Source organism: Haliotis rubra, unplaced genomic scaffold (genome assembly GCF_003918875.1).
Source record: "Haliotis rubra isolate DU_JTF1 unplaced genomic scaffold, ASM391887v1 Scf322, whole genome shotgun sequence".
Taxonomy (NCBI): domain Eukaryota; kingdom Metazoa; phylum Mollusca; class Gastropoda; order Lepetellida; family Haliotidae; genus Haliotis; species Haliotis rubra.
Genome location: NW_025766994.1, coordinates 210,604 through 282,692, shown reverse-complemented (window position 1 = coordinate 282,692; position 72,089 = coordinate 210,604). Strand labels below are relative to the sequence as shown.

At 40.0% G+C, this 72,089-nt stretch overlaps 4 protein-coding genes and 1 long non-coding RNA gene across 5 annotated transcripts in view; 3 read left to right on the top strand and 2 right to left on the bottom strand.

The window, feature by feature from the left end:
- Positions 1–838: 838 nt before the first annotated feature.
- LOC124283816 (60S acidic ribosomal protein P2-like) lies at positions 839–4,562 on the top strand. Its single transcript, XM_046719841.1, has 4 exons — positions 839–974; positions 3,380–3,552; positions 3,749–3,841; positions 4,446–4,562. The coding sequence occupies exons 2-4, from the start codon at positions 3,381–3,383 to the stop codon at positions 4,514–4,516; spliced, it is 336 nt and encodes a 111-aa protein (XP_046575797.1). The 5' UTR covers positions 839–974; position 3,380; the 3' UTR covers positions 4,517–4,562.
- Positions 4,563–11,982: 7,420 nt separating this feature from the next.
- LOC124283842 (60S acidic ribosomal protein P2-like) lies at positions 11,983–14,475 on the top strand. The gene is made up of 3 exons (XM_046719871.1): positions 11,983–12,154; positions 12,730–12,795; positions 14,408–14,475. The coding sequence occupies exons 1-3, from the start codon at positions 11,983–11,985 to the stop codon at positions 14,473–14,475; spliced, it is 306 nt and encodes a 101-aa protein (XP_046575827.1).
- Positions 14,476–34,736: 20,261 nt separating this feature from the next.
- On the top strand, positions 34,737–61,799 carry LOC124283841. Its single transcript, XM_046719870.1, has 7 exons — positions 34,737–34,820; positions 52,599–53,043; positions 53,962–54,288; positions 55,322–55,513; positions 57,346–58,413; positions 60,463–60,506; positions 61,740–61,799. Exons 2-7 carry the CDS (start codon positions 52,707–52,709, stop codon positions 61,797–61,799), a joined length of 2,028 nt encoding a protein of 675 aa, XP_046575826.1. The 5' UTR covers positions 34,737–34,820; positions 52,599–52,706.
- Positions 61,800–62,521: 722 nt separating this feature from the next.
- On the bottom strand, positions 62,522–62,911 carry LOC124283817. Its single transcript, XR_006900409.1, has 2 exons — positions 62,832–62,911; positions 62,522–62,681 (listed from the first exon to the last, which is right to left on the bottom strand). It is a non-coding gene; the product is annotated as an uncharacterized LOC124283817 (long non-coding RNA).
- A 5,280-nt stretch (positions 62,912–68,191) lies between these two features.
- Positions 68,192–72,089, bottom strand: part of LOC124283814 (E3 ubiquitin-protein ligase TRIM33-like) — a 5,842-nt gene continuing 1,944 nt past the window's right edge. Inside the window, exons 1-2 of the mRNA XM_046719838.1 lie at positions 72,071–72,089; positions 68,192–71,690 (exon numbers count right to left, since the gene is read on the bottom strand). The exon at positions 72,071–72,089 is cut by the window's right edge and continues 1,944 nt beyond it. Of these exons, the coding sequence (XP_046575794.1) occupies positions 71,635–71,690; positions 72,071–72,089 (75 nt within the window). The 3' untranslated portion in view covers positions 68,192–71,634. The remainder of the gene's footprint in view (positions 71,691–72,070) is intronic.

The following is a 72,089-nucleotide window of genomic DNA, read 5'->3' as shown; positions in this document are numbered from 1 at the left end:
CCATTAAATATGGTTTCTGCTGATACACATATTTTATCAAATATTCAACCACGTGCATTTGAGAAATTGTTGTAAAACATTAGGAGAAACAAAATAACCTGATGAATGAGAAATGTTAAGGCATGTACTCCTAAATATCACAAATGCTTTCCCTTTTGTTTGTAACTTCTAAATGACTTTCACAGATTGTACGGAAAATAAACGTAAGTCGACAGTGGGGAGACATCAGCAGGCTTTATCATGTTATTCTTTTTAAGGAATGATTCACACGATATGTGGGCCTGTAGTTACTATAGGAACTGCCTAAAACCCGGACCAAATAAAGTCGTAAAGATATCCTCAAAATAATAAATGATAACTTTATTTTGGTTTTAGAAATATCATAATATCTGTAATGCGTTTGTGGATGTGTATTTTGATTTTAAGATATCTTGAATAAGCTTATATGATTATGTACAATATGATTGTAATTATTTTATTGATACTTAAAGCACATTTAGATATATTAGGATATGTTTTCTTGATATCTCTGCCATTTTTCTTTGAATATCGGAAATTATTTTAAGGTATCTTCAGTTATTTATATTAGTCTCACAAACCGTACTGATATACGATACAATATCTTTACAACTGTACACATCAGTAATTTCTGAAAGAGTGAAAACATGTCATGAGGCCGTAGTGGTGAAGACAGTTATTCACAAAAGGGAGTATAGCCGATTTTCCGATCTCGGCCGCTTAAAGAAGAGAGATTCGTTATGAAATATGTAAACAATAGTTAGAAGGATTATCCATTTCACTTTGACACCAACTGATAAAAGAGGCAGTAAAACATCAACTATTAGTAAAACTGAATACGAAAATGACCGAGAATTCCGGATATGACGTCGCACCAGCCTCGATCTGGCCTTTCCGCCATTGACGATATCTCATCAAGGCGTGCACTACGTTTCGTGTCTACGAAAGACTTAAAAGTAAGCACATATCAGGTGAAATAATACCAAGATCGTATTCGGTTAGGCACGCAAAACGACCTATAGTAGTTCAAACGAGCTATATGCCTATAGGTCGATCGAGCTATAATAGCACATAAATGGAAGAGGCCCTTTAAGAACAACTTTCCGCACTGCGGTCATGGCATTGCTACACACGACTGGAATCGTCTTACCCATATTTGAAGCGACTTGCACCACAAACCCGAGCGTTTGTGATATATGAGCTGCTAAACTACCTAACCCTATGGACAGTTACACTTGGGAGACAATATAACACACCTGAAAACTGAAAATATACCCCAAAACTTGGAGTCCCACTTCGCGAACAGCTGAACTTGACGATTGCATGACTTCCGGTTTGGAAATAGTACTCGTTACACGTGTATTTTTTGTTTTCCACTACCGTTAGACGAATAAACAAAAAAACTATGCAAGCCCAGTGTGGGACACATTTATCCGTCGCGCGAATTCTGAATCTGTTGCGTATTGATCAATAAATAAGGTCTATCCTTGTTTTGTATCGCATCTGGATGTGTTGTGAAATTGTTTGTGTATTTAGTCGTATGGTCATTGCAACTCTTCGGAAGTACTTGTCATTTGGTCACATTCACTCATTCCATGCAAGATATATATATGTTACCCTGGATTGGTTATCACCATAATGTGTAATGCACTTACAGAAGGCTAAATTCGTGCATTTTACCCATTCACAATGGAATCCGAAGCCATGGCAATAGTGTTCAACAAATTGAGTTCAGATAGTACTTATATTGCAGAACAACACATTCACAACATGTTCATAAATATATTGAATGTGTATTTTTTCAATAAGTACTATCTGCACTCAATTTGTTGAACACTACCTCCTTGGGAATGGGTAAAATGCAAGAATTGACCCGTATGTCAGTGCATTACACATTATGGTGATAACATATTGCATGGAATGAGTGAATGTGACCAAATGACAAGTACTTCCGAAGAGTTGCAATGACCATACTACTAAATACACGAACAATTTCACAACACATCCAGATGCGATACAAAACAAGGATAGACCTTATTTATTGATCAATACGTAACAGATTCAGAATTCGCGCGACGGATAAATGTGTCCCACACTGGGCTTGCATAGTTTTTGTTTATTAGTCTAACGGTAGTGGAAAACAAAAATACGTGTAACAGTACTATTTCCAAACCGGAAGTCATGCAATCGTCAAGTTCAGCTGTTCGCGTGGTGGGACTCAAGTTTTGGGGTATATTTTCAGTTTTCAGGTGTGTTATATTGTCTCCCAAGTGTAACTGTCCATAGGGTTAGGTAGTTTAGCAGCTCATATATCACAAACGCTCGGGTTTGTGGTGCAAGTCGCTTCAAATATGGGTAAGACGATTCCAGTCGTGTGTAGCAATGCCATGACCGCAGTGCGGAAAGTTGTTCTTAAAGGGCCTCTTCCATTTATGTGCTATTATAGCTCGATCGACCTTTAGGCATATAGCTCGTTTGAACTACTATAGCTCCATCTAACTATTATAGGTCGTTTTGCGGTTCTCCCCCGACCTGTTTATCGTGGGTGATGTAGAGTGGCATACATGACGTATGGCGTGAAATCTTTACTACTAGTTTCCGAGCCGTTTTAGGAGTGATACATTTATTATCTACAGAGACAGTATCTGGTATATAATATATGGAAAGAGTTCCTGGGAGTACTGCACTTTACCGGGCGCACTTTTTCAGATTAATTAGCGCTGCAGGGTTTCCCTAACCCTAACCCCTAAGGATCGTAAAGGGTGCCTAACCCTAAACCCTAACCCTAAGGATCGTAACGAATGCCATAACCTAACCCTAAGGATCGTAGAGGGAGCAGCGAGGGCTGCGCCCGGTAAAGTGCATTCTAGCCGAGTTCATTCCGTTCCCCTAACCCTAACTTCAATTTTGGACTTTTAGTCATTTTTGTGAGTTATCTAGTAATTGTTGTGTTAAGTTTTCTTAATCATTTTAGTATATATAATTTTTAAATATTATTTGGGATGGGAGAACGGGAAGAAATCTTACCCATTGTCTATAATAAGACACTTGAGAGTTAAATCAGAATCAGGTTTGGACTAAATGAAAGCTCTTTCCCCTGTTCATACACCCAAAGCTAATATAAAAATAATTCCTCGTAAAAATTGCTTCTTGTGAATGATCACAAAACCTCTGCATTGGAAAGGTATCTGCAGAGAATGTCAATAAGACTTGTTCAGCTGGCTGAGTATGGGCTTAACTGACTTTGAGAAAATTGAGATTAGTGGCTGAAACTAGCCGAGAGGATTAACATTATTTTGTCAGAGTTCATTATGCCTTGAGTATTGGTGGTAGTTGTGATGAACTGGTTTCTTGTTTTCAGAATGCGTTACGTGGCCGCTTACTTGCTAGCCAACCTTGGTGGCAGCAACAACCCATCTGCTGCAGACATTGAAAAAATTCTCGGCAGTGTTGGTATCGAGGTCGAGAAAGACAAGATCACCAAAGTGATCAGTGAGCTGAAGGGGAAGAACATTGAAGAGCTCATTGAAGAAGGTAGTTAATCTGACAAGTGTTTTCGATCAAATGCCAGTGATATTCCACCACTGCGTTCCTTGAAATATGGATGTGACTATGAAAAAGTAATTGTATAGATAATTGAATGTGATGTTTGTGTGCAATGCACCCACTGAAGACATAAAATGTCAGGTTACCAGAAAGGGAACTAACAGGTCATACAATGTTATTTCAGGCCAGAAGAAGCTAGCCTCGGTGCCAACAGGTGGTGTTGCTGCCGCTGGAGGAGCTGGCAGTGCCGCGCCTGCAGCTGGTGGTGCTGCTGAAGGTAACCATCGTCATTGTACATTTTGAAAATAACATGTTAATATCAGCTGTTGTCAATGAGCTCTTGTCCCTGGCTGTCTCACAGTATGAAATATTCCATTGTCCCTATCAATTCTTTGAGTGACATTTTAAAAATTGGGAAGTACAATACTGAACTTACGGATGACTACTTCTTAAATTACATGAGTGCGACGTTTTGATGCAGATTCCAGACTCCCCACACAACCTCCATCATACCCATGTAGATCTGGGTTAGAAGTTTCTTAACAACCCATGCTTGTCACAAGAGGCGACTAACGTGATCGGATCGGGTGGTCATGCTCACTGACGCATGTTATAAATTGTATCCTATTTGTGCAGATTGATGCTTGTGTCAATAACTGGATTTTCTGGTCCAGATTGCCATCATACATCTTGAATATTGCTGAGTACAACAAACTGAACAAAACTACTCTTACCATGATATTGCAGAATTCCAAGAAACTATACAACAGCCATTCAAAGCTTTTTTAAAAATGTGAAATAGAAAGATTACATTGTTATCTAGATTCCCTGATATCATTACTTGCATAATATTATACTGACAAATGTTTCTTTCTTTTCAGCAAAGAAAGAGGAAAAGAAGGAAGAGTCAGAGTCAGAAGACGAGGACATGGGCTTCGGACTCTTCGACTAAAACCTAAATGTATATTTTACTCAAGTAAAAAAACAAACCACCAAAATCTCTTGTGTTTTTCATGCTTAAGAACATGTGTAGCATACTGTGGCTATGGAGCCATGGTTCGATTCCCTACGCGAGTTGTTTGTGTGAAGCCCATTTCTGGTGTCCCCCGACTGAGATAATGCTGGAATATTTGCTAAAAACAGCGTAAAACTGAATTCACTCGTTCACTCTAGCTATGGAGGCCAAATTCCAGCAGCATACGAAACACTGCTGTTGAATCTGTCCCTGTTTCATGGGGCTCAACGGTTTTGTATATCCTCGCACTCCTGAGTAGATTTACCAAATTTATGTAGAAGTGAAAGTTGTACCTTAAATGATGTTTTGAATATTATCAAATTTGAAGTAATTTATGAAACCCTGATGAAAGTGAATTTGGAATGTCAGATAGTCTTTGAAATCCTTTTTGACCTTAGAAGTATTTTAATAAAGTTAAAGTGTGGAAGATTGGCTATATGTATCCGCTCATGGCGCCTGCAACATGGAGATATGTTGCATTCCTTTCAAGGTGATACTCAAAATTAAACACAAAATGAAATAGGTGCTACCCAATTATTGATTGAAAAAGAATTATGTTGAAACAGTTTCTGGTTTACAATCACAACTAGAATACATCTGTCAGACTGGCACATTAAATACTGGTAATAGGCCCTGCAATACATCTAAAATTTCTGCCAAATGTCTTCGAAATTGGCCCATGAATTTGGAACAGTACTGGAAGACCCAGTCTGTGACTATATACTTATGATGCTAGTTATTTTTAGCCATACAACCTTTGGTAAAATCCAGAGTCGCTTCAGTATCACACTTGGGGTCAATACATCCAGTCTCCAGGAACAGTTGCTTCCAGAAATGACAGGGAAGATGATACATTTGTGAACAACAAGGGTGTTATCTCTTATCACGCTTCCTGTGAATATCGGACCACTATTTATCAGCGCTGCTCTTATTTGTTGCCTCTGATGAGTACAGAGAAAATGTCAAACTCCACTGCCATGTAACTGCAAAGTTGGAGCACACGTTGGGATGGTTCCCCAGGTGCCATTAGGAGGGCATGTCATGTTGCTTATGTTGTCAGTCACTCAATTTTGTGACTTGATTACTTTAAAGAGGGGATTGGGTGTGTGATGGACCAGTAGTTAAAGCGTTGGCCTGTTACGCTGAAGACCCGGTTCGATTCCCCACGAGGTTACAATGTGTGAAGCCCATTTCTGGTGTCAACTGCCGTTATATTGCTGGAATGTTGCTAAAAGGGTGTAAAACCATACAGCTCATGCTGTTGGTCACTGGATTGTTATTGGTCAGATTCGATTAATTACAGACCGACACCATATAGCTGGAATGTTGCCAAGTGCCGCGTTAAGCGACAACCAAACCTAAAAAGCTAAACCGCCCCCACACTTACCCTTAATCAACTGATAAAGATAATTTTGGAAGATAACATATCCATCAACTACACATTGCACAAACGAATGAGGCAGTGAAGCAACACCATACTCGCTCACTCTCGTTAGATCTACGCCGCAGTCCGCTATGCTCCAGCTAAATCAAGGTGGTGTGTCAATAAGTTAGAGGCTTAGGGCTTACGTTCACTCATGACAACTCGGGATACAATTAGTAATTCCAGCAAGCCTGTTGTTTATTCTCGGTTATTAACTCACCCATGTGACATATCTCTTAATTCAAAGACTCAACCGCCTGCGGCAGTGGATTGTCTGAGGGCCGCCTTGTATCAAAACGTGGTACTTTTTGTTTCCTAGCCTGATGTTCGTCATTAAGGAGATGAAGGACTGGCCGGCTTGGAGTCAACTTTGCGACGTGTGATAAACGATGTTATTTCATTGGGTATCTCTGTGAAACCTACTAGAACAGTCAGAGATTATTTATGCAATAATCCTGAACACCACGGTAAAACCTATTTCATCTCCCTTCAACTCATCTTCGCTCTACCCGTGAACATCCGGGTTAGAATGAACCTTCAGTAACCCATGCTTGTCGTAAGAGGCGACTAACGGGATAGGGTGGTCAGGCTCGCTGGCTTGGTTGACACATGTCATCAGTTCCCAATTCTGCAGATCGATGCTCATGCTGTTGATCACTGGATTGTCTGGTCCAGACTCGAATATTTACAGACCGCCGCCATATAGCTTGAATATTGCTGAGTGCGGCGTAAAACTAAACTCACTTGGTTCTCCTCGACCAATACATTTTGTACGTGACCCAGAGATCGGTCCCATCTGCAGGGGCGGATACAGCTTTTTGAGAAAGAGGTGTGTGCGTGAAAACAATTGAGAAAAGCAGGTTAACAAACTTTCAGCACAAGGGTGTGTGTGTGTGCACCCTGCACACCCCACCCCCTCTGGATCCGCCTATGCATCTCCAATCTGCTCATGCTGGCTAATACAAAGAAGTCGCCCACATGTATTCTGATTTAACAACACCACGAAAATCGGTCTACATTATTTAAAGGTTTAACGCACGTCTGAACACGCCGTTCAATGCTGGTTTCTCGATATCTATTGTAACATCAGTCATGTATAAACAAGTCACTACATATCAACACTCAATCGATACACAATGTAACCTATGTTCAGGCGGAGGAAAAACGTTCTGCACATTTGGCAACGAGCCACGAACATAATATCACGGAAGGGAGATAACTCTTCCCGCTTTTTGCATAACCGTAGGTAAGCCAGTCGTTGTTGTATCGTGGTGGTGCAATGCTATTTGGTTATAAATACCGCGAGTCTCTTATTACTGCATTGCGCTGAAGGATAGTCGGGACAGAAGGAGATTGAGCCGAATCCGAGTATTCCCAACGTTCTGAGGAAGGTAGGTCGGTAAAACGGATCAATATACTGCAGCAGGAACAACGCATCTTATGGCTATGCTAATGTCGATCGTTACGGGATTACTTGTTGTACCATAGTTTAACCTTGCAGAGGTCGACTCATTAATTTGGTTTGATTGTCGCAAGACACCGAGGTAGTGTTTTGTGCTCTTTGAATAACTTGCGGAAGAAAATGGTTTTGCGAAAGGGTTCGTGAAACCGAACACGGGTTTGTTTCGGGATTCGATATGCTTGACCGTGGATGATTAGAACGGGATATATTGCACGAAACGGAACGCCTCCCAGTCGCGATCTAACACCAATGGTTTTATGAAATATGAACGCTTCTCCATCTAGTCCGTGTAGATTCGGGTTAGAATTAGTCTTCTGCAGCTAATGCTTGTCGTAACAGGTGACTAACGGGATCGAATGGTCACGCTCGCTGACTTGGTTGACACATGTCATCGTATCCCAGTTGCGTAGATCGATGCTCATGATGTCAATCACTGGATTGTCTGGCCCAGACTCGATTATTTACGGACAGCCGCCACATAGCTGAAATATTGAGGAGTGTGTGACATTAAACTCAGTGTATGAAATAAGGCCCGTCCGACCGACCCAGACGGGCTAGATTTCTGACGGACGATCAAAATTTGCAGCCCGATGGTCTGGTAATTTATTTTAGATATTCCATACATCTGAGTAAATTCACCATCTCTGGTCTGGTTAAATTCCATTTGGGCTGGTAACATTTCTGGTTTATTTCATACATCTCACACTGCTGCATTGACGTCTCGTCTACACATTTCCTATTCGGGTCCTATCAAGTAATGGCATGTCAATGTACGTGAACTGATATCACACACCGGTGTTGTATTTGTGTGTGAGAAGTACATCCGGGTTGGAACAGTATAACTATTCACGTCCTTTATGTGCTTTAGTTGTTCGACTTGTCTGATAAGCTATCACCGATTGCTATTTGGACCGCTTCATGTCAATGTAAAGTTACTTGGCCCTAACATGCACAGTGTGTAATGTCACGCAATCTATCGAATGCCCCGAGTACTGAATTGTTAATTAGAAGGGAAATTTATTGTCGCGTTCAACAGTATAGGCCACATTATGGCGACATTTATGCACGGTTGTTAATGTATTTGTGTGTGCGCGTGCGTACGCGTACGAGTGTGTTTGTACGGACGTACTGCAGGTTACCTATTGTTATCCCACTGAGGTGGCATGCCACAGTCTGTCACAGATACCCCACACAGACAGCATATGTAATGCCGAGCGCCATGCAGCAGGGAAACAATTACCATCGGACGCCTTTCGTATGAGGCGACCAGGATCGAACCCCGAACTTCCCACTCCCAAAACAGACGCCGTGTCCACAATACCACAGAGGCAGTCCGGTAAATTATAGCTGTGTTTCGACCAATCATTGGAGTAATTATGAGCCATTTTCATTTGAACCGAGGGCGGTGGGGTAGCCTAGTGGTTGAAGCATTCGCTCGCCACGCCGAATACCCAGGTTCGATTGCCCACATGGTTACAATGTGTGAAGCACAGCCGTGATATTGCTGGTATGTTGCTAAAAGCGGCGTCAAACTAAACTCACTCACTCACATTTGAACCGTTATGATGATCAGGAGGTCCTGGCAAAAATTTCCTTGTTTCCTGTTTTGTATTTTGATAAGCTCACAGACTGATGATACCACTTATAATTGCTCTTCGACCTCATTTGGTTCTTGACTAAAGCAAGCCTATTTCTAGTCTTCCCCGTCGTGATACTGCTGGAATATTGCTAAAACCATACTCACTCACTCTTGATTAAAGCACCATTCGCTCAGGAATAGTCCAGCTGTGCGACGGCGGTCTGTAAAATTCTGAATCCAAACCAGACAATCCAGTGACTGGCATGATGAGCATTAATCTACGCAGCTGGAATTCTAGGGCTGCGCAATATAACCGGTTTACCGGTAATTACCGATTCAGACATGAAAACGATACGTATTGCGATATGCTGATCGAAAACCGGTATTTTGACATGCATTCGGAAAACTTGGTAACACTCGGAAATCTTCGGATATTTCCGTTTTTTAAATTGTTCCTTTCCTTGTTTCATTTGTGCGAAACATTATTTACATTTATATGGTCATGATTAAATGTTTTCATTAAAGCCTAATCAAGCATTTTGATTTTGTTGTGTTTTTGCTTTACAGATCAAACATTAACTCGATTATAAGTAGTTTTTTTGGTTAAAAATAATTCTTGCAATATATTGCAATACATATCGCAATACATGCTTTCGCATCGCAATATATCACAATACGAAAATTCCCGGCAATACCCACCCCTATGGAATACGATGACACATGTCAACAAAGTCAGCGAACCGGACCACCCGATCCTATTAATCGCCTTTTACGACAAGCATGGGTTACAGAAGACATATTCTCACACTGAATCCCTATTGATGTGAGGGGATTCAGAGAGGGCAAATGAAAGGGTAAACAGATAGCTATTACTAGGGATTAACAGGGTTGGAATGTATACAGTGTGTCCTCAATACTGATCATTGGAAATTCTACTTTAGAACCTGCATTATTTTCATTCGACAGAGACCCGTGAAGGTCCGGGTTAGAACTGATCTTCAGTAACCCATGCTTGTCGTGAGAGGCGACAAACGGGATCGGGTGGTCAGGCTCGCTGACTTGGTTGACGCATGTCATTGGTTCCCAATTGCGTATATTGATGCTCGTGCTCTTCATCACTGGATTGTTTGGTCCAGACTCGATTATTTACAGAATGCCGCCATATAGCTGGAATATTGCTGAGTGCGGCGTCAAACTAAACTCACTCACTCATTCATTCGACAGAAAACAATTGGTCATCGCACCAGGTTAACATTTGATGAAGCATTCGTAAAATACCAACCTCGCACTATATAAAAAAATTAGGTGAATGTTTTCATGTTCAAAGGGAGATAACCACCACTGATCACCCTTTAACATGATTAACATGAAGGGAATTTTATGATGATTTTAAGGGTGTGGCAGGGGTGGGTGTTTCACCCATTTTGAGCTGGGGGCAGCAATTTGTACACACATACGGAAATTATGGGAAGGGGAGGGGGGTAATTGATTTTGTACATGACAAGCATCGAGGATCCATGCCCCCCGAGGAACCAGTGAACAACGTATTTATCTTACCGAACACCTTAATAGTGTTTATCTTACCGAACACCTTAATGTTAATTTTGAATTGTTTGAAGCACGGGTACAAGAAAGACAGATTTAGAATTATCTCCCTTCCATCGATTTGCATTCGCAAAACATCGGTAATTTCCGTACATCATAAGTGATTCAATGTTATTCGAGAAAAGAATTACTACCACGAAGTACAGAATGAGTTGCCATTGACAGCCAGGTACATTGTAAGCTTGTAAGCCGGGTACACTGAAAATAATAGAAAAGCGCTCAGCCAATGAGAAAGCGACATTGATGTGTGAGGTAAGATAAGTTGCTTTATAAACAGGATACATTGCCCATCGTCTTGCATATCTTTATACACCTATCGCCAGAGAAGTTGACCGCATGCCAAATACTCGTCACGGAATTCGTCTCCCACTTACATGATGCGTATATTTGTTTAGTCTAATTTGGAAGCTCATTAGTGACACAGTCTACGACATTTTTATCATCTACGTAAATGATACTTACATCTCTGTTGAATATACTTACACTTACAAACTTCTACGTAGAAGATATTTTCTAGGTGGATGATACCTAGAACTTCTACGTAGAAGATATATAATTTCAAATACCCAGATGATACTTAACTTCTACGAAGAAGATACTTTCATCTACGCAGATGATGTCTTTAACTTCAACGTAGAAGATACTTTCATCTACGTAGATGATACTTAACTTCAACGGAGAAGATATTTCATCTACGTAGATGATATTCTTAACTTCTACGAAGAAGATAATTTCATCTACGCAGATGATAATACTTAACTTCAACGTAGAGAGATAGCCTTTCATCTACGTAGATGATACTTAACTTCAACGGAGAAGATACTTTCATCTACGTAGATGATACTTCACTTCTACGAAGAAGATACTTTCATCTACGTAGATGATACTTAACTTCAACGTAGAAGATACTTTCATCTACGCAGATGATACTTAACTTCAACGTAGAAGATACTTTCATCTACGTAGATGATACTTAACTTCAACGTTGAAGAAACTTTCATCTACGCAGATGATACTTAACTTCAACGTACGCAGATGATACTTAACTTCAACGTAGAAGATACTTTCATCTACGCAGATGATACTTAACTTCAACGTAGAAGATACTGTCATCTACGCAGATGATACTTAACTTCAACGTAGAAGATACTTTCATCTACGTAGATGATACTTAACTTCAACGTAGAAGATACTTCCATCTACGTAGATGTTACTTAACTTCAACGTAGAAGATACTTTCATCTACGTAGATAATACTTAACATGACTGACTCTAGATACGTATTTAAATTGCTCATGACGTAGGTAGGTCATAATGACTCTGTCTGTTGCAGGATGCGGTACGTGGCGGCATACTTGTTGGCGGTACTTGGGGGGAATGAGAATCCTTCCGCCAAGGACATCAAACAGATCCTCAACAGCGTCGGCGTGGATGCCGAGGAAGACCGACTCGCCCTCGTTATCAGCCAGCTGAAGGGGAAGGACGTCGAAGAGGTCATTGCTCAAGGTCAGTTAGAAAGGGTGAAATGTAACACGAATACTACATGCTCTCTCCAGATTCCCGTGGTTTGTGATTGTGAGTGAGTGAGTTTAGTTTTACACCGCTTTTTCACGGCGGTGGACACCAGAAATGGGCGTCGCACGTTGTAGCCATGTGGGGAATCGAACCCTGGTCTTGTTTGTTGTTTAACGTCGCACTCAGCAACAAACCAGGTATACAACGGCGGTCTGTAAGTAATAGAGCCTAAACCAGGCAATCCAATGATCAACATCATGAGCATCGATCTTCGAAATGGGCATACAATGATATATATGAACCAAGTCAACGAGTCTGACCACCCCATTCCGTTAGTCGCCTCTTACGAATGGGTTGCTGAAGACTGATTCTAGCCCGGATCTTCACGAGTATCGTTGCCACTCAATATTAACCAGTGAGAGAATCACTTATGATATTTCATCGAAAAATACAGAATTCAGTGTGAACTTAACCAGTCCAAATCATATGTTACATTTGACCACTTTCTAAATGGTATTGTGTCTTTACATAACAAATCCTAATGTATGTTTTTGCATTTCGTGCAGGCAATGAACGCCTGGCTACTGTAGCATTCGGGGCAGGGCTGGCGTTGCTGCTGACGCTGACAAATCGTCGGTGTCACTGAGGAGAAGGAAGAGAAGAGGTGAGACCCATTATGGCTCCTTGTCTAGAACCGTTGGGGGTGGTGGGGTAGTCTAGTGGTTAAAGCGTTGGCTCGTCACGCCGAAGATCCAGGTTGGAATCCCCACATCGGTACAATGAGTGAAGCCCATTTCTGGTGTCCCCCGCCGTGATATTGCTGGAATATTGCTAAAAGCGGCGTAAAACCAAACTCAGTCAGTCAGTCTATAACCATTGTATGCGTAAGTCAAACGCTGCTTTGAACACAATTACAGTTATATCACAGCGGGGCAGTTGAATTTGAGTGGAAAGCTCCACTGCATGCAGAACGGCAAGTATGTGAGGAAAACCCGTTTGGACATAAAAAATGGCAGACCACGCACAATGAGGAGCTGTGTTTGGAAACTACTATCAGCAGATCCTGGCAGTTATGGGGCGTTGCTCCGCATGAGTTGTTTCCTCTCAGACCACAGTGTCAGAACGTCAATTAGAACAGTTACGGTATTTTTCCATGGTGATGATGTCAGTTCTTCCTATATTTAACCACAGGCAAACTATAGCGCAAATAGGGTTGCGGAACAGAGAGAAAAAAATGACCAGTCTTTTTATATGCGAGCGAAGCGAGCGAAGGTTCGAAAAATATATTTAATGTCAAAACAAAATATCGCCACCACCAAAGGTAGACACCCATTTCCTCACAGGGGTGTGCACTCAAATTTTCAACCTCATATTTAATAATTACTCACGTAACATATATTTTGTTTAACGTTTTAAGCGCCACTCCTGGCATATCAAATCGTTCTTCGCCTCCATTACCCCTGCTGGCTTTCGGTTCAACAGAGTGAAGGAACAGGGGAGATAACTCTAAATATTCTTGTTGAATCCGCCATATTGAAAGTTATCTCTTGCTTTCATTCACTCGTTACATCAGAAGTGAGTGTTTAAGAATAAATGTTACGAAAGGTGTAACAGTAGCGACGGCAGATAAGATAAATAATCTTCAACAGTTTAATGGTAGAATTTGGCAATATGATATTTCTTTTTAATTTCTGCCTATTCTTGTTCCTTCACTCCGTTGAAGAAAGTGCTGTCAGGCACCTAATCGCCAGCACGAAAAGACAGTGATATACCCCACTCAGCAAACCATAGCTTTCAGCGAAAAGACTAGGATAGGTGCGTGACTTTTGAGAGTTTGGGTTCGAATCCTAATGGAATTAACATATGTTACATGTTTCTGGTTCCTGAGTACAAACTGAATTTAATTAGACACTTATATTCATATGTAATTCTATATAAACTCTGTATCAGTGAGACTGACCACACGTTACAACAGTCATGGTTTGCTGAAGACCAATTCTAACCCGGAACTTCACTGGTTCGTATTCATTAGGTAATCGATTGGTCACTTTTCCTTTTCGGAATTGTCATATTTCACCATTTATTTACATTGGATTTTATATGCAAATAATCTGATTTGTTATGTGTCAAATATGGCTGCAGTGTCTAGTCATCGATTCCGATAAAGAAAATGGACAATTTGTTGTGGCCCTTTGGTTTAGTTTCATTTGATTACAGGAGTATGTCTTATTCTTGTTTCCGCAGAAGATAAGCCAGCAGATGATGATTCTGACTCCGACTCTGACGGAGGACTTATCTCCCTTTTCGACTGAACATCACGTGACGTTGTAACCGAGGGTAACAACAGCATCGTCAACAAATATGAACATGGCAACGTGGGCCGACGAGCAGTGTTCACCGCGTGCAGCATACATTGTCCCATGAATGGTGTAGAAGGAATTGTGAAACTGAATTTTCCAAACCAACGACAATTTTAGCCACAACAAAATTGCAGAATCTCTTCGAATTGGTTGAAAAGTTTGATAGAATGATTTTATTCAATTCAGTGAATCAGTTTTGACAGTTTTAGACTGTTTCGTTGAATCCGTCCTCTTGTGACATTACTTGTTTGTGAAGACATAACCGCATAATGGTATGGCATACGTTATATCTTACCGTGTGGTATATCATATTCTTCTCTGCATGTCCCATTCAATGTGAGGTAGAATGTGAAACACGATGTGTTGTAAAACATAGTGTATGTCACTCAGTGTGTCGTATAACATGATATATGATATACAGCATAATATATTACACACAATAGTGTGGTATAACATGATATATTACGCTCAGTAGTATGGTATAACATAACATATTACACTCATTAGTGTGGTATAACATGATATATTACGCTCAGTAGTATGGTATAACATAACATATTACACTCATTAGTGTGGTATAACATGATATATTACACAAAAGTGTGGTATAACATGATATATTACGCTCAGTAGTATGGTATAACATAACATATTACACTCATTAGTGTGGGATAACATGATATATTACACAAAAGTGTGGTATAACATGATACATTACACTCAGTAGTATGGTATAGCATAACATATTACACTCATTAGTGTGGTATAACATGATATATATTACACAATAGTGTGGTATAACATGATATATTACACTCAATAGTATGGTATAACATGACATTACACATAATGGTGTGATATATTATGATATGTTACACACAATAGTGTGGTATAACATGATATATTACAATATTGTGGTAGAACATGATATATTACTCACAATAGTGTGGTAGAACATGACATTGCAGTCAATAGTGTGGTATAACATGACATATTACATTCAGTAGTGTGATATAACATGATGTGTTACATTCAATAGTGTTGTGTAACATGATATATTACTTTCAATAATGTGGTATAACATGATATATTTACACTCAATAGTGTGGTATAACATGACATTACATTCAGTAGTGTGATATAACATGATGTGTTACATTCAATAGTGTGGTGTAACATGATATATTACTTTCAATAGTGTGGTGTAACATGATATATTTACACTCAACAGTGTGGTAAAACATGGGATATTGCACTCATTAGTGGGTTATGACATGATATATTTCATTCGATAATGTGGTATAACATGATATATTACATTCAGTAGTGTGATATAACATAATACGCTCTAATCAAAGTAATGTAAAGCAAGATACACGTTGCCCCAAGTGAGGTTTGTAGTTTCACAAACAACTTTTCATTTCCATGACAACATGACAACATATCAACAAGCTCAACCTCCCGGTCTACTACTCCGTAATGTTTGTTTCTGTATTACAATGTGTCGTAGGTGAATGTATTTTTCATTTTTGTAATGGACACTTCTTGGGCTCTAGCCTGCCTTCATGAACAGTGAGAGTATAAATAGACAGATATATGTTTGTTGTTTGTCACGGGAACACATGATGCTATGAAGATTGATTGATTGTTGTGTAACACCGCACTCAGCAATATACCAGCTATATGGCGGTGGTCTATAAATAATCGAGTCTAGACCAGACAATAACAGCATGAGCATCGTACTACACAATTGGGATACGATGACATGTGTCAACCAAGTCAGCGAGCCTGACCACCTGATCCCGTTAGTCGCCTCTTACGACAAGCATGGGTTACTAAAGACCAGTTCTAAGTCGGATCTTCACGGGTAATGCTATGAAGAAGGAAATTGAGTCTCAGGCCTACCAAGGAAAACCAACAGAGAGCAACCAGACTGTGGAATGTGTACACAGTTTAATAGAGATAACTTCATAAATTACAAACAAGACACGATTATCAGCATGATATATTCATCGGAATGATATTTCAGTGGAGATCACAAAATCCTGTTTACTTCCGTCTGCGTGATTTACTTGTTTGGTTCCTCTGACAGTGCACCAGGTTTACTTCTGTCTGTGTGATTTACTTGTTTGGTTCCTCTGACAGTGCACCAGATTTACTTCTGTCTGTGTGATTTACTTGTTTGGTTCCTCTGACAGTGCACCAGGTTTACTTCTGTCTGCGTGATTTACTTGTTTGGTTCCTCTGACAGTGCACCAGGTTTACTTCTGTCTGTGTGATTTACTTGTTTGGTTCCTCTGACAGTGCACCAGGTTTTACTTCTGTCTGCGTGATTTACTTGTTTGGTTCCTCTGACAGTGCACCAGGTTTACTTCTGTCTGTGTGATTTACTTGTTTGGTTCCTCTGACAGTGCACCAGATTTACTTCTGTCTGTGTGATTTACATGATTGGTCCTCTGACAGAGCACCAGGTTTACTTCTGTGTGATTTACTTCTTTGGTTCCTCTGACAGTGCACCAGGTTTACTTCTGTCTGCGTGATTTACCTGTTTGGTTCCACTGACAGTGTACCAGGTTTACGTCTGTCTGCGTGATTTACTTGTTTGGTTCCTCTGACAGTGCACCAGGTTTACTTCTGTCTGCATGATTTACTTGTTTGGTTCCATTGACAGTGTACCAGATTTACTTCTGTCTGTGTGATTTACTTGTTTGGTTCCATTGACAGTGTACCAGATTTACTTCTGTCTGCGTGATTTACTTGTTTGGTTCCATTGACAGTGCACCAGGTTTACTTCTGTCTGCGTGATTTACTTGTTTGGTTCCATTAACAGTGTACCAGGTTTACTTCTGTCTGCGTGATTTACTTGTTTGGTTCCTCTGACAGTGCACCAGGTTTACTTCTGTCTGCGTGATTTACTTGTTTGGTTCCACTGACAGTGTACCAGGTTTACTTCTGTCTGCGTGATTTACTTGTTTGGTTCCTCTGACAGTGTACCAGGTTTACTTCTGTCTGCGTGATTTACTTGTTTGGTTCCTCCATTGACAGTGTACCAGATTTACTTCTGTCTGCATGATTTACTTGTTTGGTTCCATTGACAGTGCACCAGGTTTACTTCTGTCTACGTGATTCACCTGTTTGGTTCCACTGACCGTGTGCCGGGTTTACCTCTGTCTGCGTGATTTACTTGTTTGGTTCCTCTGACAGTGTACCAGATTTACTTCTGTCTGCGTGATTTACTTGTTTGGTTCCATTGACAGTGTACGAGATTTACTTCTGTCTGCGTGATTTACTTGTTTGGTTCCTCTGACAGTGTACCAGGTTTACTTCTGTCTGCGTGATTTACGTGTTTGGTTCCATTGACAGTGTACGAGATTTACTTCTGTCTGCATGATTTACTTGTTTGGTTCCATTGACAGTGCACCAGGTTTACTTCTGTCTGCGTGATTCACCTGTTTGGTTCCACTGACCGTGTGCCGGGTTTACCTCTGTCTGCGTGATTTACTTGTTTGGTTCCTCTGACAGTGTACCAGATTTACTTCTGTCTGCGTGATTTACTTGTTTGGTTCCATTGACAGTGTACGAGATTTACCTCTGTCTGCGTGATTTACTTGTTTGGTTCCTCTGACAGTGTACCAGATTTACTTCTGTCTGCGTGATTTGTTTGGTTCCATTGACAGTGTACGAGATTTACTTCTGTCTGCATGATTTACTTGTTTGGTTCCTCTGACAGTGCACCAGGTTTACTTCTGTCTGCATGATTTACGTGTTTGGTTCCATTGACAGTGTACTAGATTTACTTCTGTCTGCATGATTTACTTGTTTGGTTCCATTGACAGTGCACCAGGTTTACTTCTGTCTACGTGATTCACCTGTTTGGTTCCTCTTACAGTGTACCAGGTTTACTTCTGTCTGTGTGATTTACCTGTTTGGTTCCTCTGACAGTGTACCAGGTTTACCTCTGTCTGTGTGATTTACCTGTTTGGTTCCTCTGACAGTGTACCAGATTTACTTCTGTCTGTGTGATTTACCTGTTTGGTTCCTCTGACAGTGTACCAGGTTTACCTCTGTCTGTGTGATTTACTTGATTGGTTCCTCTGACAGTGCACCAGGTTTGCTTCTGTCTGCGTGATTTACTTGTTTGGTTCCATTGACAGTGTACGAGATTTACTTCTGTCTGCATGATTTACTTGTTTGGTTCCATTGACAGTGCACCAGGTTTACTTCTGTCTACGTGATTCACCTGTTTGGTTCCACTGACCGTGTGCCGGGTTTACTCTGTCTGCGTGATTTACTTGTTTGGTTCCTCTGACAGTGTACCAGATTTACTTCTGTCTGCGTGATTTACTTGTTTGGTTCCATTGACAGTGTACGAGATTTACTTCTGTCTGCATGATTTACTTGTTTGGTTCCTCTGACAGTGCACCAGGTTTACTTCTGTCTGCATGATTTACGTGTTTGGTTCCATTGACAGTGTACGAGATTTACTTCTGTCTGCATGATTTACTTGTTTGGTTCCATTGACAGTGCACCAGGTTTACTTCTGTCTACGTGATTCACCTGTTTGGTTCCACTGACCGTGTGCCGGGTTTACCTCTGTCTGCGTGATTTACTTGTTTGGTTCCTCTGACAGTGTACCAGATTTACTTCTGTCTGCGTGATTTACTTGTTTGGTTTCCATTGACAGTGTGTACCAGGTTTACCTCTGTCTGCGTGGATTTACTTGTTTGGTTCCTCTGACAGTGTACCAGATTTACTTCTGTCTGCGTGATTTATGTGTTTGGTTCTGATTGAGTGACCAGTGTACTTGAGTCTGCGTTGATTTACTTCTGTCTGCATGACAGTGTACCAGGATGATTTACTTGTTTTAGGTTCCTCTGACAGTGCACCACAGGTTTACTTCTGTCTGCGTGATTTACGTGTTTTGGTTCCATTGACAGTGTACTAGGATTTACTTCTGTCTGCATGATTTACTTGTTTGTTCCACTGACAGTGCACCAGGTTTACTTATATCTACGTGATTTCACCTGTTTGTTCCTCTGACAGTGTACCAGGTTTACTTCTGTCTGTGTGATATACCTTGTTTGGTTCCTCTGACAGTGTACCAGGTTTACTTCTGTCTGTGTGATTTACCTGTTTGGTTCCATTGACAATGTACCAGGTTTACTTCTGTCTGTGTGGATTGGATTCCACGTTTCCTTTGGTTCCTCTGACAGTGTGATTTGCATTTGTTTACCTCTGTCTGTGACTTCCATCATGATTGATTTTTGGTTCCACTGACATTACACATGTTTACTTGATCTGCAGTGATTTACTTGTTTGGTTCCACTGACAGTGTACCAGGTTTGCTTCTGTCTGCGTGATTTACCTGTTTAATGGTTCCTCTGACAGTGTACCAGGTTTACTTCTGTCTGCGTGGATTTACACTGAAAGAGTTTTGGTTCCTCTTGACAGTGCACCAGGTTTGCTTTTGTCTGTGTGATTTACCTGTTTGGTTCCTCTTACAGTGTACCAGGTTTACTTCTGTCTGCATGATTTACCTGTTTGGTTCCATTGACAGTGTACCAGGTTAACTTCTGTCTGCGTGATGTACCTGTTTGGTTCCATTGACAATGTACCAGGTTAACTTCTGTCTGCGTGATTTACCTGTTTGGTTCCATTGACAGTGTACCAGGTTAACTTCTGTCTGCGTGATTTACCTGTTTGGTTCCATTGACAGTGTACAAGGTTTACTTCTGTCTGTGTGATTTACCTGTTTGGTTCCTCTGACAGTGCACCAGGTTTACCTCTGTCTGTGTGATTTACTTGATTGGTTCCTCTGACAGTGCACCAGGTTTACTTCTGTCTGGTGTGGATTTACTTTGTTTGGTTCCATTGACAGTGTACGAGATTTACTTCTGTCTGCATGATTTACTTGTTTGGTTCCATTGACAGTGCACCAGGTTTACTTCTGTCTACGTGATTCACCTGTTTGGTCTCTCCCACTGACCGTGTGCAGGATTTACTTCTGTCAAGTGCGTGATTTACTTGTTTTTGTTCCCTGGTCTGACAGTGTACCAGATTTACTTCTGTCTGCGTGATTTACTTGTTTGGTTCCATTGACAGTGTACGAGATTTACTTCTGTCTGCATGATTTACTTGTTTGGTTCCTCTGACAGTGCACCAGGTTTACTTCTGTCTGCATGATTTACGTGTTTGGTTCCATTGACAGTGTACGAGATTTACTTCTGTCTGCATGATTTACTTGTTTGGTTCCATTGACAGTGCACCAGGTTTACTTCTGTCTGCGTGATTTACTTGTTTGGTTCCATTGACCGTGTACCAGGTTTACTTCTGTCTGCGTGATTTACTTGTTTGGTTCCTCTGACAGTGCACCAGATTTACTTCTATCTGCGTGATTTACTTGTTTGGTTCCATTGACAGTGTACCAGGTTTACTTCTGTCTGCGTGATTTACTTGTTTGGTTCCTCTGACAGTGTACCAGATTTACTTCTGTCTGCGTGATTTACTTGTTTGGTTCCATTGACAGTGTACGAGATTTACTTCTGTCTGCATGATTTACTTGTTTGGTTCCTCTGACAGTGCACCAGGTTTACTTATATCTGCATGATTTACCATCTTGTTGGGTTCCACTGACGGTGTACTAGGTTTACTACTTCTGTCTGCATGATTTACTTGTTTGGTTCCATTGACAGTGCACCAGGTTTACTTCTGTCTGCGTGATTTACCTTGTTTGGTTCCATTGACTGTACAGTGTTACCAGGTTTACTTCTGTCTGTGTGATTTACCTGCGTTTGGTTCCTCAATGACAGTGTACCAGGTTTACTTCTGTCTGTGTGATTTACCTGTTTGGTTCCTCTGACAGTGTACCAGGTTTACTTCTGTCTGTGTGATTTACCTGTTTGGTTCCTCTGACAGTGTACCAGGTTTACCTCTGTCTGTGTGATTTACTTGATTGGTTCCTCTGACAGTGCACCAGGTTTGCTTCTGTCTGTGTGATTTACCTGTTTGGTTCCTCTGACAGTGTACCAGGTTTACCTCTGTCTGTGTGATTTACCTGTTTGGTTCCTCTGACAGTGCACCAGGTTTGCTTTTTGTCTTGTTACCTGGATGCCAGTTCTTGTTTGGTTCCTCTTACAGTGTACCAGGTTTACTTCTGTCTGCGTGATTTACCTGTTTGGTTCCATTGACAGTGTACCAGGTTTACTTCTGTCTGCGTGATGTACCTGTTTGGTTCCACTGACAGTGTACCAGGTTAACTTCTGTCTGCGTGATTTACCTGTTTGGTTCCATTGACAGTGTACCAGGTTAACTTCTGTCTGCGTGATTTACCTGTTTGGTTCCATTGACAGTGTACAAGGTTTACTTCTGTCTGTGTGATTTACCTGTTTGGTTCCTCTGACAGTGCACCAGGTTTACCTCTGTCTGTGTGATTTACTTGTTTGGTTCCTCTGACAGTGTACCAGGTTTACTTCTGTCTGTGTGATTTACTTGTTTGGTTCCACTGACAGTGTACCAGATTTACTTATATCTGCGTGATTTACCTGTTTGATTCCACTGACAGTGTACCAGGTTTACTTCTGTCTACGTGATTTACTTGTTTGGATCCACTGACAGTGTACCAGATTTACTTATATCTGCGTGATTTACCTGTTTGATTCCACTGACAGTGTACCAGGGTTACTTCTGTCTACGTGATTTACTTGTTTGGATCAACTGACAGTGTACCAGATTTACTTATATCTGCGTGATTTACCTGTTTGGTTCCACTGACAGTGCACCAGGCGAAACAATATTTCGCAATCGTTAGAAAGTCTCAGAGTGGAACATGGTGGAGGAATATAACTCACTCAGATTTTAATGCACTCAGTATTGTAAAGTTATTGTCATCCAGCAAAGTTAACGAAAAGCAAGATTATGTCAGCAGCATCAGAGTTTAAAGCAACTTTCAATAGATTAAAATGATAACAATGATCTTATGCCGATAGTCCCCATACCTTCTACATACAGGTTTCAGAAATGTTTCTACCAAAATCCTCAAGGTTTAGGTTTTTGTAGTACAAACTCCTAAACTGTAACGACCAACTACACAAGTCCCAGCAAAGGCTCGAGCTGCAATCTGTCCTATTGTTTTGAAGACAACGCAAGTGCCTTGGAAATGCAACTTTTCTTTGATAACTTCCTTAATAACTATCTTATCGCTCTGGTAGGTTTCTTCACCTGTAAGAGCACAGGTACATTGCTGTTAAAAAAGGAAAGTCTTTAAAGGCGATTTCTTCGTGGGACTTGGGATGGTATCATGATGATCACTCTCCTGGCTGACAACAGGTAAATTTTCTTGACCTCTTAACTGTGGCCAAAGATCATCATGGTCAGAGATAATGCTGAAGTTTAACACATCCATAAAATTCATTTCCATAATCGCAGTAATCTCTGCTTTCTTGTCACCAATCAAGAAGGTGGTAAATTCTGTTGTTTCTCTATTTTCTGTGACTAATTAATATAGGCTATCTGCTCGTCGAACTCCATTTGGACATCCAGGCACCTGCAGGTTTCTTAGTCAATCCTTTCGTGTTTGTCCAATCCTCAATTTGGTGATGCTTTCATATTAATTGCTTAATATCATGTCAATTGTTGCTATCATTTCGTGAAACAAGTGAAGCTTCCAAGCTCCCCTTCTTGTCCTTTGAACTGTTTAGTGTTTCCACGTTAGTATTTAAAATCAAGTTCCATCACCGTCTGGCTTGTGTGTAAATGTCTTTTTCGAGAGTTCAAAAGTTCACAAGTGAGTCCAATAAATCAACATTCAATAGCCAGCGAAAATTGCTTTTACGCCTTTTTGAATCCACCATCAGCAGTATTCTGTATTATTGATTGTTTCTTTCATCATACACTTTGACTTTACTATTTCTTGTGGTTGGTTTGCATCACACCCGTGAAGGCGGTTTCTTCGATGGACTTTCTTATATTATATATCGGTTCCATATATATTGATGATACTTGATTCCGATGTTCTTGCCAACTGAATAAGCAAGAAGGCGTCCAGGAGAACCACGGATATAATTCCACGATATTATAGATGATTGCGAAGCCCGTGTCGAACGGAGATGAGTTATGTTTGGTCTTCGAAGTTCAACGTTGACGGCACGATGCTTTCTTATCGTCAGAAATGTCCAAAGCTTACCAAGGTTATGGTGAAGATTTGGCTTGGCTTGGTTGCTGTTTAACGCCGCACTCAGCAATATTCCAGCTATCGGGTGATGTCGCCGAAGATGTGGTCTGTAACAAGTTGGAGTCAGACAATCAAGTTGATCAACTTCGCATGAGCATCAATCCACACGCAATTGGGATGACAGACGGTCCATCTTTACTGTCAACCAAATTCAGCAAGTTTGAAAAACCTGGATCCTGTCAGTTGCCTCTTACGACAAGCAGAAGCTGGGGTACCCTTACATAACCAGGGGTACTCGAAGACCAATGATAACGCTGAGACTGTCCAATCTAACGGTACTGTGGTGTAGAAAAGCCCACAAAGCTTCATCATATACTCCTGCCTACCTTTCTCCAATCACAAACTTCTAGTACGTCATGAATGATATGGGTGTTCTTCCTTCATTTTACTGAGCCTCTCTTCTTCATCAACCCAACTTTCAAGTATGGCTAATTATACGTTTTCTTCTGGAGCTGGTGCGTTTGTGAAGTGTTTGAGTCGTCAACCGATCTCAGCGCAGAACATTCGTCTTTATTAGTTTCATTTTTGGACTGTATCAAACTATCAATACTGACAAATGTCCGATTTAAAAGAGTGCGATCAGAAGTATCACCGCCATGACACCTTCCTCTATAAAGTGGATTGTCCAGTTACCTCACTTCGAGCACCCCCGACCACACTGCCCCGACCCCTGGGTTCATCTCCACGTAAGAGCATAGTTGTAGTAGTCGTGGTGTGTACAGGATGTATATACAGGAATTCACTTTGTCAATCTCACCTACAGCATGTGACTCTTGAACTTTGTCTTGTCAAACTGGCTGGTGTTCATTTCGCGACAAAAGGTTGTGTCAGTGGTGAAAATAAAGATATTTTGATGGTGCTCAGTAACAAATTGTCTGATTGATACCACTTGGAACAGATGGGATTGTTCAAATTGTTCCTGAAAGAAGCCTCAAGTGTAGCAAGTACTGGCGACAATCATTCGTATCTTCATTTAATGCAGCAGCATCAATTCGTAATGCTCATTTAGAGGATACGTCACGGTGATAAAGTATGGGTCATAAAGTAAAAGCCGAGCGACCATACAGTAACTGAAAGAGCTTTATGCGCAGTAGGGATTCGTGGGCTATTTGTAGTGATCTTTATAATGCGTTTCATGTGCGTTTCATAATCATCCCCGTCGTTTACAGTAACCACTTACCGTCAATCCATGACCCTTTGTCATAAAAATTGTGTTGTTCTAGGTGCAAACTTTGGCAGGGGTTCATACGATAGCCATGCATATCTGGAGCCACGATAGCATTATATCTCGATGCTGCCGATCGCGATCAAGTAAAAGAAAAGAATAACAAAAATATCAGCGTACAGCTTTTATTTGAAGTGGTGGAAGAAATCTTCAATCAGAGTTAGTAAGCTGTTCCAGGTGTGCAATGAGACCTGAAAACAATTACTTTTGTTTCGTGCAAATTCAAAATGAAACACTAAACAAAATCTATTGCTTTAACGGCAGTCGGCTATCTAGTATTCTAGAATAAACTTTGAATTGCTACGTTTTCAAGGTCTGATCGAGAAAATCTGACTAACACAACACTGTCCAAACAGACAAATGGTTACATGTTGCGCGTTTACACTCTTTTCAGTGTGCTTCATGCATCATAATTCTGTTACAATTACAGTTTCATATATTTTTTTAGGAAAATCAGAACATCAACATTTTTTCAGCCGAAAGTGAAGCACGTTAAGAGCAGTGACAAATATCCCCAGCTGAGGAAAATACTCTCTCGCTGGGGACTGAAGTAGCAACCACTCACCTCTAGGTACTGCTTCTTACACCGGCCAAGACCGGTAGGGCTGGGAATCTGACTGCGTTCATCTTCCACCAAAGCAGGGGTTTTCCAAGTTAATGGAATACATTCCTCCTCAAGCTTGTATTTCTGCACCTCTTCCTCAATGGAAGCAGAAAGTGGCTTTGCCTCTTTTCGCATAACATATGTAATGAACACCTCCCAAATATCTCCTCCCAATTGCACTTTTGGTTTCTTCCGTTATGGTTGTGATGGGCCTGGTGTCTCAGAGTCAGAAACAGAGTCTGAAGTGCAAAGTCTGTGTCCCACCAGTCTCAGTGTCATGACACTCAGGGGCTGACTGTCGGTTTGAGGCAATGACAGGTAGGGGGCTGTGCATCGCTTCATCTGTGGGATGACTCGGTTCCTCCTTCACTCTCCACTGGAGCCAGTTCATCCTGAAAGAAGAATTATAACAGTTCAACCGACAGCCAAAATGTCACAAAGTGATATTTGAAAATGTAGCATGATTAATTGATCAATAATACACTGTTGAAACGTTTTTACCATTCAAGAATTTCTGCAATCATTTTATGTAATAAAAAATAAAATATTCAGAAACAAATTAAGATGAAGTTTTGTTGTTTGAAACACCTTTTCTATGGAATTTTTGTTTTAAATGTTTAAAGCATTAATTAATTACATTAACAGTATTTTAATTATTCAATTGTTGAACTGTTTATTTCACCTTGTTTGCTTCTGCCATCTTGATCGCATTCATGGTCAGGGCACTCGAATACAAGAAGCCGGTTGGCTTCCATTGCGGTAGGGTAGTGGATCGAAACCTCCAGGCCATTAAGGGCAGCTTTTCGTTTTCCCTGTAGAAATTTGTTGATGTCAGGCTCTTCAGTATATCTGATCTTCAGATCTTTGACAATTGCCGACTTACAGACTTGACAAGGCCAGAATCACTTTCAATGACAGCCATGGATTTCAGAATAAGCTCTTTAATTAGATAAAGCATTTACAGGAAGTCTTTATCGTTGATTTTAAGACCGCTAATGTAATTTAAAACCGAACGCGTTAGCGTGAGGTTTTAAATTAAACATTTAGCGGTCTTTAAATCAACGATAAAAGACCGCAAAACTGGATGACAGAGTAGCTTTTATCTTCATTCTAGCACGACTGATAAGCGTTTTTAAAACTGGAACTGTTTGACGCGCAAGAACTTGCAAGGCGTGGAAGGGCCTTTTTCTCCTGAAATCGCTTGGAATCGTCCCAGTTGAGGGACAGGTTGTGTAATGAACAAAAATAAGATAAAAAAAATTTTCAACAACATAAATGCTTTATTTCAGGAACCAGTATGCTTGTATTTGTAACAAGTAGCATATATACATAAAAAATACAGTTTATACTGTGAGCAAGTACAATTATTTTATTTTTCTCAAGCAAATTATTGATCTCCCTACTGTATGACAATCCGACTCGCCCAAATGCAAGCCGAACTCGCTAAGTTTAATGCCGCTAATTTTATTCACGGAAATAATATTGTTGATAAACTTTCAATTCTACTATTCCCAATTTGGAAAAGACCTGACATGCCACGTTTAATGTGGGATACATGGACAGTGGAAGTGGAAGCGACTGGGCATTACGGACGGGACGGAAAAGCGGTCAGGTTAGGACGTGTGGGCCGACGTGTGCTGTCGACGCCAACACACGCTAGATCTGGACCCGCTTTGAATGTACTTCGCCGCTTTGCGTCTGCTGGACGGATTTTCCAGCTTCGTAGTTTCCTTCACTGGGATTAGGGTCTAGAAATTCTTCTTCAAACCATTCGCTTTTTACTTCAAAAACACCAAAGATGCTGCCGAGATAGAAATTGCCGATGTCCGACATGTTTGTTTACAAACAATAGGGTCAACGAGTTCGTTGTATTCATACGCGGTGAATCGGTCACTTTAATTAGCGGTCAATAAACTGTCATTTAAGTACGGTTTTGATGAGCTCTCAGCCAATCAGAATCGAGTATCACACATTATCGTGCTAGAATGGTAGAATCAAGGAAACTGTGGGCACTTTCTCTGTACAGAGGATTGTTGTTATTGTCTTCAATGGTCGAAGAACATTTACCGCATCTTCTACTGCGCTGACATCTTCCTCTGACAGAGTAACAAGGGTGTCTGCATTTTTCCTGATATCCTTCACTGTGAGAGTGGCAAAGATTGCAGCTTGCTGCTCGAGATATCGCTGAAGCATGTCGTAGCTAGAATTCCATCTCGTAGGAACATCTTGGATCAGTTTGTGATCCGGCAATTCAAGAAGTAACTGCTTCTGGACCTGAGAACAGATGCAGCGCCAGGAGCTTCTGTGAAAGAATGAAACTATTCTTCCCACTCTCCCAAAATTCTGGACATCTGCGGCACCTGCATGGCTTTGGCTTTGCTATAGTTAATTGTGTGCGCAAAGCACACTATATGAGGTGCAAATCTTTGACTGCTTTACAGCACTAACAATATTGCTAGCATTATCTGTGCTAATGGCAATCTGAGAAAATTCTGCCTAAGTTCCATTCGTCAACAGCTGATTCCAGGACATTAGCCAGGTTTGCCCCAGTGTGGCTCTCATGTAATGTTCTGTGTTTGAAGTACCGGATTTTCAAGTTGCCAGTCTTCGTTAACATAGTGAGCCGTAATGGTAATATAGCTCTCGGTGGAACGTGAGGTCCAACCATCAGTAGTGACAGCCATTGATGACGCACGAGCAATACTTTCCATCACACTTGATTTTACTTCTTTGTACATTTCAGGTATCACATAATTCGTGAAGTGGGTTCTCGATGGGATTTCATATCTCGGTTCAAGTGTGAGGATGAGGTACTTGAAACCGATGTTCTCTACAACTGAATAAGGTCGCATGTCCATCGCAATGAATGTACCAATTCCATTTGTTATTACTTGCGCCCGTGTCGAACGAGACGACAGTTTGGTCTTGAAAGCCTCACTAAGTCTAAGTTGACCTGCTAGCGATGTGCGTTTCTTATCGTCAGAAATGTTCAAAGGTTTTGAACATTTTGATTAATCCATAATCATTGCAATCAATATCGGGGGTGATGTCGCCGAAGATGTGTGGACATGTTAGTTGTGCTCCCCGTGTACCTGATTCGCAGGTAACACAGGCGACAGACGGTCTCATCTTTTTAACAAGTTTCTTACCGTCAATGTATTCAATTGGAAAACCAAATGCTTGCCAAACAGAAGATTTGAATGAAGCCGGGGTTTTTCGACTTCACATTTGATTTCGCTGCTTAACAGTCCGTCTTCAGCCATTGTTTTGACAGCTCAAAAAGCACATGGCATCTGACAGTGAACTTGAGCTTGACATTCGCAGTAATGCAATCTGATTGGTCATTCATTTTACTGGCCACCAATGAACAAACAGCATAGCTTTGTACTTTCGTTTTCCTGGAAAGGTGTGTTTGTGTGAAGTGTTTCGAGTCATGGTTTCATGCAGAACATTTTATCATTAACAATTTTTGTCAAATTATTAATAACACAAGCTTTATTGATTGCTATGAAAAGTAGTATATTCCGATGATAGGTATGCTTTATCGTTTGATGGAAAATATTTATGATCATAAACGTTTTGTCACTGAAAAAAAGGCTGGATATTTTCGGAACGTATAGTAAAACCATTTGAGCGAATACAGCAGTTTTGTGCCAAACGTCGATCTAACTTGCACAACAGAGACAAATATAGACACTCTCAGGTAAGATGCGTTTATTCAATTCAATGTTAACAACATGGACGCTATATTATGTGAACAAGATCATTTACTGTAATTGACAGCACACAAAACACTGTTTACAGTTTTGTATCGTAGCGTATCGATTCACGGGCAAAAATGTATCGCGTATCGTATCGTATGCCATAGATCGCGATGCACCGGTGTACCGGTGTATCGTTGCACCTGCCCCTGGTGTATTTAATAGACGGTGGGGCTAGCCTAGTGGTTAAAGTGTTCGCTCATCACACATAGCACAGGGTTCGATTCCCCACATGAGTACAATGTGTGCTCTGGCTTATATATTCCAAGGCAATCTTGGACCCTTTGTCATAAAATTAAATGTTCATCGAAACTTTACGGGTTCACTTTATAGCATTACAAAATAAAATAAAACAAAGAGTACAAAGGGTGTGAAGGATCAACATAAACAGGTAGGCAATGAGATAGAAAGATGTTCGTTGTTCAAAACACATCCTTCACACATTTAAACCTGAATTCACATGTTTTTAGACTAAATCAAAGTTATAACAATATCAATGATGCATACGTGTTGTGCGTTTTACATCATTTGTCATGCATACAATTATCCCCGTTAATGCGTTCAGTCCAGTACATATGCATTTTTAAAATCTGATAATATTGAGCTTGCCCAAATCCAAATAGCAGTAAAAGGCTTGCCAGTTGATGACAGTCGTTTGGGATAAACCACCTACCTAAACTTGCCTGGTTACAACTGCACAGAGCTTGGTAAAAACACAGACCTTTGCTCACAGTCATCATATTCGCCTACACTGCCAAACATTAAATCTCCCCACCTTGTAATAGACAACGTTAACTTCGCTATCGTCATAATTAGAGTATTTAAAATGTCTGCTTGACACAACACACCGTACAATACTGAAGCATACACAGACACTGCTACCCGGACCTGTTATACAAGGTCACTCGCTTGATCGCGCTTGTCACATACCCCGTTCTGAAGTTTACCCGATATTTTCACTGCTATTTTTAGTTTGACAGGCGATCATTGTGTTTTCGACCATTCATTCGAGTCAAAGAATTACGAACACAGACGACTACTGAATATGCGGGACATGATTGGCTGAAACAAACCTGTGGAAGATACCGAGCATTAACATACATCTGGAGTGAGTGAATGAGTTTTGTTTTACGCCACTTTTAGTAATATTCCAGGAATATCACGGTGGGGGACACCAGACTTACTCTCCAACTAAACAATGCCACTCAAAGAAGTTTTCGGTGGAATAGTCCCATATACTTCCTCAGAAGAATTCCAGCCAAGAAACCTGATCTTGTCCTCTTTGATAAAGACAGCTGCAGCAACTTATTGAAATTTACGATCATCTGCAGTCGTACTGCTATACCTAGCATCGTATTTATCACTCGCTTACATAAGGTGAAATATCACAAGGTTGTCATGGTAACTATAATTTGGAATACTATTTATTGTCTTATTGTTTTATCTTCGATTAGAATTTAAATCAGTTTTGACGTGAGCATGTTAAGAGAAAAGAAGCTGTAAAACGAATATTAATGTGATGGAACCTATAGGCCTTTGTAAAAGCGAGTTTTAAGCCACCTACTTAAAAAAACCTCATGATAAATATTTGCTAATCCGTGGCACGATTCCAACCATATCATGAGCATGTGTTTGTGAATCATAATCAAATAGTGATGTTACAAGGTGCCCATGCCGAGTCAACAACACATGGAAACGCACGAGAATTACAACACGGGCCCCTAAACCACTGATGCTCCGTGACCTAGAGACACAGGTGATTGAGCATATGTTGGGACCCTGAAGCAAATATATCCAAGTCCACGCAGGTCTAGAAAATGTGGCAAGCCTAGATTTCCACAGCTTCTGGAGAAAGTCTCAGGGCTCCTTTTCATTATATTTATTTATTTTTACTATGAACTCTCTTTCTGTAAAATATGCTCATTTCAGAGACTAGTTGTTCGTCTAGTAGGGACGGGTAGAAGACAAAAAGACAAAATGGATACTCGTGCTGTTATACTTTTGAATTATAAGTAAACATTTGTTCTTGTTACGGGATAAATGTATACTTTCCAGTTTCAACCAAATGTAAATTCGAAAGATATCGAAATATAGGTTAAGCTATTTGAATCATATTTACAATTAAAAGACCCAAACAATGGTCTGTTGTCCAAATACTTTGTTTCCCATATCTTGTCCCAATCTGTATCCAGAGACCGCATAATAGTCTATTATATGGTCTCTGCTGTATCATAGTCACAGAACGATATTATTTCCCCTTCCGTCCAGCCCTTCCTGTAATGCTTACGCCCTCAATAAAGCATATCTAGATATTCCCTGGTTCACCGTCTGTTATAATCTGCAGGAAAACTCACTGCAGGGTTCGGGTTACAGACTGAACATACCAAACACCCATGGCTGGCGGGGACCAACATCTTGAAGAAAGTCTCCTTTAGAATTTTAGTTGGTAAATATTAGTATTTCACTGACTCAGTCACATTGGAAAACACATAGCAGCCTATAATTCATTGTGACTATGATTAAGTCATCACTGTAAAACACAAGGGTTATTTCCTTTGAGTTAACTGACAGGCTTTCGGTATCTAATATTTGGAACTCCGGCCAAAGGTGATGTTATGCTGTCTGGAAATATGGCGTTTTTGTAATGCTTTGGTTGCACTTAATAATAAGTGATTGTTAAATGTACATAAAATTATGATGTTTTTGAAGGATAATCTCAGTTGACTTAGATATTTTGCACGTGTTTTCCACACCCACCTTTCAGTTTTTATGTTCGTGACATGATCTGCACACTGATAATTTAAAACGGGTATATAAATAATAACTGTTTTCAATCTTTACCCAGTTTAGTTTTCCATTTATTTAGCAATTTTCAGTTTCTATTAATTTCTGGAAATTTTGTACGGAGGTACATGTAACAGTTTCACCCAATAACAGTAAAGCATACAAATAATACGTTTCGGTACTTTGATAGATTAATAAGTTCACATTCTATTCCTTGATATTGGGATGCCAAAATGATTAACATTATTATATAATATATAACAAATAAGACAACAAAAAGCAAAAATTAAAAACGCATGAGCAACATAAATGATGTCAGGTAGTAAGCTTTCAATAATTACAGAAACAGCTTAGTTATCTAACTTTATGAACTAATTGCAATCACTAGAGTTTTCTATGATCTACCTAAGAGATGAAATCAAAATGGGTGTACAGTATATTCCGTCGGGTAACTGAAATTTGGAAAAACGTCCGTCTGGAACAATATCTGTATTCCAAATCAAAAAGAGGCCATCCCAAGTAGTGGTGTAACGATTCATCGATAGTATCTTTGAATAGTCAACTATGCGATACGAATGCATCAATACAAAACACATTTAGGCAATATATCAGGATATTTCTATCACGAGGGTCCGTGATACATCGATGTATCGCCACAAGAGACGATATATCCCGATAAATATTTAAGTACTACTTGAAGTTGTAAGGAGTATTGCATTAGGAATAGGAAAGGAGGCTCTTTGAAATTCTTCTGAAATTTAAAAACAAATTGAGCCTTATAGGAATTTGTTTGTATCTGTTACATGAACAAAGGAATGATAGAGCGTGAACATTTTTTAAACTGTGAACTGTACAATACTTGTCTTCAAGTAATTGAAATATGTTTTAGTTGTTTGACAAGTAACACCATTTATTCACAACTATGAATGATGTCTTAGCTTTGTTAAGAAAGAGAACAAAGATAGGACACAATTAAGACAGCAGACGTAAGAGTTTTTTTCAGTGATTCTGAATTCTGATATACATGTAAATTACATTGAATTGTTTGTGAAAGAACTGGTGTAGAAACACAACTTCCCAAAGGAAACTTCAGTTTCAAATTGTTTTGGGGGCGTGCTAAACATGTTTGACTGTACCTTCTTCAACATGAAATACTGAAATTTTATTAGATTAACAGCTCTTTAAGTGTGTGTGTGCGAATGTAACACAGGTTTTAATGAATTTATAACTATTTTAAGTCACGATTGGCTGAAATACTGCCACTGTGACTATAAACTTTAACTCACTCACTCACTCATGATATATCGTCTCGCCTCATTAAACTGGTATCAGGATAATTACATCGTCTCCCCACTTAGGTTACGAAACACAATTCTAATACCAAATATGTACATATTTACACGTTTACAACAGTAATTTACATCTGGAATCATTAATACATTGTAATCATCTTTTTTGAAAGTATAGACAGCTATGATCATGAGTATGATAACTCATACAAGTGAGCACTAAAATTAGGGACCTACCGGTTCATGTCTGTGTGAACACACCTGTCTGTGTTTTATTGCAATAAGCAATCTCTCCTTGTATGTCATATATAAGAAGTGTACCTAAGGTCAGTTACTTAAACTATAATGTAAGTTCCATTACAAAAAGTACAAACGGTATTACCTACTGATCAGAATGCCTTATCAGTACCCCACCGCCACCACTCCACACTAGGCCTACACACACACTGCCTAACATACATATCGCTCTGGCCCATAGACCCAATATTTGAACCTTTTAAACAGACATCATGTGTATGTCAAGAAAGGCAGGCACGTTAATAGTGGTGCTCAGTCATGGGTATTCTAATGTGTTTCTAATGATCTCCTTGCATTATGGCGTGGTCCGACGCGCTAACGAACCCGATGTGACAGTTACATTACAGAACCATTGCAATACATGTTAAAGTAGTGTTAATCTTGTAACAAAATATTTACCCATTACCAACCATTTACGCGTGTACTAAATATATGACAAACCTAACCCTGGTCATACGAGACTTCAAAGGTATAAAAATGCATGTCCTACATTCACAGCATTTACATATGTTACACATGATAGAAAACACATGAAAACAATGGTCAGATTTACACACCTGTGAAATACATGTAAATACAGAGTTGAGTGTTCGTTTATGTTAACACCCCTTTAAACGTGTGTAAATCTGACAGCCAGATGATACCTAGATTTCAAACGCTGTTCATATGGCCGCCGGATGAAACGTATATTCCCTAACATTAGTAAATATGGGTAATACTAGTCATTTTGTGTGGTGATGGAATGCGATGACATGTGTCAAACAAGACACCGAGTCTGATCACCTGATCCAGTTAGTTGCCTCTTACAAGCGTGGTTTGCTGCATACCCATTCTAAACCGGATCTTCACGGGTAGGTTCAAGGCTAAAACATTCAGTATCAATGCCGGTATATTCTAATGTCACTGTGACCGTTCTGCTTGACGTGTATAAAAAGTTCGAGCGTGTATCGTTTCATGTCTAATTTTATTCGTGAGGACTGATATGCCTTTCCCGAGAAAATGTCATTACCTCAACGCCGTCACTGCGCATGTGCAATTCATACGCGACGCTAACCACGCAAAGTTACATTCATTTTGAATTCTGTCTGAACCACAAGCGGACGTTAAGGTAAGCAGCTCTGTGAACCTGGAAACTTTATAGGGATATTTTGTATGCACACTTTGGTTTAAAGGATTTTTGAATATTTTCACTGAGGTTAATGTTTACAAATTACTTGCAAGATATTTAAGTAAATTTCAGTATAATCCCGTCAGTCGGAAACCTTAGTTGCCCGGAAACCTTTCTATTCCTGGACTCTCTGTTAAGGAAGACTTATGTTCCATAGGATGTAAAACTTCGAAGTGCATTAATGTTTGTGTTGTATTTGGATCATCAAAGTGAGGGTTGAAGAGGAGAGACACACATATACTCATTGAAACGAATAAGGGAACACATGAAAGTGTTCCTTTATTCTTTTCCAGGTTTCTTCACAAGGTATGTATTGCACTGTGAGTGAAATTCTGGAAATATATAAAGGAACACTTGTACTTTCAAGTGTTCCCTTAATCATTTCCATGAGTATATATTACCGGTAGGGTCTGTGTAGTGGATATACGTTTTAATATATATTGTGAGAAGACCAAGTTGGAATGGTTTACAAAACGAACGCTGTTAGAAATTTGGTACAATGTATGCGTTTATATAATCGCGACGAAGTAGTGATCAGCACCAGTGTTGTGCGGGAGACTCTCCCTGATGCTGTCACAGGAGAGTTACGAGCTCAAGTATGACAATGTAATGTTGTGTTTATCTCGAGAACGACTAGGACAGTGTGCCTTGTAATATACAGTGTAGGTGACTGTGATAACGAAAGTAGCAATAATGTCGGGTAAATTTCAGACAGAAGTATGTAAGTTATGATTACACAATGATTTCTAAATGGCATTGTGTAATCATAGCTTTCGGTCGTGGGAACCGTGCCAATCAATACCTATCAGAGGGGTACACAAAGCCCGCAGTCTAGACTACCAGTTGTCCGACTTCCATTTTTGTGGAAGTCGTGGTAGCTGAATAGGTTAGGCGGCTGACTTTGTGTGCTGGCGATAAGGTGCCTGACTCTGAGGGTGTGAGTTCGAATCTCGGATGGGGCTCAACTCAAAAAAGTACTAGAATTTGTACTTTACTAAGAAAGTGTAATCCCAAATATAACATATGTTACAGAAGTATGTAAGTTATGTATGTCACAGAAAGATATCAGCAGAAGAAATATATTATTGTAGGTTTGAACTGATAACAATCGCGGAATGTATTTGTAATCCTTCTCACACTTTATGCTGGTGGTGGATACAAGTGAAATCGGGCCGGGCTAGTTCTGTGCTAACACCCCATTAATACCAAAGCCTCATATCACAGGGAATTGGCCGTGGTCGGTCTGTTAGCACCTAAATTGAAAATTCTTCTTCTTTTAACCTACGTACATGATATCAACCGACATATTTCAACACGACTAGACTGTTGGGTGTTGCAGCTCTCAACTGACCATCCGACGTCAGTAGTATAAACAATGCGGCTACGGAACCAGCCTATATAAGGCAAGGAATCAATAAGTATCTATTCCTAACTCATATCAATTTTTAAAACCATAACACAACTACTTTTCATCTCCCCTGTAAAAAAGTAACCATAGTCTTACTCGAAAGAGTAAGTCTATGGTGTATGGGGTCATCCTATATAAGGCAAGCAATCAATAAGTATCTATTCCTCAATTTGTAAACCCATAAGATCACATCAATTTAAAATTTTGACTTCAGCAAAACAATTTAACGTGTATCTTCTATGATGTCTTTGGTTTTTGTAATAAATGCTTGTTGGGCTTGTTGTATCCTTTGGTTTATGTATTTTATTTTTCTCGTTCTCGCCGATAGCAGAACTTTTTTGATGAAACTTTAATCGAATCTCTTCTTTGATTTTTTTATATTTTTCGAGCTCACATGGGATCAAACGAAACTCTTCCTCTGAGATTTTATCATCATTGAGTGCGGTGGAAATATGGTCTTCTATCGTGTTTAACTTTGCTTCAGCAAGAATTCTAATTTCATCATGTTTCTTAGCTTTATGATCCAATTTGCGAGATACCAATTTAAACACTGACCCAGCTATTCCTGTCACTACAGCTGTTATTTCAAGGCCTAACACCACTGGTGCGGCTACGATGGTGGTCAACAATCCAACTCCTACTGCTCGTAATCCCATGCTAGTTGTCATAAGAGTGGTATCAGCCCCATCCATGTAGTTTAAAGCTCTATTGTATGTTTTGTGTAGCGATGCCCGAATATCACGGTCTTGTTCTAACTGACGTTTTATTTCACATATCTGTTTAAGTCGAAACCCTTCTACACTTCCCTTTATATTTCCTTCTTCATCTATGGCTGGGTATAGCCCCATTTTATGTGTTTATAATATATTTTATAAATTATTTTTTTATTATATGTCATTTAATTTTTGATTAATATATTTGAGGCTTATAAGGTTTAGATTATTGTACAGGTAAATGGGTGAGACATTAATAGGTATGTTTTGGTCTAAAATACTAACCCCATCTAGGCTTATTAATGGTTTATAACCTTGTCTTATTATGATTCGGCAACGTTTATTCTCGTGTCTTTTAAACCAAATTATTCTCAGGCCGTCTAAAAGTATTCTTGGACTTGACATCTCTGCGAGATATACGTCTATAACTAGCGTGGTGTGTGATTTCATACCATAATTTGAATCTGAAAAAAAATCACGTTGGTAATCGTAAATGCTGCGAATGAATAAACTGGCATTCAAGCCGACTGGAGCTAACATGTTACCAGTGTGCCCTGGTATTCGTAATACTTGAACAGTATTTTCTTTGAAGGGATTAAGGACGTGAGAAAGAATCCCGTTGTTTGTAATTTTGGAAACGAAATCATTTTGATTAAAAAGATGTAAGGTGAGGTTAGTGTTATTTTAATTAACCATTCAAGCTCTGAAAAAATCTGCTAGTGCCATTCGTTCGTATACGTCGTCTTTATAGTATAGTAGGTACGGGGTGTCTTCCTCACCAGGTAAATTGAACCGCTTTGTGTCTCCTAGATCACCGAGTGTTACATTGGGGTGATGACTTACCATTGTTTATATAACTGTTATAAAATAGTTTCCAATTGTTTTTCTGATAATTTCTCAGGCGTTAACTTCAATTCCATAAAATGTATGTTCTCGGATAGAAAAATACTGGCTAGAGATATAGTGTCTTCCACGTTAATGGTGACACCCTGCAGACTGGTGTGTGAATCGTCTCCCACCCGCACGTAAATAGAGCAAACGCGATACTGGTGTTTTTTAGCCCACTGGAGTTTGATTCCCTTCTCGATCTCAATCTCACTCTGCGTTGGTTGGCCTAGGTAGACTTAGATGAACAGCGTGGAATTCTCCGGTAGATTTTGCAAGATGTTGATCACGCCGTCGAATTCAGACACCAACTTCAATACCGCGTTTTTCTCCCCTGGTTTAACCGATAGCATGTGGGCTGACATAGCCGAGAGTGGGCTGATGATTACACTGCGTCTCTCTGATGGGACGTAAGCCACGATTAGGGTTCCGTTGTTAACGACTTTGTTTAGTAAGTGGTCTTTGTTTTCCGTGAATATCTATGGGGAACTTAGTGTGATGTTGAGAAACCAGTTGATTCGAGATGGTAACATCATCCACTTGTTATCGTTAGTGAACATTAGATAGTACGGTTTGTTTTGATCAACGTTCGTTCTGTCAAAGTCTTCAAAATCGAACAATTTACTACCGAACGATGGGTATATTCTCCATTCATCCTCGTCATTGCGAACTATATCATATCGAGTGTTGCCGGCAGATCTTGATGTGTCTAGGTTAAAAGTACTACCAGATCCACCGACGACGGGAACTTCAACTCGTTTGAAAATGATTACACAATGCCATTTAGAAAGTGGTCAAATGCAACATGTGTTATATTTGGGATTACACTTTCTTAGTAAAGTACAAATTCTAGTACTTTTTGAGTTGAGTCCCATCCGGGATTCGAACTCACACCCTCAGAGTCAGGCACCCAATCGCCAGCACACAAAGTCAGCCGCCTAACCCACTCAGCTACCGCGACTTCCACAAAAATGGAAGTCGGACAACTGGTAGTCTAGACTGCGGGCTTTGTGTACCCCTCGTTTGAAAATGCTGTTTAAAAGCTTAAAAGCGTATATTTTACCATCTATTCCTGATTCATCAAACCCCCTAGTATCACCTAATTCTGATAATCCTACATTACTGCATCTTTTTACTCGCATTCCTGGGCCCTGATTGCTAGCCATTATTGTATATGTAGTGTTACGCTGAGGTATCCTATATTTATATTATTATTTTTTGCATCTAAAATTGATATTTTTAATTCAGAAATATTACCATTTATCAATTTTTTATACTGTCGCGATGAAAACGACTCGGTGCGTCCGTCATTGTATTTTTCTGTTTTAACCGGGACAGCCCTCAACAACGTGGAAGGACGTTCACTTTGTACATTATCTGTTGTGCTAAGCTGATTGAGATGAACACATAGCTCGCGGTATGGAACTAGATCTGGTAACTTCGTACCAGTGACGGTAATCTTAGGGTCTATTTCTTCTTGTGTCAGCCCTAGTATCTTCGCCAACGGTCGACCGAGTCTCATTTTGTTTGGACTGTTGTTAATCAACACCACTGTTCCGTTTGAGTCATTTATTTTGAGTTCAGCTCCTAAGGGTTTGAAAACTTCATCATTTAAGAGACACACGCTGTAGTATCCATATGTTATTTTATGTAGAAATCCACCAAAGAACACCTTTTTATTATTGCTGTTGATGTTTGTCCATTGCGGGTAGTATATCGCATAGTGTCATTTCGACTTGACCAGACATGTTATCGATAACATGCATAAGTTGAATGGCCTCACCGCTCGTTACACCTGGAAGCGTAATGTACATATTTATATATATTTATATATTATATAATAATATGTATAAACCCGAGTAACGTTACCCCAAAAACGACAACATAAAGGCTTATGACTTCACACACATGAAAATAGTGGATGACACGGCTGGTTCGTACTTCAAAACCCAGTTTATAGACGTGTTTAAAAATTATAGGTTTTCGGTCACTAATGTTAAAACGGTTCACGATTGGTTTCACAACCCTATGCAGTTCTGGCAGAATCAATTCAATTTTGCCGTGTGGTGTGCGACAACTGGATGTGGTTTGACATTGACAGACACTAGGCATAATGAGTAAATCCGCTTTCACTTTCCACGTGTATTACCAGGTAAGGCGTATCCTCAAAGAAATCAGCGCCCCGGTCCCACAGGACAAGGCATGGGATGCAGTAAACAATCCGTATGATCGACGTGCGTTTGAACGGATTTGTAATGAATTCGAACTAGACCCAAAGACGGATTGGCGTTTGACGGGCCCAAACCATGGGTTGGGTATCCCTATCGTTCACAACATGCCCCTCGTGGAAGCCAGCAAAAAGCGAAAAGAATGGGGTTGTAAAACATATGTGAATGCTTACGTCACGAGTAACGAGTGGAGAGATGATCTCATGTCTTTCGACGACAGCAAGGATTACCGAGTATGGAGGTTCGAGCAGGGTCCGGATGACTGAAAAATATTTATGCTGGACACGTCGAAGGGTTTTACTCATGCTGGTGTTATCAGATTGAACGATTGGATTCGAACGTACGTGTGGGCTATTCTAGGGTCTCAATCACAGACGCGTTCTAATATTATAGGTAAGGGAACGGCTTACGATTCTCAAAAACAGTTCGTGGCTAATATTGAGGACGCTATCTCATAACCAGTAGATATACCTAGTGCTATCAAACGATATCAGGATACGTTGCAATACGCCAGGTCAAAAAATCGACTATGTGTTCGGTGTTGGATTGTACATGGCTCCGAGTGATATGCGTCTGAGAATCAATAACATAACAGGCTACAACAATGAAATAATCATTGCCACAGCCGACCAAAAATTTGGTGTTAACGCCGACGTCAACGTCTCCCATGTACCACCACCCACGCATACTGGTGAAACGGGTATAGTGACATCACCCCCAGAGTCTAGGGTTCAGTCCACACCACCACAACCCCAACCACCACACGTGCGGGTGTCTAATCAGCAGCACATCGACCGTAAAACAGCGCTGGTGGTTGTTGGGTTCGCGGTTGGCTTGGGTTTCATCTGGTCAAAAATTCCTTAGCGGCCACGTACACCAACCCGGCAATGACGACGATGAACGCCCACAGGTTTTGACTGAGCCACGTAACTGTTTTCGAGAGAGTGCTAAGCAACCACGAGATGATGCTACCCAGGATACCTGGCATGGCTTCGGTGGCTTTACCGGCGAGTTTAGCCAGGGCTTCCCCTAGTGATTTCAGATGTTTTTTTATCCAGTCTCTGACGTCACCACCACTCGGTGGTTTTGGTGGTGTTGGTGTTCCTCCACCACCAGTCAGCGATACGACCATGGTCGATATGATGAAGCCAAATGCTGTCAGAACACTGGCAATGGTGATGCCTTGCTCTCGGAACAATATTCGGATCCTGTCGGCCAACGTGGTATCCTCGTTCAGTACTCGATCGATGGTTCCCCCGCACGCGGCTGCTCTGAGATCAAAGCTGTTCTCGATTCGAGGAAGCAGATTCCAATCGGGTCTGTCTCTCATCTTGTAAATTACGTAGTCGTCCTGTGATACTACGCTTCATATCATCGTCTTCATTTTCGGTGAGTTTGTTTTTTTTCACTTGCGGTGTGCTCGTCGAGTTCGTTCAGTTTATCCATGTTGTTCACGAGTTCTCCACGTACATGTTTCAAGGCTTCATCTAAACCATACACTTCCCTCATTGGAAATTTAAAACCAGGTAACGGTTCGTCCCAGTATGTGCCCAACAGTTTTTCGATGCTGTCCGATGCTTCTGTAGCACGCTGTGTCATGTCACCACCACTACTGAGTTCGGACCTGGTAGCTTGCAGATCTTGAACTACCTTCGGAGAAATCTTAGGTTTTGCACCACCATAATCCTGCATGTTTAGTTTATTACGGATAAATTCGGTACCATGGTGACTGGTTAGCGTTGACAAGGCAAGTGGTTTTCTAGTGCGCATGTTCATGATATCAACCTCCGGGTTATCCTTAAGGCGTAGAATGCCCTTATCATCTATGGTAAACTTCGAATAGTCTTTGTACTGAGGCTCGACGTAGTTTCTATCGTTTTTCAATCCATCGTAATAATCGTCTACTGTTGTTTTAAGTAGTTGGCTGCTCAATGATGAGTTAGTAAACGAAATGTCTTCATCGTAATCAACATCAGCAGAGGCCATAGATCCAAAATCATCCATCGGAATATCGTCCATATTTTTGAAATTATATTATATTAATATAAATATATAACAATGTCATATGGTAGAAAACTAAATCCTTTTCGAAGATTAAGAGAACCACTAGGCGTCAAAGCCGTGCGTCAGTCGGTGACTATTACAAACAACCCCAGCAAGATAGACCAGAACCAAGTACTGTTGGTTAGATTCCCCAACTTGGGGGAGAACGACGTCATAGTACCAGGTACGGTACGATTGGCATTTAACATCACGTTTAAATCAGACAACGACAAACGTGAACAAGTGAATAATGTGGGCCGTGCTATAGTCAAGAGGACCTCCATAAAAATTAGTGGGAACGAGGTGCTTAGCATAGACGACAGCGATGTATATTACTGTTACATAGACCTATGGCAAAGTGAGGGAGAACGTGCCAACGACATGTACCAGGGAATCAGTAAATCGACTAGGTTACGTATAGGGTACGCCTTCACACAAGACGAGACAGCCAAACAATCGAATAGTGAAAAAGCCATCGCCGAAGCGTATGGAAACACGTTCTGTATCCCGCTAGACTTTGAGTTGCTAACGGGGGCACGCACCATTTTACCAAGCCGCATTAGGTGACAGGTTGGAATATGAACTCACGTTCAATGATTACAGCAAAGTCGTGTATACGCTGAACGGTGAAGAGGGTAGTTACGAGATCGATAACATCTCGTTGGAGTTCGACATGGTGACTAATCCTGATCTCGCCCGGCAGATTCGAAATCAGCAGTCTGGGGAAATGACCATCCTGTACGATAGGATACTGCGACATAGAATGATATTACGTGACAAGAGCGACACGGTATGGAATATCAACATGAACGTGCTGGCGCGATCGATGAAAGGTATATTAATCATACCCGTGGAGGAATACGATCCATTTGAAAGAGACAGCGAGAAATTTTTCAACCCAGGGATCACCAAAGTGGAAGTGACCATAGAGGGAGTGCCTAATCAGCTATTTAGCCATGGAATGAAGGCATATCAGCAGTGGGATGAAATAATGAAGCTACCGGCTATCAAACGAAACTCAATAGTCAACAACGTAGTCAATGACCTCGAGCTATCCTCCGTGCATATCGCGGATTAACTTACCACAAAGTACGCGTTATGGTTGGATATAAGATCGACAGATGACGACACTCTTCACGGTAGTGGTCGTCGAATCGATAATGGAAGCGAGGGTGTAACCATTTAAATAATGAAAAAGGCTCAACCAACTGGTAAATTAAAATTATATTTATATGTAATTATGGACGCACAACTTAATATAGAGAATGGGAGATTTGTGCAAGCAATCTATCAATTTACCATGAGATCCGCACTGCGCCATAATATGTGGGCAGACGGGTTGTGGTAAGACAGTTTTCGTACTGGATTTGTTGGAGGGGTACTATAAAGACGTATTTGACAATATCATTATCTTATGTCCTACTATAAATATGAACAAGACTTACACGGATAGATCTTGGGTGATGACGGATCCCGATGTATATAAAATGGATCCGGGAACACACCTGCAGGACTATTTGAAAGTTTATCACAACAAATTTAAAGGGAAGCCGACGCTGTTCATCCTGGATGACTGCAGCGCTAATAGAGAGATAACGAAAAAGAGAGATATGCTGTCCTACCTAGCGTTTTCAGGTCGGCACGCAGAACATAGCGTCTGGGTGTTGACACAAACATTCAACTCTGTGTTAAAGGATTTACGTGAACAGACGCTATGGGTAGCTCTATGTCACTGTAGCTTCGGACAGGGATTCGTTCGAGGAATGCTTGAGAGAGAACGATGTGATGAGTAAACTAGACCGGGAACTGGTTAAGAAACAGCTCGCCAAAACTAAACATGTTAAGCACGTGTTGAAAACCGACCAACCAGTGGATTACCAAGTAATAGTTTAGTAATTTTTAGTAAATTTTAGTAATGTTTTAGTAATTTTTAGTAAATTAGTAAATTTTAGTAATGTTTTAGTAATTTTTAGTAAATTTTAGTAAGTTTAAGTATAAATGTCGGCTTTTGAAGTTATAGTCATGTGTAACCTAACCTTTATCTCTCTGTATTTAGTGTGGGTTGGTTATTATTTAAAAAAAATTAAAACTAGATTACTATATTATAAAATGGATTGTGATGAATTACTAGAACAGATGTTAGTTTCAGATGAACAAAAGGACGACAAGCAGCGAGACAGACTGGTAACATTAGTTGTGGGTGGTAAGGCAAAACAATATTTAGGAGATAATATTACTGCTGATAAAATTCAGAAAATGTCAGATGAGGAAATAAATAAATTATACGCCAGGTATGAGTCACACCTCTGGGCTGAGATGACAAAAGTTATAGGGTCTACTATTACCCAGATTTACACAGGTATAGCGTCGTTATTTTTACCCATCCCACCGGAACGTCGACTCTATTTGTGGCAGGACCTAGAGAAAGACCCGTTTATTGAACACGCCTTGAGCTCTATCAGCTGCGTGCTGTACCACAAATACGGGATGTTTTTAGCTCTGGTGACGGCGGCGATTATCACAGCAACGCATTGTCAATAAATAATAATAATATACAAGATGGATACTACCCAGGAAGAAATAACCAAGATTCGAGAGGAGGAAACACCTGGTTTACCGTAGGTGGTGTAGTAGCCACTGCTGTTGTTTCATTATTTATGTTATTTAAACCAAAACAAACACAACCCCAGCCATCACCAACACCCACAGAGGAGATCAACCCTCATATTATGTTAAAATTAAAATTATATTTCCATTAATATATATTATGTCTGAGGGAAAAACATTCGTTAACGATGCATACCACGCCTTAGTGGTTTCCGGATTTGCAGTAGGATACACTCGGTTGACTAAAATGAACATATAACAACCGACCTGCAGGATATTGCTATGCTTACTATGAATATTGGTATGGCGATGGCCACCAAGGACGTTCTGATAAAACAAGGTATTATACCTGAAAATATTTTAAAGTAATATATATAATATGGCCACGATAGCAATGATGGTTGGTGGAGCTCTTGTGAATGCCCTAGCATTTTCCGGGAGTAAGTATCTATTTTCTAAATTACGAGAGTCAAACGCGGCTGAGGTAGAAGCAAAGAGAAAACGACACGATATAGCTGTAGAAAAACCCTAAGAGACGCATGAAGAGATTAGATTTTATCAATAATCAACTACAACGCGAAAATCATTCTGTTAGAACTTTCAAGGACGTCGAAGAAGCAATGAAAGAATACTACGTGCTAACAGGTAAACAACTAGAACCATTAGGCAATGCACCAACGATTTCACAGTATTACACTCCTTCCGATGGGCAAAAAGATCGTGAGTTGGTATTCGTGGCACTGGGTTTAGCATCGACAGTGTTAATTGTGAAACAATTAGACTAATTACACAAATTATTATATCAAAAATGAGATACGCACCATATCTTTGTCAATGGGTTCTTATGGGGTAATAAAAGCTGCATTGAGGGTTATTGTTGTTTTCACCGTAAAGGTTATACTAACTATACGTGTTCGGTGTGTGGTATAGGAGTTAAAGGTCATTACCGATTATGTAAAGCACATGGCGCGGATAAATTACGATTTAAAGTTATGTATGATAAGAAAAAAGACTACATCTTCGAAGTTAAACGTTTGTTAAAGATAATGGTATAAGTATATTATTTTTATCACTGTGGTATGATTTGTAATTCCTCACGTGCGAATCCTCTACGTGGTCCGTCTTTCAAGAAGTATAGGTTAGGTTCCCCGTCTTTGATATCCACTCGATTGATATTTTCATAGACCATATAGGATCTGTAGCACGTTTACGGGTGTCTCCCTCGTATTCACCTGGTTGATATAAATATCTAACAAGCGCGCGATCTGGAATTTCTTTTTCCTTTTTACGACGGGGTGCTGCTGCCTCTGATACAACGGATTTCATACGGATTGCTTCGACTGGTCTCTTATCAAGTAGTCTTGTTATTTCATGATTCATGAAGTCAACCACCCGTGGAAGTCGTTCTAACCATTCAGTGTTTCTGTTATTAGGATCCGCTAAATCATGTGAATATTGGTGTGAAAACAAACGTTCGGCTATGGAGCGATTGAATCTCTCTGCTATAGCTTGACTTCGATGGGCTCCCACCTCACCGCGTCTAACTTCTACGTTATTCTTGGTTAGAAGTTTCGACACGGATCCCATGAATTCCCGGCCTGGATCGACTTGCAATAAATCAGGCCATGTAAGCCGACTACGCTTGTATATTCGCTTAAACGCTTGTGCTACTTGATCCGAGTCTTTCGTGGTTAATGGTTCAGCTTCCTTGTAGCGGCTGGCTACGTCTACAACTGTCAGGGCATACTTATAGGTTTTACCTCTCACCCTGTCGTGTGGAAGAAACAACAGGTCGGCCTGGTGAACTTGATTAGGTGTATGTATACCGAATTTTCTCCTCGGTATATATTTTGGTGCCGGTAAGTATATTTGCCATATAGCTTGTTTTTGTAACCAGGCTTTGGCTTTTTCTTCCGAAAAACGTGCGACTTTAGATAATTTTGTAATAGCGTCTACCCCTTTCCAATATCCTCGCGGGTTGTAGTAAATTTTCTCTATTATATATATAAATTTATATTTTTTTATGACCGTAAGCAAAAGTTTTGACACGATCTGAAGCTATCCATCGTTTTGTATCCATTGGTGATAGAGACGTCTTATTTATAGTCATCCCGTATATCTTGTGCCCGTCACTACGAAGTATGTTCATCTGGTGTTTGAACGTTTTCTTCTCGAACAGGGTCTGTTTGTAGAGGGTATGTTTAATATGTCGTTTCACCACGTTCTTTTTCATACCTTTAGCCTTTCTTATTTCAGCGTCGTCTGCTTTTTTGATAGAATACATCTTAGGTCTCGATCCGACGTATTCGGTTATTGGTGTGCCAGCACATTCATCCTTCATCTTACCTAACACCTTTTTGTTGATTTGGCTATGCATGGGGTGGTGTTTTGGGTAATCGCTGGTATCGTATAGGTGTATATTGTTTTTCATATCCTCGTACACGTCCTCGGTTTGAATTTCCATGAGTAATGAATCCGTATCCGTGTACAACACCTCACACCCTTCACCGTATTGTTTCTTGAGCTCGTTATAGTAGAAGTCATACATGAGATGTTTGGATAGGTCTAGAATGCTCATACCAACATAAACCGGTCGATTAAGTATAATGTGGCTCTTTTTCATATGTATCGCTGCTAAGTCATCATCGAATATAATACTTCTATTTGTACGCCGGGCTGGATATCAATTTCCTGAGTTAGTTTTCATCACTCGACCGGACTAGCTTCACGTTAACGGGTTTTCGAAAATTCTCCATCGTTTTGCCAAATACAGAGTTGTTCATGAGTTTGTACAGGTTTTTCTTGAAGTCGCTGGTGGCTATCTTACGTAAATTCGTGTTCATTCTGATGTATGGTTCCATCCACTGGCTTTGATTGAATTTTAGTACCCTATGTATTTTAGTCAGCTTCATACCCAGCGACAGATATAGTTGTAAATTGCGATAGTGAATGATGTACTTGGTTTTATTCATCAAGTTAGGTACGAGTTTTTCAACGTTTACCACCCGTCCTGTAGGACCCAGCAAATTTCGTTGGTAGTCAGACATCCATTCCATATTCACCTTCAAACGCTCTGGAGCCAGGGATAACTGTTGTGTGAGGTGTGTAAATGCTCCGGATATTCTAAATCCACTTCGAGTATATAACCCTTGTTCGAATCCACTGCGATGGTCATAACATCATCGATCTCAGATGTCCACTCGAAACCACAGGTAGGTAGATACTGGCTCATGGCCCAGCCGTACAGGTTGTTTGCATCTAGATAGAGTAGATAGTTTGTAGGTTTTTTAGGGTTGTAGCCTTTCACATACTCTTTGTTAGCTTTGGCATAACGTTTTGATACCATAGAAATACCACCGCGTAACCCTTTCTCTATAAATATGATGCATATCGTAATCGGTAAATAATTCTAATTTCACACCGGTTTTCTTCAGTAGGGCATTCCACGAGAGCCCAGGACTTGAATAATACCATGCCGGGTCCAACCCGTATTGCTTCGAACACGTTTTTCTGAATATCTCGAATACACCAGCCAGCAATAACACGTCTGTTTTCAAATACAGATCGTGGTAATCACCTAAATTCTGACAACCCAGTTTTTCTCATACTTTTTTTGCGTGTTCGTAATCGTCTTGTGTGATAGACGCGTCGGCCGACAGCTTGCTATAGAAGCTGTCAATGGGAGGTAACTGTGTCTCATTAAACTTAGACCAGTCATCCATATATTCATACGGGTAGATACCCTTACGTAGCAGCAAAGCACGAGTTTCCTCTTCGGTGTAACGATTAGTTACAGCTAAGTCGTTCGGGATACTAGCCTTGACCAAGCTGTCTAGAGACGACAACAGAAACTAAACACTATCTATGAATCTCAACCCATATTGTTTGGGATACAGGATATGTTGCCTTTTACCTTTGAAATAGCTTGCATAATCAAGTGTGAATCATACCCGCGAAGATTGTGAAACACCACTGGTATATGAATAAGTTTATGATTTATTCTTAACTTCAAGTTACATTCATTGTGAGCCGCACCTCTGTATTTACCAGTAATGTGACAGTGATCTCTAACTGAATCACCATTCAGATGTTTACAGCACACATGACAATGTGTGCTTTTGTTGTGGGCTTCCCGGTCTGCTTGAGTCATACGCATTGGTGTTTTGTTACATAGTTTTTTAATAATCTTTTTCTCTTCATGTTGTAAACACTTTAGAAATTCTTCAGCCGCGTCTTGTCCTCTATAAATAAGGGGAGGGTTAGTTTGACCATCACAACGAACGACCACATACCCGAACCCACATGCTTCGTGCTCTTGTACTTTATGTGTGAAACTTTGATTAGTGGATTGAGCTACTGTATCTATTGGTTTAATGATCGCTTCGAAGTCGGCGTAGATAATATATGGTACTGGCGTTTGATTTTTGTGGTTGATAAATTTCAAGATGTTGTTTTTTCTCTCAGCATATCTATTCGTACGGCTGTCTCCCCTACACCTAGGCAATCAACCCTGTGCGAATCTAGCAGATCAGCCCTAGAAAACCCGTGAAGGCACCTTTCACAAAAGTGTTTCTTTTCCTTGTGTTTCAATTGATTGTACAACAGTCGGCTGAAATTCTGTATCCATGTGTAGTGATATTTTTCACCTTGTTGGATCATAAATATATTGATCATTTTACGACAATCCTTATACAATAAAGGACTTATCCTGTGTACTATTACGTTTTTACCTTCGTGTCCAAAAACGTTTATGGCTTGATTCTGTTGTTCTATTTCTTGGATCTGAGAGATAGGGGTGTGTTCGTCTATACCTTCCCAATTGATCCCGTCATCTTCTGGATAACTGGAAAGTCTATCGGAATGTTTTTCAACTGGAAATTTAGCAGATCTTATCGCTATCCTCATACAATTGTTGTCTCGGTTTTTAACGTTAACCATAGCTTGTTTTTTCTTGAAATACTCAGACATGGGTAAGTACGATCCACCTTTCAACGGTATATAGTTTGCTATATCCAGGTAGACCATGTTAATCTTGTCAACAACCCAACCAGAACCCATATTAGTGTAACGTTCTAGTGTTTCTCGCATTTTTTCTAATGATCTTTCTATAGAACAGTTGATAGTGTCTGGTTGCGTTGTAACTTCTTGATTACCTCTGAAGTAAACATTGGTGTATTCAGTTGTTTTATTCGACTGTTGTTTCTTTAGTGTCATGTTTAACGTGAGTTGAAATTTAATACCTCTTAAATCTTTCAGTTCTTCATTTACTTTGTCAAATACCAATGGTTTTTATCTTCAACGTCTATGTTTCTTTGAACTTCGATCTTCCAACCTCTCAAATATTTACCTACAGCATGCTCAGTAGGCGTGAATTGTAATTCTATAGGTTTTTGTTCTTTCAGTAATTCAATGAGCTCAGATTTCCTCATACGAGAATACCCTCGCATTCCACGTTCACGAGCTTGCTTTGTTAGTTCTTTCACAGTAAGTGTTTTTTGATACTTATAACCTAATAAATCTAGTAATTTATGTTTTCTCATACGAGAATAACCTCGAAGTCCATGGTCTCGTGCTTGCTTTTTCAATTCATGTACTGTAAACATATCATAAAATTACAAACACAGTGTTGATATTATATGTGAAAACAATTCTCTAAATTGACAAACATCCTTCATGTTAAACATAAGATGATATAATAGATATAGTATTGTGTTATCTAACCCGTAACATACACCTTTCATACATCGGGGAACTTGATACCCTTTGCTTCATGAAATGTGAAGTAAGACTTTCGAGTAAGACTATGGATACCTTTCACAGGGGAGATAAAAAGTAGTTGTGTTATGGGTTTATGGTCCCGTACCACATAGTCTTTCGAGTAAGACTATGGTTACTTTTTTATAGGGGAGATGAAAAGGAGTTGTGTTAAGGTTTTAAAAATTAATATGAGTTAGGAAGAGATCCTTATCGATTCCTTGCCTTATATAGGCTGGTCCCGTACCCCATTGTTTATATTACTGACGTCAGCATACAGAGAATTGCCATGCAGGAAAATAATCAATCAATCAACAAATATTCCCGAAAATACAAGGATGGCAAAGTCTGTTTTTAATCAGCAGGTGATATTTTGTCATGTAATATTTGATTGTATGTGGAGGGATTTGATTTGATTAGAGCACAAAGTACCAGAAAAAAATATAGAGAGAGATAAGATAAGATGGGGGCGCGGTGGGCGAGCTGGCTAAGACGCCAGGCTAGTGGTCCAGCGAGGTTGAGGTGCCGGGATCGAGCCCACCTGTGACCGGGTGTAAAAAACCTTGGAGTCAACTTTCTGTGCAGACTCTTTCAGTGTTGTCACAACCCCTAGTGTACAGTACACAACCCTGTGCACTTAAAAGAACCCACGAATCCGTTGGTATATGACCAGATGGTGGCCACATGAATACGTGCAAACACCTAGCTGCGGGTACAGCAACGTGCAGTGAACTTGGACAAAGTACTGTGACTATGTGTGTCAGTCCACCCAGCTGTGAATGGGTACCTCGTTAGGATGAGAAAGCCACAATAACTCGGTGCGCCTAGTGGCTGCAAGAGTTGTATACTTCCTAGGGAGTTGAGATTGATAATACGATGTGCCGTTGAGATTGACATCCAATGATCGAGGGGAAAATACCAGCGCCTTGAGCATGAACTAGTTGCCTGGATATGTGCGCTATATAAATATCCTATAATAATAAGATAAACTGTATTGTCCTACAGGGACATTTGTCTTGCATTCAAAGAGCCAATACAAGCTTATAACAACAAATAATTTAAAATATATATATACAATGTCAAGCTAATCAGACTATAATGATGAATCATAACATAATCAAAGTACATGATATAATAATCACTCGTGCCTCATCATAGATTTCACTATTACAATTTTGGAGGAAGATTTAGAAGTTTTATGCTGTATGGGACAAATGATTTTGAAGTCCTATTAGTTTTGTAATACATGATTTTAAAACGGCGACCAGAAGGCAGAAATTCATAACATTCATTAAAAAAGTGTGATGGATCCGATTGAATGGCCAGATGTTTCTTCTTAACTTTTGACTCATACTGAAAAGGTAGAGGTTCGAAATTGAAGCCGCAAATTTTGCTGGATATGTTTAAACAATTTTGTCAAGTTTGTTTTTCTGTGTAAGAGGAAGATTGCCATACCAGGCATGAAAGCAGAACGTTAAAATACTAATAATGGATGTTTGGTATAGTAATTTTAAGATATTAGTGCCTACATTAAATGATCACAATTTTCACAGAAAGAAAAACCTCTGTTGTGCTTTCCTATGTACACGATGTGAATTTGAATTCCATGAAGGTTTACTATCAATGATAGATACCCAGATATTTATACTCTTCTAATGTTTCTACTTCCTGTCCATCAATACAAACAGGTTCCAATGTGTTTTTTTTTTTAGCTTCGGAAGTCAATTATCATTTCCTTTGTTTTGTTTATTTTCAGGGAGAGGAAATTGTCTTTGAATCATGAAGTAAACGCATCAATATTTTTCCTATACTCTAACACTCCGATTGACGAATAAACCCAACCAAAGCGGCATCATAAGCAAATTTGTTTGTCTATCTATCTGTCTGTCTGTCTGTCTGTCTGTCTATAATATAACGACTACTCACTTTCTGAGTAGTTTGGCCTATATTATCCTTTATGAATACATTATGAATATATAGAGAGTGATGACACAACTTTATGGATGATCAACTTCTTTATTTCAACAGTGGCGACGTTTCGGTAAGAACCTATACCATCTCTAAGTCGTTTCTGTTGTAGGGTGATGCTGGTGGAGAGTTCACAGTTAGGACACTGATTAGAAGTGGAAAGGGAGGATGTTTAAAGATTTGAATTTTCAATAATAACTGGGAGCTGAACAGAAGTAGAATGGAAGACGGTCAAAGACCGACGGATGACAGTGACACACAGAGTGGGGGATGTACCCCAGCAGACCGCAGAACAGACAGAGATGGAGACACGTCATTAGACGTTGAACATATGGAAGCTGTAGGTATTGCCAGGGGCAGCCCACAAGGAGCAAGTGAAGGACCAGGCATGGAGGGTGCAGAAAACAGGGATGTTGATGAAGAGAGTTGCGGATCTAGTGATGACAGAGACGAGGAAGAAGGGGATGGGATACAAGACATGTTACAACTTGGAGCACGTGCTGAAGCGGTCAAATTCCAGACTGTTCATCAACAGTCATATCAGCTTGCAGGTAAAGGTATGTGTGTCTTAAGGAAATAGTTATAGGAAGTGGTACTTTCTTGATGCAACACCAGTCACACCTTTATGAATGTTATAGTGAAGTATGGAAGACTGTATTTACCTCTCCATTATAATCACCAAGTTCTCACAACATTTTGCTGGCGATGAATCCCGTTGAACCTGAGCTGAGTGTCGTGCACCAATGTTGCTTTACACATTTTAAACACTTTACACTATAATCCTACTGACAGTTACCCCTGCTAGGTTGTACATATCTTTGTAGCATCTTTCTGAGAGGTAATATTCCAACTGACATTGGCTGAGAGAGGTTCAAGATTTGAGTGTTTAGACGTGCTAGGTTTGAATTGTAAGAAGCGTTCACCAGTGTTAACAGAAATTGTATAAACAATCCATGAATACGCATTTGATAAAGATAATTGTATTGTGTCAGCGGTAGATTGTGTCAAAGTAAACCGCTGTGTAAGCTGTGAACCATTGTTCTTTTACCTAACACTGTAAGCCGTTATGTTATTTCGTACAATTCAGGTGAGTTATAGACATCCGTGGATCTATTTAGCTGACCACTTAGGTTTTGAAAGCCCTGTGGTAACAGGAAATACAGTCAGAAATATGAACAGCCATGAATATGAATACCCATATGAGGAACAAGTTTATAAACGCTCCACTAGGTTTAGTCAAGCAAAACGAAACAAAGGAATATTTGATGAAATTATACAAAAATTGGTTACCTGTTACTCTACTGTGGTGAGTGGTGAGTGGTGGTGAAAACCAGATTGCCTGACTGAACGTTACAATCAGATTCCCCTGCTGTGTTTATAGACAGACTTAAACTATATAGTTACATTATGCCATTTTAACAATGTCATTCATATGTCATTGTTCGTGTTATGTTATTGGACTGTTTGTTTCGTAGATACCAAGTCACTAGTACAACACATTGTGGGATGTTGTCAGCCAGCACAGGGAGAAATAACATCAGCACCACAGCAACAACAGCAACTCCAACCAGGATCAGGTGGTGATGATGATGGTGACGGTGATGGTGATGGAAGAACAGATCAGGCACACCTGTCCACAAGTACAACTTGTGTAGTTCCGAAAACAAGTCCACAGGTCCCGGGAACATCAGCCCTGACACCACCGTCAACATCGTCTCTTCTGTCCCAAATACCAGGATCTCTTGCATCACAGATACAGTCTGGGTTGCCTGAAGTACCAATGACTGGGGACTCTATTAGAGGTGGGTGGGTTTACCTGATATTGTTGACCTCTTTAAAATAAACTATCAACTTATCTCACCAACCATTAGAATCTTACTTCTCACCAGATTAGATCAGATCACTTACATTTACCAATACCTCACGTTTTGTCTACTCCCAGTATCTCCTACTTTTTAGGTAAATCATATATCTAGCTTTGAAGCTGTTGTATCAATGTCGCCATCGTTTGGCAGAGTGTCCATAAACATACACAGCCTCCATGGAAGCTTGTTTGACCTCAGCACAAGTCTTTGTCAAGCTGTGTTCAGTTATATCGAAGCAATTTATTAACAAATGTAACTTGGCAGTCGCCTCTCAAAAAGATATGTTGAAGTTATCTCTGTTTTCAGAATCAGTAGTGATATCGGAGTAAAAAAATGGAACACATCTGTAAAACCTTCAGTCATATGGCATCTGTTACATCAGTTTTGTACCCCTGAATGTCCGGGTTAGAATTTTGGCCTTCAGTAACTAATGCTTGTCGTAAGAGGCGACGAACGGGATCGGGTGGTCAGGCTCACTGACTTGGTTGACACCTGTCATCGGTTCCCAAGTGTGCAGATGATTGCTCATGCTTTTGATCACTGGATTGTCTGGTCCAGACTCGATTATTAACAGACCGCCGCCATATAGCTGGAATATTGCTGAGTGCGGCGTAAAACTAAACTCACTCACTCACTCACTCACTCACTCACTACAGCAGTTTCGAGACGTGACAGTAAATATGTGAATGTCAAATTTCATGCAAAGTGCTTTACTTAGGGTTATTCTTAAATAATGTAACTTTTCAAATAATTTTTATCTAATGCAATTTTTTTTACTGCAGTTACGTTTTTCCGTTAGTATATTGAACCTTCACTTATATGACTTCTGTTGCAGTCAAACAGTGCAACTTTTTCAAACTAGTGTTTTTGTCTGCAGATGTTATAACCTGTTTTCAGAATCACTAGTAGAAACTAAGTTCAAATATGGAACATATCTATGTAAGCTTCAGTCATGTGGTTTCTGTTACAGTCACGCTAAGTTCACAACCTTATGTACAAGTCACGTGGTTTCTGTTACAGGACTTTGGTACATGTGACAGTGGTCATGTGACAGTGAAGGGAGGCAAGAATCTGAACATTGGCGGAACTCAGAATGTCGGTACAGCTCCGACCAACAAAGAGGAAGAAGAGAAACCACTGACTGCAGCACAGAAGATCAGGAGTGAGTTATTTGACAAACTTGTTTTCACAATAATTGTCCATATGGTGGCAATGTACAAACCGGACTGATATAATCTGAGTACACACCTATAAAGGAAGTACAGTAATGGATAATAAATTATGCTAAAGTCCATTCAATAGATTTAACTCTTCAGAAGATCCGTGAAGATCCGGGTTAGAACCGGTCTTCAGCAACCCGCTTGTCTCCCCGTGAAGATCTGGTTAGAACTGGTCTTCAGCAACCCATGCTTGTTCCCCGTCTTAAAACTGGTGGCGACTGCTTGTCTTAAATGACGACTGATGAGACGGCCAGGTTCGCCAACTTGGTTGATGAATGTCATGGCCTCGCACTATTTTAGATGAATACTTCTGATATCACTCATAGCGTTGTTCTGCTAAGTCACGAACGCACGCACTCACTCACTCACTTATATAGTATATAATTGCGATACGCCTAAGTATACTTTCTTATCTTAAATGCATCTCATATATTCACCTGAACAGTTTCACATCAAACTCCACAGTCAAAGAATTATTTCAGTGAGCCCTTTAGAATTAAAGTGTGCAAACTGGATTAACACTTGCCAGTGTAAAAAGAAGTATGATGTTTAAAATATATTCAGTTACTAAAACGGGCAGAAAAGGTTTTACTCCTCAACATTATTCAGAAAACATCAACCTGATCAAACAATAACCTGTCTGTTGAAGTGTGTAGGAAACATTATCTGGTTCAGTTCATCCTCATCGTTTCACATCTTATTGACAAGATGAATAGACTCAAAGGTCAACAGTTCTGAAAGAGACAAATATCGAAAGGATTGGTAATGATCAAAAGTCAATAAGAACAGCGCACCTGGCATATGCAAATTTGTCAGAGCACAAGAGGGGCTACAGAAGCAGCATGTTTACAATGTCTGTAGCGAGTGTGTCCACCTTGTGCATTGATGCAGGCCTTGTACCATTGCCTCACTGAGATCACTAAACGTCCATGAGAGTCATTCCGAGAAAGGTGTTGCCTGGACGATTCATATGACGTCGTGAACGTCGCTCCATTTCATCCCAGGCGTGTTCAGTGGGGAACAAATTCGTGGATCTTGATGGACAGGATAACACATTAACACTGCTCTGATTAGGATACTGCTAGACAACTCGAGCAGCATGTTTAACTGGTCATCAGGCTGTTCACCTTGCACGGAGGCCGTAGGCACGTTATTCTCATTAAACTGTTATCACAGATGCTCTTCTATTGCTGGGTATCGGTACAAACTAAAATGGTTGCTGGCTGGGCCCCGTGTCGGACGTGCACGGTTCAACTTCATCGGTCTTGACATGGGGGCGGCTATTATGGGGGCAGTGTACATCTTGATTGTTTTGCTGAAAATATCGCCATAATATAGCAAAGGGTGTTTCGTTGAATAGACGAGCAACGTCACGCTGCTCTATCTATAACTCTCCATCTGTCACTGTCCCCGAGGCATGACTTTGTTGATATTCTTAATTTGATGGGTGATCTGAGTGATTATTGGCCACGTCTTGTTACTGGCATTGCCTAGCACAACATCGGATTTTTGTTTATTCTTTACGCAATCTTTACGTCTTCTGCTATTTCAACAGATGCCCGAAATTTGGGTAATGTCTTTTAAAGAGCCTTTAACACAATTTCAGTAACTTTGTATAGGGCAGTGGGGTAGCCTAGTGGTTAGAACGTATGCTTGTCCTGCCGAAGACACGGGTTCGATTCCCTTTTCTGAAGTAAGATGTTTAAATCTTAAGTTTGTTAACTGTTGCAAATATTTCATTCATAATTGTTTTAAATCTGCCTTGTGTCCACAGAGAGGACGGCATCCAGGATACAGTCATGGACGAAAGACATAGTGGAGACAGCCGCCCTCAAGAAAGTGAAAGAGAAGCTGGACAGAGGAGCGACATGGGTGACAATTAAAGGAAGACCAGGAGAGGGGAAGTCCACAACAGCCTACATGGTTCTCAAAAACCTTGATAGTCAGGGGAGACAAGTATATCAAGTGGAGTCACCAGAAGAATACAGCGAGGTCATAATGGCCTACAAGAACCCTGTAATTATGTTAGATGACATATTCGGTGATCTGGAATTCGATGCAGCTGAGTGGGCAAAGTGGAGACCACGTCTACGACCTATGGTGGATGTTAAACATCCTGACACATATGCAGAAAAAGATGTTTTGGGCATTTCTACTAAAAGTGAGAAGGTTTCAGAGATGACCAAAGTTGATCAAACAGAGGTGAAACAAGAAACTATCATTATCCTCGTAGGTCGTGACTATGTGCTGAAATCCTCATTGGCAGACTTGGGAAGGATGGCAGATTACATTTCCAGTCCCCAATATGTGGTGGAAGTTTCCTCACAGAGAGCCTCTTATGAGCGAAGGAAGATATGGCGTGTTCATGCTGAAGCAAAAAACATAGACATCGAAGAGTCAACTGTGTCTCGGATATGTGAGGCAGACTGTCCACACGGCTTCCCTCATGTCTGTAAAATGTTTGTCGCAGCATATGAAAAGGATTGGACTCAGCTTCAAATGCAAATGTTTTTTCAAGCGCCACTGGATTTCCTCAGCCAAACTTTGAATAGACATTTGACAGATAAGATAAAGCGTTCACTGTTCATGGCTATGATTAAAAGAGATGGAAAGATTAGTGGACAAGAAATGGAGGAGGATGATAACTTCGGTTATGAATACATAGCAGCTGCTGATAATATGGTTGGATCTTACCTCAAGAAGGAAGATGACACCTACGTGTTTGATCATCCGTCTATATATGACAGTGTTTCCTTTATTCTCAGTACAAAACAACCAAAGTTTGTCATTGAAAATTGTAGTTTGTCCTTTATAAATCAGCGACTTCGTCTTACGCCCTCCAGTAATGAGAAAAAAGAGAAAAGCGTTGCTGTTGAGACAGATCTTGTTGCAAACGTCTCATGGACTTATGCTAAACTTTTGGCCAGAAGATTTGCAAGTGAAATGCAACGGAGCAATTTGTTGCATGTTTTATCACACCAGTCACTTTGTTATTCAGACTTTGTCGACTTGCTAATGGACTGCCTGAAGACCCAGTTTCACATGGGTGCATCTGATATTGTGAAACTAACTGATAACTCATCAAAGAAGTCATTTTGTGAATTACTTTCCAACAACAAGTCACATCATCTCATCAAATATATGATGGAGACAGAAAATATCTCATTCACCCAGAGTGAAGGAAGGGACATTTTACTGGGTGTGTGCACGAATGCTGCATGCGGTATACTGAAATACATCAGTGGACAAATGAAACTTGAGGTAAATGCTACATATGGTCTGAGGATAGAGACGCCGCTTATGTTGGCAGCAGAAACCAGGGACAGTGAGTTTGTCAATCAGATCTTGTCTCTAGACCCCGACCTAAAAGCAAGAGACATTCGAGGCCAAACTGTTTTTAATTATCTTTGTGAGAATGGCCTTACATCAGCTGTGAAGCATGCGATTAACATGGGAGTGGAAGTTAATCAGTATCATGGATCTTTCCCCAGTGTGTACACTGTCATACGGAATGGTCACTTAGAGGTTGTGGAACTGTTGGTTAACAGAGGATGTGATATAGATAACCAGAAAGGTCTTACATATGCTGTATGTAGCCTGAACGCGAACATGGTACGTTATTTTTTAGACAGAGGAGCAGTGGTTGACAGCAGTGCTGTGTGCAGAACTTGTGAGGTCGGGAACAGAAATATAGTTGAGATGTTGTTTGAGAAGGGTGCTACTGTTGATATGATGTCACCTGATGGAAGAGCTCCTCTTCTCAGTGCATGTAAAGGAAACCCAGCAGTTGTCTCGTATTTGCTGAAGAAAGGAGCACGTGTCAACCAAGCTTCAAATGTTTGGGGTGACACACCACTTCATGTAGCAACAAGACCGGGTTGTGCAGAGTGTGTTGATTTGTTACTGAAGGCTGGAGCTGATGTTAATGTACAGAATAATACAGGTGACACACCACTTCATACAGCAGCAGCAACAGTGTGGGGATCTACAGAGGGTGTTGCTGTGTTACTGAAGGCTGGAGCTGATGTTAATGTACAGAATAATACAGGTGACACACCACTTCATACAGCAGCAGCAGCAGCAGAGTGGGAATCTACAGAGTGTGTTGCTGTGTTACTGAAGGCTGGAGCTGATGTTAATGTACAGAATAATACAGGTGACACACCACTTCATACAGCAGCAGCAAAGTGGGGATCTACAGAGTGTGTTGCTGTGTTACTGAAGGCTGGAGCTGATGTTAATGTACAGAATAATACAGGTGACACACCACTTCATACAGCAGCAGCAGCAGCAGCAGGATCAACAGAGTGTGTTGCTGTGTTACTGAAGGCTGGAGCTGATGTTAATGTACAGAATAATACAGGTGACACACCACTTCATACAGCAGCATCAATATGGGGATCTACAGAGTGTGTTGATGTGTTACTGAAGGCTGGAGCTGATGTTAATGTACAGAATAATACAGGTGACACACCACTTCATACAGCAGCAGCAATATGGGGATCTACAGAGTGTGTTGATGTGTTACTGAAGGCTGGAGCTGATGTTAATGTACAGAATAATACAGGTGACACACCACTTCATACAGCAGCAGCAATATGTGGATCTACAGAGTGTGTTGATGTGTTACTGAAGGCTGGAGCTGATGTTAATGTACAGAATAATACAGGTGACACACCACTTCATACAGCAGCAGCAATATGGGGATCTACAGAGTGTGTTGCTGTGTTACTGAAGGCTGGAGCTGATGTTAATGTATAGAATAATACAGGTGACACACCACTTCATAGAGCAACAAACTTGGAATCAACAGAGTGTGTTGATGTGTTACTGAAGGCTGGAGCTGATGTTAACGTACAGAATAATACAGGTGACACACCACTTCATACAGCAGCAAGAGAGGGACCTACATTTTGTGCTGATGTGTTACTGAAGGCTGGGGCTGATGTCAATGTACAGAATAATACAGGTGACACACCACTTCATACAGCAGCAGCAACGGGGATCTACAGAGTGTGTTGATGTGTTACTGAAGGCTGGAGCTGATGTTAATGTATAGAATAATACAGGTGACACACCACTTCATAGAGCAACAAACTTGGAATCAACAGAGTGTGTTGATGTGTTACTGAAGGCTGGAGCTGATTTTAACGTACAGAATAATACAGGTGACACACCACTTCATACAGCAGCAAGAGAGGGACCTACATTTTGTGCTGATGTGTTACTGAAGGCTGGGGCTGATGTCAATGTACAGAAGAATACGGGTGACACACCACTTCATACAGCAGCAGAACGGGGATCTACAGCGTGTGTTGATGTGTTACTGAAGGCTGGAGCTGATGTTAATGTATAGAATAATACAGGTGACACACCACTTCATAGAGCAACAAACTTGGAATCAACAGAGTGTGTTGATGTGTTACTGAAGGCTGGAGCTGATGTTAATGTACAGAATAATACAGGTGACACACCACTTCATACAGCAGCAGCAATATGGGGATCTTCAGAGTGTGTTGATGTGTTAATGAAGGCTGGAGCTGATGTTAATGTACAGAATAATACAGGTGACACACTACTTCATAGAGCAACAAACTTGGAATCAACAGAGTGTGTTGATGTGTTACTGAAGGCTGGAGCTGATGTTAATGTACAGAATAATACAGGTGACACACCACTTCATACAGCAGCAGGACGGGGATCTACAGAGTGTGTTGATGTGTTACTGAAGGCTGGAGCTTATGCCAATGTAATGGATCCGGTTGTATCATTGCTTCATTAACTAATGTCAACATTAATTTGTTTATGTGGTTAAACAGACCAAACAATGGCGTATTTAATCATTGACCAGGTGCGCGTTAAATTTGTCACAAATGTTTTGACTATCATTGTTTTCTATACTTTTCGTGAACAAAACATCACGAAAATATAATGTCTTTATCCACAACAAATTCTCCCCAAGTGATATAAGCTGTATACAATGACTCAGTGTTAAGCATAGCGGAGTGATGCCCCCTTACCTTTATAGGCTTATGACATTTTTGTAGTCATTTGACGTCATAGAGGACATTCCATTTTCAAGACGTATTGCAAGTCATTTTGAAGATTGAGTGTATAACGTTATACATAAGCACACAAACTAATTTCATGTATACTTTTGTCGTTCAGATATTAGACAGTATTTTGTTCGTGTACACATTCCGTAAAGATGCCAAATTAAAAATATAGCAGCACAGTACTTTCATCAGTGCACGATATAAATGTACTGTTTTTAACACATAACAAAATTCGGGATAACTTATAGCAGTGTCTATTTTTCAAACAGCCTAAGTATTTGCACTTGAGTTTCCACTATGGGATAGACAATTTCATATTCTACATTTCTGTGTAATGTTTTAGCTGTAGATATATCCAGTGCTGCGCAAATAAAATTCTGGCGCAATGTTCACTTTTCCAGGAAGTTAATGACGCTCTAATGATACCTCAGAAGCACCATTAAGTTAATGACGCGCTAATGACAATATGACGTATTAAAACCTTAGTACAGTAGAATTTAATGACACATTACTTAATGAACGTTTAATGGTCCCTTAATGCTTCATTAAAGTTTGACACAACCGGGTCCTGGGGAGGAAATGGCTCCATTGTTACATTTGATTAGTTGCAGACAATGACAATTTCGTGCTTTTTAACATAAAGGGGCGTCTCAATGCTTCCATGGTATATCTTTCTTCAAACCAACATTGAAGTTTGCCGGAGACATTATGAATGACACTGTTGTCAGATTGTTGAACAAATTGTGTATTTAACAGTTTTCTAGGACGAAAACGGGAGGAAACTAGACAAATGTTTGTGTTTCAAAGGTGAAAAACTTTATATTGTATCAGCATGCAACTACGTTGACCACTGTTCGATCAAGAACAAATACTTTAGCTTAAAAGCTTTTTTTGTTTGTGTTTGTATATACTATAAATCTGAATATAGAAATGGGGACCAAGTATTATTGAGTATGTTGAGGCTGTTCCATACTGTTTCATACAAACCAGAAGTTCTGTTGATTCATGATGTCAATAACCCTTTATATCATGTTATATACTTCGTGAAGCCAATCTTGTAGTTATGGAGTGTTATCTTCACGACGGTTTGCATTATATCCTGGCTCCAACACTTCATCTTCACGACAGTTTCAATGGTCATTTAATAAACTTTCAGGACAAAAAGGGGGGCACCCCACCTCTGAATCCGGCTATGCAGGACAACGTGGGCCGACAGTGTTCACCGTGTGCAGCAATTTTAACCACAACAAAATTGCAAAATCTCTTTGAATTGGTTGAAAAGTTTGATAGAATGATTCTATTTAATTCAGTGAATCAGGTTTGACAGTTTTAGACTGTTTCGTTCAATCCGTCCTCTTGAGACATTATTTGTTTGTGAAGACATAACTGCATAATGGTATGGCATACTTATGGCATACGCTATGTATCACGCTATGTATCACCCGTGTGGTATGGTATACGTTATGTATCATCCGTGTGGTATGGCATACGTTATGTATCACCCGTGTTGTATGACATACGTTATGTATCACCCGTGTTGTATGGCATACGTTATGTCTCACCGTGTGGTATATCATATGTTACTCAACACGTGCCATTCGATTTGAGGTATAATTTGATACACTTTGTGCGTCATATAACATGATATATGATATATAGCATAAGATATTACACTCAGTACTGAGGTATAACCTGATTTATCATCCCAAACTGTGTTCCATAGGAGATAATGCCTGTGTGAGATCCCTTACCCTAACCCTAAACCCTAACTCTATCCCTTTGAAATATTCCTAAGAAATAGAATACATTGACCGAACTAGCACGAAAATGGCTGACGTGTCCAGTGTAATGCATTCTTACCGCTCCTAAAGTCAGGCCAGAAATGCTTGCATTTGTATTTTTCTCAAGCTCTGTGATCCAAAACGAATTCCTTTTAAGGTAATAAAGTATTGTCTTGTCTTGCCTTGTCTTGTATAACATGATATAGTACATTCAGTACTGGGGTATAACGTAATATACTCAATATATACAATATACTTCAAAGAAATGTAAAGAAAGAAACACTTTGTCCTAAGATGGGTGTAATTTCACAACTTTTCATTTCCATGACAACATGACAACTTATCAACAAGCTCAACCTCCCGGTCTACTACTCCGTTATGTCTCTTTGTTTCTGTGTTACAATGTGTCATAGGTGAATGTATTTTTCATTTTTGTAATGGACACTTCTTGGGCTCTAGTCTGCCTTCATGAACAGTGAGAGTATAAATAGACAGGTATATGTTTGTTGTTTGTCACGGGAACACATGATGCTGTGAAGATTGATTGATTGTTGTTTAACGCCTCACTCAGCAATATACCAGCTATATGGCGGTGGTCTGTAAATAGTCGAGTCTAGACCAGACAATAACAGCATGAGCATCGTACTACACAATTGGGATACGATGACATGTGTCAACCTAGTCGGCGAGCCTGACCACCCGATCCCATTAGTCGCCTCTTACGACAAGCATGGGTTACTAAAGACCAATTCTAACCCGGATCTTCACGGGTAATGCTATGAAGAAGAAAGAAATTGAGTCTCAGGAAAACCAACAGAAAGCAACCAGACTGTGGAATGTGTACACAGTTTAATAGAGATATCTTCATAAATTACAAACAAGACACGATTATCAGCATGATATCTTCATCGGAATGATATTTCAGTGGAGATCACAAAATCCTGTTTACTTCTGTCTGTGTGATTTACTTGTTTGGTTCCTCTGACAGTGCACCAGGTTTACTTCTGTGTGTGTGATTTACTTGTTTGGTTCCTCTGACAATGTACCAGGTTACTTATATCTGCGTGATTTACTTCTTTGGTTCCATTGACAGTGTACCAGGTTTACTTCTGTCTGCGTGATTTACTTCTTTGGTTCCATTGACAGAGTACCAGGTTAAGTTATATCTGCGTGATTTACCTGTTTGGTTTCATTGACAGTGAACCGGGTCTACTTCTGTCTGCGTGATTTACTGGTTTGGTTCCTCTGACAGTGTACCAGGTTTACTTCTGTCTGCGTGATTTACTTGTAAGGTTCCAATGACAGTGTACCTTCTTTACTTCTGTCTGTGTGATTTACTTGTTTGGTTCCATTTACAGTGTACCAGGTCTACTTCTGTCTACGTGATTTACCTGTTTGGTTCCTCTGACAGTGAACCAGGTTTACTTCTGTCTGCGTGATTTACCTGTTTGGTTCCACTGACAGTGCAGCAGGTTTACTTATATCTGCGTGATTTACTTGTTTGATTCCATTGACAGTGTACCAGGTCTACTTCTCTCTGCGTGATATACTTGTTTGGTTCCACTGACAGCGCACCAGGTTTACTTATATCTGCGTGATTTATTTGTTTAGTTCCATTGACAGTGCACCAGGTTTACATATATCTGCGTGATTTACTTGTTTGATTCCATTGACAGTGTACCAGGTCTACTTCTCTCTGCGTGATATACTTGTTTGGTTCCACTGAAAGTGCACAAGGTTTACTTATATCTGTGTGATTTACCTGTTTGGTTCCACTGACAGTGTACCAGGTTTATTTCTGTCAACGTGATTTACCTGTTTGGTTCCATTGGGAGTGTACCAGGTTTACTTCTGTCTGTGTGATTTACTTGTTTGGTTCCATTGACACTGTACCAGGTTACCTTCTGTCTGTTTGATTTACTTGATTGTTTCCCTTTACAGTGTACCAGGTTTACTTCTGTCTGCCTGATTTACTTGATTGGTTCCATTGACAGTGTACCAGGTTTACTTCTGTCTGTGTGATTTACTTGATTGGTTCCATTCACAGTGTACCAGGTTTACTTCTGTCTCCTTGATTTACCTGTTTGGTCACATTTACAGTGAACCAGGTTTACTTCTGTCTGCGTGATTTACTTCTTTGGTCACACTTACAGTGTACCAGGTTTACTTCTGTCTGTGTGATTTACCTGTTTGGTTTCATTGACAGTGTACCAGGTTTACTTCTGTCTGCATGATTTACTGGTTTGGTTCCATTGACAGTGAACCGGGTCTACTTGTGTCCGCATGATTTACTGGTTTTGTGGCACTTACAGTGTACCAGGTATACTTCTGTCTACGTGATTTACTTCTTTGGTTCCACTGACAGTGTACCAGATTTACTTCTGTCTGCGTGATTTACTTGTTTGGTTCCATTGACAGTGAACCACGTTTACTTCTGTCTGCATAATTTACATGTTTGGTTCCACTGACATTGCAGCAGGTTGACTGATATCTGCTTGATTTACTTGTTTGGTTCCACTGACAGTGTACCAGGTTTACTTCTGTCTGCGTGATTTACTTGTTTGATTCCATTGACAGTGTACCAGGTTTACTTCTGTCTGCGTGATTTACCTCTTTGATTCCATTGACAGTGTACCAGGTTTACTTCTGTCTGCGTGATTTACTTGCTTGATTCCATTGACAGTGTACCAGGTTTACATCTGTCTGCGTGATTTACTTGTTTGGTTCCAATTACAGTGCACCAGGTTTACTTATATCTGCGTGATTTACCTGTTCGATTCCATTGACAGTGTACCAGGATTACTTCTGTCTGCGTGATATACTTGTTTGGTTTCATTGACAGTGCACCAGGTTTACTTCTATCTGCGTGATTTATGTGTTTGGTTCCAATAACAGTGTACCAGGATTACTTCTGTCTGCGTGATATGCTTGTTTGGTTCCACTGACAGTGTACCAGGTTTACTTTTATCTGCCTGATTTAGTTGTTTGTTTTCCATTGACAGTGTACCATGTTTACTTCTGTCTGCGTGATATACTTGTTTGGTTCCTCTGACAGTGTACCAGGTTTACTTATATCTGCGTGATTTATGTGTTTGTTACCATTGACAGTGTACCATGTTTACTTCTGTCTGCGTGAGATACTTGTTTGGTTCCATTGACAGTGCACCAGGTTTACTTATATCTGCGTGATTTATTTATTTGGTTCCATCGACAGTGTACCAGGTTTACTTCTGTCGGCGTGATTTACCTGTTTGGTTCCATTGGGAGTGTACCAGGTTTACTTCTGTCTGCGTGATGTACCTGTTTGGTTCCATTGACAGTGCACAAGGTTTAATTCTGTCTGTGTGATTTACTTGATTGGTTCGATTGACAGTGTACCAGGTTTACTTCTGTCTACGTGATTTACCTGTTTGGTTCCATTGACAGTGCACAAGGTTTACTTATATCTGCGTGATTTATTTATTTGGTTTCATTGACAGTGTACCAGGTTTACTTCTGTCTGTGTGATTTACCTGTTTGGTTCCATTGAGAGTGTACCAGGTTTACTTCTCTCTGCGTGATTTACCTGTTTGGTTCCATTGACAGTGTACCAGGTTTACTTCTGTGTGTTTGATTTACTTGATTGATTCCCTTTACAGTGTACCAAGTTTACTTCTTTCTGCATGATTTACTTGATCGGTTCCATTGACAATGTACCAGGTTTACTTCTGTCTGTGTGATTTACTTGATTAGTTCCATTCACAGTGTACCAGGTTTACTTGTGTCTCCGTGATTTACCTGTTTGGTCACATTTTCAGTGAACCAGGTTTACTTGTGTCTCCGTGATTTACCTGTGTGGTCACACTTACAGTGTACCAGGTTTACTTCTGTCTGCGTGATTTACCTGTTTGGTTCCATTGACAGTGTACTAGGTTTACTTCTGTCTGCGTGATGTACCTGTTTGGTTCCTCTGTCAGTGTACCAGGTTTACTTCTGTCTACGTGATTTACTTGATTGGTTCAATTGACAGTGCACCAGGTTTACTTCGTGGGGATTGTGTTTTTGGTTGTGATTTGTGTTGTATTTTATCTAACGTTTGTACATACGCAATAGTTTGGTTGCTCATGATCACTGCTGGTGTGTAGTCTGAGAGTGAGTGAGTGAGTGAACTGTTTATGAGAGTGTTAACTCCATCCATAAACTGTATTTTTATATATTATATAAGACAACTCTTAAGCCGACCATGTGATATTGTACGCTTTCGATAATTACTGACGTCCAACAATCTGTTTGAAACTGGCCAAAACTGAAGACCAACAGTTTCTGTTTTCTTTCACACTAACGGAAAGCACAGGAATCTGTTACATACAAGGTCACAATATGGATATACACCGGCAGTTTATTTTAGTTACTTTTATTTTATATATTTTGTATCTTATATAGTTTCATTCAAAGAAAAATCTTACAATATTTAAAAGCAATTGTTTCCTTTATCCAATGTAAGCTGGCTCAGTGTTCTTAAACACAAAATCTTCATATTTTACTACTCTACTACTCCATGATATCCACTAAGACGAAAATTGTAAGAACAAGTTGATGAACTGCTTGATGTGGATACACAATGGCACAATAAATATTCGGTAGCTCGTGTTATAGAACTAGAATGAATACAAAGCGCCCAAACACCATAACATGAGTGAGTGAGTGAGTTTGGTTTTACGCCGCTTTTAGCAATATTCCAGCAACATCACGGCGGGGGACACCAGAAATGTACCCATGTGGGGAATCGAACCCGGGTCTTCGGCGTGACGAGCAAACGCCCTAACCACTAGGCTACCCCACCGCCCCCAATAACATAAACATAACTGACAGTACCTTAAATGGTCACAATATTAAAAGTAATGTCTTGCCTATAAATCTACAATAAATATATCAGATAGTTCAATATGAAAAGTGACAAAAAGTATCAGGCGACGATACTACTTCACGTATTGAAACTCACACACATGTTCATTTCATATGGGGCTATTAGTCTTCAAAGCGATTGAAGCGTACCTGCAATATCTTCTTGAATATATTTGAAAGTACATGTACTCCCTTCCTCATTATTGCAGTGTAACGATTTTTAGAAACGGCAGAATTCACAGCGCATCAAATGATATCAAACACTCTTTAGAAGTCTTTAGCAACGCGTGTGACTGTTGCTATGTCAAATACGCATGACAGAATAGCATCTAGGCCACAAAGTCTTACGCTTCATTATTAACACCTTTCCTCTCTGTGAACCAAACAATTTACACTAATTATGTTATAATACAGAATACATACTGTTCCCTCAGCTAGACACAATCACACAGAATCATAAACGATAACAGTGAGTTGTCCATCATATGTAGCAAGATGGCTACTGTAGAATTACTCGACAAGAACTAGACAAAAAACCAACAACACACCACTGCATTTGTGAACTTCAAATCGTCCGGACATCCATGTTTTGTTGTTGTACTCCCTATTATTCTAGAGGCCTGTAGTAATCGCGTGTGGACTAGACGCTTGAGTGGTTCATGAACAACAATCCACGACGCCGGCATACGTCCCAGGAATGCATTCAGTCGCATCTACGTCCGCCATAGGTTCTCTTGAGTACATTCAGCCCCGGCACTCAATACAACAACCAGTGTGTAGATATTACATGCAGTAATGTTCTGTTATCCACTGAGTACTAAAACTGTGTGCACCTCTTGTTGACGTCATTATCTGTGGGGCGGTGGGATGGTTAAAGCTTTCGGTAGTCACGCAGAAGACCGGGTTCGCTTCCCAACATGAGTACAATGTTTAAAGCCCAATCCTGGTGTCCCCCGCCATGATATTGCTGGAATACTGCTAAGAGCGACGTAAAACTAAATTCACACAGTTTCACTTGTCATCTGTGCATCTTCCAGTTACTTGTGGATCAAACGTTGGATTTCGTCAAGCATATCTCTTCCTTTCTGTAATGATAAAACACAGGTTAAGAGCGTGTTAGGATAAGACCCACAATTCGCCATCACCTAGAGTGGTTTATCACACGGGAACGGAGATACAGATGTTACAAGTTTCAGGTGACTGAGGTCCAGGACATGGACTTTAGCTGTTTCCTGTTCAAGAACGAACCCCAAAACCAGGCTGTAAACTGTGTCTTGCTCGTAGACTGTTAGGTGGTCGTCCGTCAGACGTTGTCCATTGTAGTACACCCTCAGACATATTCCATTATGATCTGCGCATGTAACAAGACAGACATTCAATCCACGTGTCTGCTGCTTGCTCGTTTCAACAGGGCTGTCATTCAAAACTGTTTCGAAAAGAACTCTCTTCCAATCTGCTGGTGTGTTGACAGAGAATGTGACCTCCATTCCATACATGATGGTCTGGCCTGGCCTGATGACGAGAGGTGTTGATGTCAGGAGACTTCGAGATGAAACTATTCGGCATCCAGTGTTTGGTGGAGGCTGTTTCTGTGTATCATTATAGACAACTGGGCCCGAAACCATCAAATTGCCACTTGCAGTACTGAAGTCCCACTCCAGCTCCACACCTGGAGAGAAGACATACAGTCCCTTTAAGGGTAATACACTGAATATGTCAAGGATGAAACCTTACAGGCTGTTTATCAAATCAGTAAGAAACTGAAGAGAACAACGCGAAATCAGCGACATGGAAAGTAAAGCATAACGTAAGCCCGATCTATTTTCCGTCAACCAGGAATCAGTAGTCAGTTAATGGGCGTTACCTTTTTCGGTTTAGTTGTTAGTAATGATATAAATTTATTAACTTTTGGATATCTATAAAAATAATTTAGTAAATATTTTCTTCTAAGATCTGAGAACAGCTGACAAACAAGAAGGAAATGTTACTCATCCTCGACAGTATTTAAATCACATAGTTGGCATAGTCTCTCTTGTCAATAAATATTAGTATAGCGTCCATTTTCTGGACACAAATCATGAGATGAACATCGAAATCGTTATAATGCAACTCGGAACTTCTTTACTGTCATCTTCGTCATATGAGCCAAATATTCTCAAGCACGACGTTAAACCCAATTTCACCTTACCTCACCTTTACTGTCATCTTACAGAGGTACCACTCCAAACATATTTGGGCTTTAAAAAGTTTGTAATAGAAACATTTGTTTCATTAAGTCAGTTGATTCAAACCATGTCTGCACATAAATATCCTTAAGTCTTTGACTTGATGAAATTAATCAGGGTAGCAGCTAACGTTTTGGTCATACCATGTGTCACTAAAACCAGTTTTAAACAGCAATGTCTTTATAATCGTTACCCAATTTTTTTTTCCATTATTCTTATGAACTATCATCATATTGTAAAACATTTTAGAATTTCAACAATCAGTATTTAACAGTTTTAACTTGAGAAAATTTGTGCATCGGGAATCTACCACATTCACCATAATACTAGATGTACTTGTCTTAACGCCAATAAATCTTTTACAGACATATAAATGAACTTTTGCTATTACATCGAAATGGTTTAAGCCCCAAACTTAATATCCATACAGTAGTATTAGACTTAGTTAAACATAAAAAGAAATTTAAAAAGCGTCTTAAATGAAATATTTCCTAGTGCACTTAACTGCTCATAGATACAAATACAAACCTTCTATTCCATGACAAGGTTTTGGTAAATATTTATAGAACCATGTTATTTCTAAAGTTCTTCCTAGAAAAACCATTTCCCTGCCTTTTTTAAAAAAAACTACAACTTTCGTTTAATCTTTGTTTAAACTTAGTTTCCAATTATCACAATAATTTTCTAATTCATCATTGTGTCTCTGTAGACCATTAACAGTATTGGAATATCATATCATATCATATCATCTGTGTATAAAAGCAAAAACAGCTGCGTAATATCAGGATGTAGTTGGATGCTATGATTGCAATCTTTATGAATTTGAGTTTGTAATTCATTTATGAATAAACCAAACAGAAAATGACTTAAAATACAGCCCTGTCTTACTCCTAACCGGCTTGTAAACGGCTTTGAGACATCGTTATCATATAACGTGGCGTCATCACTTCTATGCACTACTACATTGTACGATGAGTTTTGTAGACACTATTCAAATTTGTCACACTATGACCACAAAAATGGACCCAAACAAACAGTAAAAGAAATAAGCTTTCATGTTTGTGTACAGTGACTTGACTTCCGAATGCTCATTAAATCAATACAGCAGTCTACGGGCTTACTTACATGAGATCGATCCTTTTACTCCCAATGGCAGCCCAGTCATATATGCAGCTGTGGAAAAGAACGTTAACATGACTTTAGAATCGAAGCACATGACATCAAGATCAGCAATAGACAGCATGACCATGTGGGTATTTTCACAACAAATCTGGGATAGTTTGTTTCTGCAAGATGTTTGCACATTTACAAATGAGGACACAGAAAAGTATAACATAGAAAATTGTTGGGTTACAGGTCTTGAGCATTAAGATGACGTCAAGATCGAAACACATGACATCAAGGTCAACAATAGACAGGACTTTCATAACACATCTGGCATAATTATAGCTGCAAGGTGTTTGCACGGTTACAAATGAAGACACAGAAAAATCTTCAAATGGATCAAGTCTAACAATTTTGGGTTTGCAGGTAAGCAGCAGCTGCATGCCTACCTTGTGGGACTTCCGCGTG

Bases quoted from the DNA above. Each gene is read 5' to 3' on its own strand.
- LOC124283841 (XM_046719870.1), top strand. From the start codon at position 52,707: ATGGAAGACGGTCAAAGACCGACGGATGACAGTGACACACAGAGTGGG. The intron at 53,044-53,961 runs GTATGTGTGTCT...TTTGTTTCGTAG, and splicing joins ATATCAGCTTGCAGGTAAAG to ATACCAAGTCACTAGTACAA. The intron at 58,414-60,462 runs GTAATGAGAAAA...CACTTCATACAG, and splicing joins ACTTCGTCTTACGCCCTCCA to CAGCAAGAGAGGGACCTACA.
- LOC124283842 (XM_046719871.1), top strand. From the start codon at position 11,983: ATGCGGTACGTGGCGGCATACTTGTTGGCGGTACTTGGGGGGAATGAG. The intron at 12,155-12,729 runs GTCAGTTAGAAA...CATTTCGTGCAG, and splicing joins CGAAGAGGTCATTGCTCAAG to GCAATGAACGCCTGGCTACT. The intron at 12,796-14,407 runs GTCGGTGTCACT...TTGTTTCCGCAG, and splicing joins GCTGCTGACGCTGACAAATC to AAGATAAGCCAGCAGATGAT.
- LOC124283816 (XM_046719841.1), top strand. From the start codon at position 3,381: ATGCGTTACGTGGCCGCTTACTTGCTAGCCAACCTTGGTGGCAGCAAC. The intron at 3,553-3,748 runs GTAGTTAATCTG...ATGTTATTTCAG, and splicing joins TGAAGAGCTCATTGAAGAAG to GCCAGAAGAAGCTAGCCTCG. The intron at 3,842-4,445 runs GTAACCATCGTC...CTTTCTTTTCAG, and splicing joins AGCTGGTGGTGCTGCTGAAG to CAAAGAAAGAGGAAAAGAAG.